Below are 60,948 nucleotides of genomic sequence, written 5' to 3'. Positions count from 1 at the left end.
GTCACGATTGTAAGATCACTCACTGGTTAGAAAAGCCCAGTTCCGATGAGCCAATTTTAGCGATATAGATGTTAGCATGTATGTTTTGAGAGCTAAATGGATCTGAGTAATAAGGTAGACTGGTCTTGTTTTTTAGGAGGGTGCAAATGCTAGAATTTTACCCACAAAGCTCGGTCTCTGAGGCTGTTAACAAATTTAGCTACACAGGAAATCATTATGTGTCCAATATTTGTATTAAAGATACTTTAAAAGTACAAATGAATAAACATGGTCAAGAGGTAAAAAAGGAGTTATAGAAAAATCTGTTTTACCATGAAAGATGAGCTTATGTGTCGAGAACATTTTAGACTTCACTGTTTCTTTATTTCTATTTGCTGCAAAGGGAAAAAACACAAAAAACCAGCAAAACCAGCATACCAGATAGTGCTTAGGACTTAAACTGTCTTTTGATTTGTCGGAAGAGAACTGAGAGTCCATTAGTTACTTGTTTGAGATTGGTCTATGCACAGGGTGACTGAGGACCCTGACGGGCTAGCAGTTATGAGAAAAAGCCAAAAAGAGGCTGGATGAACAGGCCCATAGTTCCCAGGACGCACACGGTCACAAATACCCAAAGGAAGATTCTATCAATCACCATGGCGACGTACTTCCAGTCATCCTCCACCTGTAAGTAAGGGAGGGGACAAAATAAGAGGTGTAAAAAGACAGTGTCAGTGGTTAGAAATGAGAGATAAACATGAACAGAGATCATTTAAAAGCAGGTGAAAAGGCATGCATGGTGAGAGAGACGCACGTGATTCAATATCTCAGTGTGTTTGAGGTTACAGGAGTCAATGAGGTGAAGTGTAACACAGAGAAAGTGTGGGGGGAAAAGGAAGACGGAAATAATAGAAGAGAGAACAGCTGAAAATTTCTCGTAAGTCAACAGAAAACTGATACATAATTTACACAGGGAGAAATTACTATGATAATCACATTCAAACCACAACGTCAAAAATAAATAAATAAGCAACAGGCGTTTTGACAAAGCTGATTGAGGCATGAGTTTTGCATATCAAAGGCTCCTTTTTGCCTTGTGGGAGATTTCACCCACTTTATTTATAACTGACAGAGAGAGGAGGGAGATTGTTCAGTGCAAATCTAAAATTATTTGCTTCTAACTTACATTGTTGTAAACTTATAGAGCAGGTTACACTCTGCAACAATACAACAGCTCTCCCTGCCAGCATATTTTTTTGTTAGTATGGAGTGGTTTTGCATAAATACATTATGGATGCTTACTATGTATTTGCTTTCCATGAACGTCTGTACATTTATATAAAGTACAGAATTACTGGAACAATGTATCTTCTGTGTGACAAATGTATGCCTAGTATTTGCTTACTAAAATAGAAAAGCCAAAGTCAAACTGTGTTTTAGTCAAATGGAAACACAATGTGCATATAAACTGGAGTTAAATTCAACATCATACTGTGAGAATAACCAACAAAAAACAGCTGCAAGTTAAAATCTTTTTTGATGGAGCAATGTTTCCGTTTTAGTTTACTGGAGCTAGAGCCAAGGCACAGACCTTCTTTCACAAACAAAAGAATCAGAAATGCAATGAGAAATGGTAATGATGGATTTAGATTTCATCACACTGGGACTTCTTTTATAATCTCAGTGCACAGAAAGAGGATAGATAAGCTAAACTAAATTTGATGTATATGAATTTTGCAACCTTGCTGACCTTTATTTTAGTAAAATTCTACTTGGATGTTTTAGATGACAGCAGTTACCCCTTTCCCCACTGTCCTATCAACTACTTTGAAACCCAAAGAGGGCAAAGGAAATGCACATGCTATGTTTTTCTTTTTAAATACATTTTTTTATTTTGTTAATATAAGTCTTAAATGGAAACCTGAGTGAGTTGTTGTGAGTGTGTTTTGCTATAGGAACATCTATTTGATTTGTTTAACTCTTACTGTCCACGGACAAATGATGAGAATGCCTCACCTCTTTGGCCTTGTTGCGGCTCCTCATGTTTTCAGCAATGTACTTGACGCTCTCGATGGCCTGTTTAATCTCAGGTGACACCACAGAAAAGGCCACGACTGTGTTGATGCTTTGGTGACTCAGCTGACGTGTCATCTTCCCAGGGTCTGGGGTTTCTGGGGTTTCCTTCCCATGCTGGCAAGGGCAGGGGCATTTCTTTCCAGTGCAGCCCTCCATAGTTGAGAGCTTGCTTTCACCAAACTCCAGTGATCCTCCTCCAAACTGTTGGGAATCATAATCAATTAAGATTAACTTATACGCCCTCCTTTATTTCCAAATAGACATTGGCTTGTTTCATATGTAGATATTTAAGTGAGCTAAGCAGTCAAGCATCAACTGATATTAAGGAAGGACTTGTTCCTTTTCACTGAAGCTTAGTGTTCAAGTAGTACAAAAAAACTAACCAAAAAAACAAGAAAACACCCACAAATATTTCCAAAAATGTAGTGTTTTGTTTCTTTTTTTATTTCAAATATTGTATAACAAGACAAAACTGCACATTCTCAATCTTAACTAACTGAAGCTATTTAGTTCATTTAACTACCAAATAAACAAATTGGTACTCTCTTTCCGGGCAGACACGTCTGCTATACTTTTGTTCGTATTTAACAAAATAAAAATGCAGACATAAGTGTACACCTTACTCAATAAATGGGCCACAAGTAGGGGTGACGTGGGATGCAAGTGGCCCGCAGGGTTTGAGACCCCTGAACTAAGCTCTCTTTCCATGATCGGTGACAGAACTGTTTTGTAAGAGTGTAAGGCTTTGTTTGTCACGGAGACCGTGAACTTTGCAGCAGAGCTAACTAAGCATTATTGGACCTGCTACAGAGTCATAACCTGAGTGCAAATAACGGAACGACAGCTGTCACTGACACTGACCTACATCACTTGTGATAAACCGAAACAAAAAAGTTTATCATTAAACTATTTTTGTCGGCTAGGATTAGGGATGGGAATCAAGACACTGTTCTTGTGAAGAACCACTTCCCAGTAGTTTAGTTTATTGGAATTGTTGGTCTGTTTGCCTATTGATCCAGCTTATCGATTCCACTTGCACTGGCCCTGAAATCAGCTGATTTCAGTTCATGTGCCGGAGAACAAAAATATGGACATTACATTTAAATTTTTATTATTTTCATTGCACAAAAGGACAAGAGTTCAACAATAAAGTGGAAACTTCATCCAGAACAGAAACAACCGCATTATGCTGCTAACACAACTTTGGGTCTTTGCAAGCATCTGCACAAACAGCATGCTAACATGAGCAGTCAGGCTGCAGCCTCTGGTTTCTACCTGTTCGTGTTTCTACAGTAGAATCACTGTGACGATCACTTTAAAGTCTCTTTATGCTGGTTTTCATCTTTGCTTTGTGTTGTCAGCTTTGTGTTCATACCTAAAAGATCACGTGTGTCCTCATTAGGACAGGGATTTGTGTTGGTGTGCGGGGCTGTAGCCTGTAGGTTTATATTGTTAATTTGTAATTATGAGATGGTGTATTTCAGATCATTCATCAGTAACATGAAAGTAACGTAACGAGTACCATAACAAATATCTTTCTCCTGAGAGTAATTAAGTAACATACTGCACAACTTTTAAGAAACGTGTTCTGTGTAATACATGACTGTATTGAGTAATGACCCCAACACCAAGGGAAAATACTTCCAATACATTCAACAACCAGATGTTTTGTGAGCAAAACCACTTACCTGCATTAAGCTATTCTTCCGTTTTCTCCCTCCTTTTCCTCCTCCGCCTCCTCCTCCCCCTCCACCTCCTCCTGCCTCCCCACTGCTGTCCAGCCCCCCAACTTTGCTGTTCTCATCAATCGGTCTCCTCATTAGCATAATCCTCGGTAGCACTTTGAGAAACACCGAGCGCACCCAGCCCGGCATAGTGTGGGTCATTGGTGTGCGATAATGTACATTCAGCACAAAAACAGTGATGACAATGCTGAGTGTGACGAAGATCATTGTGAAGAGCAGGTACTCTCCAATGAGCGGGATGACCAGCGATGTGGAGGGGATGGTCTCTGTGATAACAAGTAGGAACACAGTGAGGGAGAGCAGGACGGAGATACAGAGCGTGACCTTCTCTCCACAGTCAGATGGGAGATAGAAAACCAGCACTGTGAGGAAAGAGATGAGGAGGCAGGGGATGATGAGGTTGATGGTATAGAAGAGTGGCAGACGCCGGATGTAGAAGGAGTAGGTGATGTCTGGATAGATCTCCTCACAGCAGTTGTACTTGATGTCATGTTTGTAGCCTGGAGCATCAATGATTTCCCACTCGCCACTTTCCCAGAAGTCTTTCAGGTTCACCTAATACATGGATAAAGATCTTAAAAATCACAAAATCTGAAGAAAAAAAACATATTTAGAATCAACAAGCTATATTAAAAAGGCTCCCTTTTCTGTTAGTATAACCCGCATTATTTTCTTCAGGTAAATATGATGAATGGGGATTTGCAAGAAGTTGCAAACCAATTTTGAATTTAAAAAATGTCATGGAGCCACTGATTATCCACTGGACCTCCCCTAGGTCCAAGCAAAGTGGTTAATGCATGAAACAGTTACATTCTAAATGCTAATCTTAAAATTCACCTGTTTTCTGTATCTGTTTGAATAGCAGATGAATAAATTAAACAAACTTGCTATATCCAGTTACCAATGACTGTTGCATTTTCAGGAAGTTAATTAAAATAAGTGTTTAAGCAGCACCAACTTTTAGTTCCCTATGTGGTCTTCTGCATGCTTGATTTTATATTCCTAATAATGGAACTCACACTGTTTCCTAGATGCTCAGGTCTTTAAAACTCTGTCTTTTTACCAGTGAGCAGAATTTTTTTTTTTTGCAGAACTCTTTTTCTAAGGAAATTGTTCCCACGTAGACATATTTTAATAGTTTACGCCACTAAAATTTAAAAACAAAAGTATCTATAACTCGAAATTTCAACTTAATTTTCTCAAACTTTTGAGTTAATAACTCAAAATTTCGAGTTAGCGCTGCCAATTAGTAATCTACATAAATGACGTCATTTCGTTGTTACCCGGAAGCTGAAGCCCTCAGCTACAAGTGCTACAGCTAAGCTACCAGTATTACAGCCAGTCATGAATGCACAAATTGCTGATTATTTTTAGTGTGGCTTCGCAAATTATGAAATCCTTGTGTTATTAGCTGAATTACATGGTGTTACTATCAGCGAACGTACTCTCGAAAGCGGCAATTTGTTGTGATCTGGTTTTGAGTGCACATTCCACATAGATTACTGATTGGCAGAGCTAACTCGAAATTTCAAGTTACTTTTGTCAAAATTTCGAGTTAATAAGTCGACATTTCAAGAAAAAATCTCGAAATTTTGAGTTAATAACTCGAGTTATGGTTACTTTTTTTTGTGGTGGAAACGGGCTTGCATATAACAGCAACCCATTCTTGACCACCATTAAAACTGTAGTTATTTTATCAGCTTCATCCACATTTTTTTTAAAAAGAACACATTATAGCAACCATCCCAGATATTTTCCTCAACTAAGGATTTCATTTAAATGATTATTATTTGAGACTCCAGGCTATACTTCTATATGGCCGTCATGCCTGAGAAATTACTACTTTGGCCTACAGCAATTTGCCACATATCACTTTTTTGTCGAACCCCATTGAAGTTATGGTTCTCTGACTGTGCCACTGGCTGCAGAAGACATTATACAGCTTGTTTTACAGACCCAATAGAGCTCTTCATTACTTGCAAAGTGACCTTTTGTGTAAAATTGATGGAGGTGCCCTTTAATAAAATAAACAGTGAATTAAAAAAAAAACCAATGGGTTTGAAATGCCTGTTGTATCTAACTGGAATGAAGTCTGTACTAGGCAGAAAGAGATAAAAATGAAATAGATAGTTTATTGTTATACGAGGCTTAAATGCAGTTACAAAGACTGACCTTGGACCCAATAAGTACCAGGTCAATCTTGGCTTTGTCATAAGTCCAGGACCCAAACTTCATAGAGCAGTTCTGATAGTCAAAGGGGAAGTAGGTGATGTCCATTGGGCAAGATGATTTAAAAATTGCTGGAGGAACCCATGTGATAGTTCCATCAAACTTCAGCAAGGCCTTGGTCTTATCCTCCACCAGAAAATCTCCTACAGCACTGTGTAAGACAAACGTGAATGTATAACAAGGCGTACAATGCATTTCCATGGCAAACAGTGCATGAGAACGTAGACGTGTGGTGTGAATAGGACACAGAGGTTAGGTGGAAGGTAGAGATGTCAAACAATGAGAGAATACGCAAGGAGAAAACAAAGGCACAGAAGAAAGGGGAGAAGATAAAACCAGCAGTTATGGAACAAAGGATTATTAGGATTAAATAGTAGAGAACAATAAAGCTGCATTATGTATTATTGTGAAACACAAAACGACCTTTGATTAACAATATGAACCTTTGTTGTAAGTAGAAAGAAGTAATGAGTCTACAATTAACTGAGCTAAAACTGAGAGAATACAATGCAGCACAAACTGACCCTGAACAATAGGGAGTCCCATTAGCATATTTCACGGAATTTTCTGTTGGAAACTCTGAAGGTATAAAAGACATTTGTGCTTCAGAGAATATGGCCATTAATGCAATATTGTAATAAGGCTATTCTCATGCTGAAATGACATAGAGGGTTCTTTGTCAGTGCTTTTTTTAAAATTACCTGCAAGATTCATGAGCAAGGGGAAAATGTTAGGTGTTGCGCAAAAGCGACATTAGCATTCATTTGGAACATCTCTTCTGCTGACTTGTGATAAATACATATCAACAGTTTATTTTTATTTCACTTCTTCACCTTTCACAGTTAGCTGCTCTTCTACCACCATTAGAGCAGCTAAATGATCTGTTTGTTGTTTGGCGTTGGTCAGTACACTGAGTTTAGGAGTTATTTTAACAAAAACATCTGCCTGCTGCTGGAAACAGGGCTGATAAACCTAGGACGAAACCTGCAAACCCACATTAAAATTGCAGGCCAAAACAATGAAGAAGAGGAATATAAAACACTTCTAATATTATACTGAAAAGTCTGAGTGGTTTTACCTCTATGTAAGATCTATTGGTAATAAAACATTTACTAGTACAAGTTTAAAATTTCCAACATATTCTGGTCTGGGTGTAAAGAAACGGACACTTACAAGCAGGAAAATATAAATCACAATAATAATAAATCAATATAATCATTCACCTTTGCATTTTATAAAGAATTCTTTTAAATAGTTATTTTTATTTTGGCCATTATTATGGCTTTAATTGTTATGTTATAATCACTGATTGCATCGCATACTGTTGCCATAACAGAGATCCCAGCTAAGCTATATAATTTATGAGTGTTATGATGTTGACAGCCTCACTTGTTGTAGAGCACAATGTCGGGTCTCCAAATCTTGTTCGATGGGACTCTAATGAACTCAATCCCGTCAAACTCTGCAGGCTTCCATCGGAGCTTGTAGTCATTCCAAATCTGACGGAAGGGAAGGGAAAAACAGTTTTACCAGACTCGGGATTCAACCATCTGCTTTATATTTTGCATTGTGTGCTGCAGACAGTATTAGTCACTGGAGACATCCCCCTTCTTGGGAATATTTTGAAAAACATATTTATACTACAGGCAGAACTTTCTTTGATCTTTTACAGTAGTGCTAAATAAGGGTATTATAGAGAAAACAAATCTGAAGGCTTTCATTTGCTTCTACATTAGCTCGTGAGTGACAAAATAACACTATGTGATATCAACAATAGCCTGCATAAAGACCAGCGCATAGAGACGGGGCGTATGAATAAATAGCTCCCTGACAGAAATAAAGGAAGAGTGCATTCAACATATCCGTAGGTAGCATTTCATGAGCTGTATATCCATTAGTCTTGGCTATCTGCATGTCATTCAAGATGAATTCATTCATTAGAAAGGCAGATTAATACCCAGTTATGACCTGGAAGCTGTTTAATTAACCACTTCATGCAACACTGCCTTTTTCATTTGAGAGTTTGCATTGTGATTGGCTAACGATGTAATTCATGATAGGCTCAGTTGTGCAGCTTGTTGTGACCGTAAAATTTCAGCATAAAAAATAGAAAGAAGAAGGAAAATATAAGTCTATTTAGCCTCAGTAAACAGGTACAGAGCAGTTTGTTTACAGCAATAGGCTTGCCAGTGTAATTATGGTTATATTGTGGCTATGCCACTGGACGTCCAGCGTTCTGGGAAAGCACAGTTTTTTCTCCTCGTCACAATTAAAGGAATAGTGAGAATATTAACCCAAACTATGGTTCAAAGAATGCAAAATGTCTGTGTACTCTATATACTTTTCATGTATTTTCCACACATTTAGCAAATGGGATTACATGTTTGTTTTAAAGAAATATATAATACATTGGCTTAGTTATAAATAGCAACATGTTGTGCCAAACCTATGTTTTTGGATATTTGGGAGATGCTCAGTTGTCTGAATCTTTATTGATTTTTGTTGAGGAAATGAGTAACCATCATAATTACTGATCACTCACTCAAGACTGATTAATATGCAGGTATCATCCTGAAAACTGAGGCTTTTTCAGGGCAGACCAAGTCAAAGATGTTATCACTGCTTAATTAGGAAATAGGTTTTATTATTTGCTCTACTTGTTTCATTGCCTACTTAATAAACTTAAAGGAGAAATGCTATTTGTTCATTTTGATGCATATTTAACTCAACATGTATTTCACTGTTTATTTATTTGTTTAGAGTTAGATTTTTTAATAGACTGATGGCATCTCTAGTCTTTGATAGAAGCTTACTTTGAACCATGAGGTTAAGCCCGTGTGCCCACCTGAATGTGTCTACATATCTACAGTACTCAAAGAACCTGTATGTATATGTATTACATTAAAGTTTTCCTCCCACTTACATAAAGTAGTCAGTGGAGCTAGATTTCAAAGAGTACACAGCTAGGATGTTTAAAAATATTGTGTTAAGGCTATTGAATAAAGAATCCCCTGCAGTCAAACTGCAGAACAGTTGCAATAAATACATCAAGGGGCAGATTTCTAAAGTGGCTTCCACTGTAAACCCACTGCTGTGATCCAGTGTCTTTGTCAGTGATTGTGGTGTTGGCACTGCTTGTCATTAGCAAGGACTTGTTGTAAACAAAACAGCCACGCCATTACAAACAATATATGAGATTGTACTATACAGGCATTTCAATATATTTTAATTGGAAAGCTCGGGGATAGCAGCACCACTGAATCACATCAGATTCTACAAAATGTTTGGCTTTGTAGAGCAATTAGCCACCAATTTAAGAAAGATAAAAATAAATCAATAATGCTTACAAGAAGTATTTGTAATCTTTTAAGCACAGATTAATAGTGGAGGGAAAAGGGAAGAGGAAACAAAATGTTATCAACGAGGTGAAAGAGAGAAAATGTTATTGGTTGGCAATGTGAGGTCAAGAGTTCAGGGTCTGTAGCTATAGATCTGCTGAGCTGCAGAGCGTGACTAGCAATAATGCTAACATTGATCACTGGGCTGATTCCATTTCCGTGTTTATGTGAGCTGTCTTTGTTTTCTTATCCACTCGTGTTCTCCTGTTTATTCCAACTAAATGTAACATTAAGTCACAGCTAAAAGACAGACTGCAGCATCCCATACTGCTTAGTACGTGTAAACAATGTGTTAGAACATATGAACCTCGTCGGGCTTCACTTACCCGGCTCTTTGCAGACCTCAACTGTAAGGTAGGTCAGTGAAATTGTTAATGCATGCTGTGTGTGATGTGTTTATCTGTGTTTGTGTGTGTACATGGTTACTCACATGCCTGAGCCATAAATTTGTTTCCATGATTTGATTCACCTCATCCTGCAGAGACAGAGTAGGAAAAGAGCTCATTAGCCAGCAGATGTGGGTGTGTTTGTGTCTGTCTGCTTGTGCATGTGTGAGACAGACTGTGTTGCTGCTTCAGCCTACTGGAGGGACTACAAGAAATGTGCACATCTTAGTCCTCTGTTATATATGATTAACCGAGAGGATCAATAGTGAGCAAGTTCCTAATAAATGAAAAGGTTACATAGTTTACATCCTCTACGCCTTGTCCTTATTCAGTTCTGATTTGCAGTCTTAATGTTTTTACATTATACAGAATCGACTTAAAGAACTTTGTAAAAGCCATGTCTTGAAGACAAACAGACAGGTGAAAATGTGTGCATAAACACACACATAATGACACATTCATGCAGTGCCACCACACCCTGACATTCACATCCAGGCGCTCACCTTTAAATTAATCTCACCTCGCTGAGCAAGCAGATAGAGGTACCTCACAATCCAGTCTGGAAAAAGGCCCCTGCTGGCAATTTCCTCTTAATCTCAGGATTTCCACTCTGAGGTGAAAACCTCTTTTCACTGGGGATTGCACAGCACCCCCACCTCCATCACCAGTTTTGAACTTAACATTGCCAAAGCACAGCAGCATTGTATAAAAACACTGTGAGGCATTTTTGGAATCTGTGAAATTGAACAGACTAAATAAAGTCTGCATTCACTTTACGCTTTCACTTCTCTCGTTCCACGGCTTATCTTCTTGCTCTTCAGTTTCAAAGGTAGGAAATGTGATCAAGATGTTCTTGGAATGACAACTCACTGTTCACACAGACTATCATAAAATGTTGAGAAGTTGCTATGAGTGACAAATGCATAGATACATTTGGACAAATACATAAAACAAGACAGTTGCAGAATGTAGAAAAATGCTTAAAACACTTTCAGCATTACATTACAGTCTTTAAAAACCCGTGTGTGTGTGTGTGTGTGTGTGTGTGTGTGTGTGTGTGTGTGTGTGTGTGTGTGTGTGTGTGTGTGTGTGTGTGTGTGTGTGTGTGCATAAAGCTTACAACTTTAACCAGCTGGGAGATGGAGACCTCAAACTCCACAGTGACTGGGTCAGAGACATTCTCCACTGGTCTGATGAACTGATTATATCGTCTAAACAGCTTCCTGAAAAGTCGGTCCTCAGCCTTTGATGAGAGGCAGTCTGAGGGTGAAACAAAGATGTAACAGGAGAAATTCATCTAAGATAGGGATTTTAAAAAAAACACTGAGAACGCAACAAAGAAGGAACTAAAATAAAATAGAAAAGAAAAATGATATATATATATCAGACTCTTCTGAAATTCAACGCACCAAACATCAATAAGTCTTTTCAGTTTATAAAATTTATGAAGAACTCTCTTTAGATTACAACTTTTCTGCTTAGATCATCATAGTAAAGAAAGTGCTTTGAACAAGTCTGTGCCGTGAGATAACCTTTAGGGTGCTTTTCAGTATGTTTGAAATGATGAAAATTGAAGAATGATAAGTAAGGAAGCCAAGAGCAGTAATGTCAAGTTTCAATTCTGGCATGCTGCAAAAAAAACATAATAATAATGATGATGATAATTACAACAAAACATGTTGTTTTTCTAGTTTATTTGGATTTTTTTTTTTTTTATTTCCTTTACATTTCTTTCTGATCATTTCTTTAACTGAAAATCTGCAAAAGAGGAAAATAAGGTCATCATTTCATTGAGGACACAGTTGCCTCACACCCACCTTCCACCTTAACCTCTTGAGCAACATTTGCAGTCTCACTGCTTCTGTTCATTTCTCAACACCTTCTTTCTGGACTGCCTAAAATCTTACTAGACCTGTTATTGTTTAGCTCAGTCACTGTTCATCTGTCTGACCCAAGACTCCGCAGTTCCAGTTCAGAATCCACTGTAATCCAGGTGTGTGGCACCAGTTGGCAGACAGAGTGAACAGCTACCTGCTACAATGTAGCTACCTAGTAGCATTGTTTCCTGTGGTTTCTTGAAAGACAACGTACTTATGTACATATCAGTATTTCCTGTAGGTTAGCTACAGCTGAGCCCTGAAGTCATGGATAATGCATAGTGGAGTTTCAAGCTTTGCAGTGCAACACGGTGACAGTGGATTTAGCATGCTTCAGTACAGTCTAAACAGGTATTGTTGAAAATCCATTGACTTGACATGAATCTAGTAATGAACTAAGCACCGCAGTAATTCATCATGAGGGAAGAATATTTTACTTCTGCCTGTTTGCATAGAACTGTGGACGGGTGTTACCATACTGAAGACAGCATGGAATATAAACTAAGTTAAACTCAAATAAACATGTGATATCTAAATGTAAATAAATCACTGTGACATGCATGTCCTCTTCTCTTCTCCTGAATAATGGTAACTATAGTTTGGTAGGTGTTGGAAGCTGTCAGTGTTCACCCATATGAGAGCATGAGTTATTATAATTTATCTATATATAGGTGTTTGTCAGGACTGCAGCTTAAGGGGTGTGTACGTAACCAAAATATGAAGAGCTTATTTACTTCCAGGAAGGAACCTTGAAGGCTTCAGGCCAAGTATCTGTCTATTTAGTGGGAAATGCACAGCAAGCTATTTTAACATAGTGCAGAGGAGCTGCAGACTGCAGCCTGAGGACAGGAGATGAGGTGCTGAAAGTTTTTTAACATTTACTGTTACCACCAGCAACTACATCCATCGCCTAATCCAGCAGAGCTAGAATCTTCAATATTACATTTGATCTAGAATTTATTCTAAAGAAGACTGAAACTACATTCAGGACCAAGATAAATCAGTTACTGGGGTTGTGTAAGCTGTGCAAGTTTTCAAAGTGAGCTGTATCAAAGCAATACGTTTAAAGTTCCCCACACAGCTTGCTGCCTTGAAGCCAACTGAGTCACATCATTTACACTCCTGCAGTTTGTGAGGATGATCACCCACTTTTCATCCTTCAAGACCCCCCAGTGCTCTTGGAGTTGTCACGCAGAAATCCCGCTCACGCTCCCCATCACGCTCTATAAATATATCTAGATCAATACCACATTCGTCTCTGCAGGGCAGCTTGAATGGAGGAGAGAAGATGCAGGACAGAGTATTTTGCAAGGAGAATGAGGACACAAAATAAGGGACAAAAGAAACAGCTAAAACAGCAGGTACACAAAAACACAACAATTAAGAGACAGAAGACAAAGAGACATCTAATGTTCAGGAGAACTTCTTCACCTCAAAGACACAAGCAGATTTTACCTTCGGGTGTTTCATTATTTATTTCCCAAACTTTTTTGTTTTTTGTTTTAATAAACGCTATTCTTACTTGACTAACAGCAGTCAAATTGAGTTTGGGATACATGAGAGCAAAATGTTTTAATTAAAACGGACTTCTTTGGAGAAGTCCTTGAAATCCTGATGATGAAATATTGCTGACCCTATTACATCAAGATGCTTCGCTCAAAGGCAGAAGTCTTTATGCACAGAACAATGACACCAGAAACATAGCTTGTGTTGAACTTCTGATGACAGCCCTCTAGAGAAAACAACAAGAGAGGAAAAAAGGAAAGAAACACCAAGACAAGAAGTGGAGGGAGAGAAGAAGGGAGTAAGGGAGAGGAGAGACAGACTGGAAGCAAAGCCTTCTTGAGATGTCACTCAGAAGATTATGACTCCAGACTTCATAGCCTGCTGTCTGGTAGCTACTTAGCATGTGCTAATGCTGTGCTAAATAGAGTTTAAAGGGAGTATGGTAACAGACACTTCACATCTGATCCAAAAAAGGAAACAGTCCGTTGCACAATGACTATATTTTTCAGGATACAAGCGATAGACTGAAAAAGACAAAACAGAAAAGAATGAAATTTGAATTAAAATATAAAAGAAATGAAGTAGAAAAAAATGTTTGACTAAAACGAGCTGTCACGGTGCTTCATCTACTTGTTAGTATAATTACAAAGACAGAGCTGCTCCCTGCTACACGTCCACTGACTAAACCAATTCTTTGATCAAAACCTGGCATTTATACACACACTCGCTCTCTCTCACAAACACACACATATGTATGCCTACATTTAGCTTGGTCAGATGCATTCCCCATTGAGACTTTAAAAAAAACATGTTAAAGTGAAATGATCTACTCACTTTGATCTGTATTTATCACATTTACCCTCACTTGCCAATTATTAGTCCACCAGTCAGAACTTCCCAATTTTTAATGGACACTTTCATCATAGTAGGATTAATGCATCAAATTGGGTAAAGAGTGGGAAAAAATAATTATGTAGATAGGAACATATTTCACACACTTGTGAAAATTAAAATGAGATTTGTGAAAAGGTGCATAAGAACAGAATCACGGTCACACATGCGACTTTCTCTGTACTCAAAACTCTAACTAGATTCTTAGGTTTTGCTGTTGATAGTTCATTAAGCTCTCTCTCATATCTTACCAAGCACATGAGTCTGTCAAGCTTAGCTTGATCCCCAAATATGGATGTGCTGTATATAGAGCTATACTAAAGAACAGCATTTAAAAAAAAGAAGAAGAAAGATTGAGTAAGGCGTTAATCCCTAGCAGTTACACTAGAATTGTAATTTTAGCATGATTGGAGCTGAAGGAACTGTTAGCATAACTAAAAATACGTTATGATGTGCAATTCGTCAAATCCGTCTTTTGTTTATCAGGACACCTTTTTTTTGGATTTGATTAATCTATATGTTTTTCAACTATCCTACAAACTGTACTTCTGGTTTGGACCCAGGAACTGTCAATCACTGCTGCTTATTTTGGACTCCATATAACATAAAATCCCTCAGGGGATATGCCAGGGATGGTATGAAGGATGGGATTTTGATGATTTAGGGACAATGTGTTGATTTTAAGCATTCTGTAGTTAGGATTATTCCCTTAATATCCATCCATCCATCCATTTTCTATAGAAGTCTGTGGTCCCCACATGCTTCAAAAGATCCACCATCATCCCTGTGCCCAAGAACAGCAAACCCTCATCCCTGAACGATTACCGGCCAGTTGCACTGACCTCGGTAGTAATGAAAGTGTTTGAGAGGCTGCTGAAGAACATCATCTCCTCCTCCATCCCAGACACCACAGATCCGCTGCAGTTCGCCTACAGATCCAACAGATCCACAGAGGATGCCATCGCCCACGTCCTACACACCACTCTCAGCCACGTGGACAAGAAACAGGGTAACTATGTGCGAATGCTGTTTGTTGATTACAGTTCAGCGTTTAACACAATAGTGCCCTGCAGACTGTTCACAAAGCTCAGGGATCTGGGACTTAACAGCCGTCTGTGTGCATGGGTGTTGGACTTCCTCACTGGCAGAACTCAGGTGGTGAGGGTGGGCAGGTGCTTCTCCAACAGCATCACCATCAACACAGGAGCACCTCAGGGATGTGTCCTCTCGCCACTGCTCTACTCCCTCTACACTTCAGACTGTGTGGCCACCCATGGCTCCAACACCATTGTGAAGTTTGCTGACGACACAGTGGTGTTGGGTGCCATCTCCAACAACGATGAGGCGGCCTACATGGATGAAGTGAAGAATCTGGCATCGTGGTGCCAGGACAACCACCTCCAGCTGAACGTCGGCAAGACCAAGGAGCTGGTGGTGGACTTCAGAAGGAGTCAGCACAGAGACTACAAGCCCATTATCATCAATGGAGCTCCAGTGGAGAGGGTGCAGTCCTTCAAGTATCTTGGTGTCCACATCTCCTCAGACCTGACATGGGCTGCCCACATTCAGGTCCAGACCAAAAAGGCTAGGCAGCGCCTGTATCACCTACGACAACTGAGGAAGTTCAGGGTCTCTCCAAAGATCCTCAGGATTTTCTATACAGGCGCTGTGGAGAGCATCCTCACACAGAACATGACATCGTGGTTTGGGAACAGCTGTGTGAAGGACCAAAAAGCTCTCCAGAGAGTGATCCGTACAGCAGAACGCTGCTGCAGGATTGCTCTCCCCCCGCTTCAGGACACCTACACCAGGAGATGCCGGCCTAGAGCAGCGCAGATACTGAAGGACCCGTCCCATCCTGGCAACAAACTGTTCCAACTTCTGCAATCTGGTAGAAGGTTCCGCATCTTCCGGGCAAGGACAGAGAGACTCAAGAGGAGCTTCTATCCCCAAGCCATCCGTGCCCTAAACACACACACCCGCCCTCCCACATCCTCTATAATTGACAGACAGGACTCTTCCAGACACTAAACCAAGGCACAATGTACATTTCAATTCCTTTAATTTAAAATATGTTTATATTGTCTATCCTGTAAAATAGTCAGATGTCTATTCATATTACAGTTTTTCTCGATTGCTTAAACACTGTAACCAGGCCTCTAAACTAAAATTTCAAAACCGTAACGCTATTGTTCAAAAAGCTCACCCATTTCCCTGAACTATAAACACTATTCCCTGCTTTGACACATGACTCAAATTTGGTGAACTGTTACTGCAAAACTCTACACACAAATCCCTACATTTTACAGTGCTTACACCATGTAGTCATTTAGAAAGCACTAGCATGCAATAATGTTAACTTAAGTCAGCACAGCTTGAGCTCAATTAGCACACAATTAACCAGGTGGAAACACTAGGAGTCAAAATTTAGCACACACCAATCAGAACCTGCGATGGATAGATAAAAGGGCCAAAGTCAGCTCATTCAGGTTTGAAACAATGGATCCAAAGAGATGCAAAGGAAGAGGACGTGGTGGAGAAAGAGGACATGGTGAAGGAGGAGGACGTGGTGGAGGAAGAGGACATGGTGAAAGAGGAGGACGTGGTGGAAGAGGAGGAGGAGGTGGTCTAGGACAACAGGAAGGTGGTGGAGGAGGAGGGAGAGGTGGAGGTGGAGAACGACGGCGACAAGGAAGGGGAAGAGCAAGGGCAAGAAGACAGTCAGTCTCGGATGAAATTCGAGCCACTTTAGTTGACCATGTCCTTGTCCATGGGATGACTATGAGGGAGGCTGGGCAACGAGTACAACCAAATTTGAGTCGCTTCACTGTTGCCTCCATCATCAGAACCTTCAGGGAGGAAAACAGGTAGGTGTACTTGCAGTAAGACTGCTTTGTACAGTAACGTTTAAGTTACTGAACTTATGTGTCTTGAGTTTCAGTATGTTTCCATTATTTGCCTGTAAAATGAATGTGTGACAGTTACAGTAATGAGTGCTTCTATTTTTGTAGGACACAGAGACGACCACCTGGTGGAGGCAGGTTAAGGCTTTTGTCGGAGGAGCAAGAGAGGGAACTTGTAAACATGGTAATTGCAAATAATGTAATCCGCCTGCAAGAGATTCAAAGGAGAGTGATTGAGGATGATCATCTTTTTCGAGGCATAAATGCCATCAGCCTCTCCACAATTGACCGCATCCTCCGAAAGAATCAATTCCGGATGAAACAGGCATACCGAGTCCCTTTCGAACGAAACTCTGACAGAGTGAAAAACCAACGTGTGGAATATGTTCAGGTATGAGTTTTGATACTGTATAAAGTATTGTGTACCATCACAGCATGGCAGTTTATGCTGCCATTTCAGCACTCTTGAACTGTGGTTCAGGGTACCGACTGACTCTACTGTGTTATGTGTCTTGCAGAGAATCTTTGAGATTGAAGGACGGCCTGTTCCCCATGAAATAATCTTTGTGGATGAGGCAGGTTTTAACCTGACCAAAAGAAGGAAAAGGGGGAGGAACATAATTGGCCATCGGGCTATTGTAAATGTCCCTGGTCAGCGTGGGGGGAATGTCACTATGTGCGCAGCCATCAGCCAACGAGGGGTACTCCACCACCATGCCGTACTAGGACCCTATAACACTATGCTTCTCCTTGCTTTTCTTGATGGTTTACAGTTTTTTACAGTCGCTAACAAGCGTTTGTCCAAACAGTTGTCACATTTGCAAAACTCTAAACACAATTAGCACAGCATCGGTCTGTTGTGGCCATACCAGTCACACATTTCATGTCGTGTTCACCCAATATGCAGTCAGTGAACACATTTCCACAATGCTTACATTTTCTTAACAGACAAGCTATACCTCCCAGCAAAATCATGAACTGTTTTTGTAGTATCTACGAATGTTAACACACAACATCCCACAATAGCAAAAACAATATCCCAAACCTTAGATACAGTATAAAAACCTCTGCTTCTGCAATGATATGTCGGTGGATCCGACATACCAGGCGGTTTTATCCCAGGTGCATCGACTTGGATAACATCAGATGTGATGTTGATGAAAACATGTGGCCTAACCCTGAAGATCGCAGAGATTAGATGCAAATCTTTTGCCTTTTTATAGCCCCCCTCCCCCCCCCCCCTTTTTTTTTTATCTTGGCTTTTTGCTGTTGTTTTTTTGTTCAGAATGCTCTTGTGTGTTTCATGGATATTTTGTTCACTGTAAGCAATACTGTAAAACTTTCTCTGTCCTATCATACCGTGTTTCTACTGTACCTCCTGTGGTAAACAGTAAAGAAACAAAAACTTGTTTGCTTTTTACTGGAATGCTTTTGAATGTGAACATTACTGTACATGTGGACATACAGTTACCAACCAAGACATTTCTGGTGTCAATATGGTGGATTGCATGTTTCGCATGCAAATACCTGTGAAACTGAAACATAAAAGTCTATGCAGTTTTTGTAATGTCAATGATAGCCAGTATTTTGAAACCTGGTGTACTTTGATTGACTGCATGTACCTTGTGAAGTGAAAACAAGTGTTATTCTTTGACAGACTAATTTCATTTTGAGTCAGATTTATAGTGTTTTTGTACAGTTAGTGTGTGCAGAGAAAGATGTGTTCTAATTTTGAAATGAGGAGTTAGTATATATTTAACAAAGTGTATTTTTGGGAAGGATATTATCCATTTGGCCAATTGTGTTTTGTAGGTGTGGGTCTGTGTTAAGAGTTTAGAAAAGGTATCTGAAGTATGGGTAGGCGCTTGTTAGCGACTGTAAAAAACTGTAAGACAACATATGTTCCAGCTGGACTACAGGGAACCAGCACAGCCAGAGCAGCCTCACTACGTTGTTGTGTGGGATAACGTCAGCTTCCATCGCGCTGCTCTGGTTCGTGACTGGTTTACCAATAACCCAAGGTTTTCTAATATCTTTCTGCCTGCATACTCTCCCTTTCTAAACCCGATAGAGGAGTTATTTTCGGCATGGCGGTGGAAAGTGTATGACCGAGAACCTTATGTCCGTGTTCACCTCCTTCAGGCCATGGAAGAGGCCTGCCTAGACATATCAGTAGATGCATGCCAGGGGTGGATCAGGCATGCAAGAGGATTTTACCCCCGCTGCCTGGCCAGGGCCAATATAGCCTGTGATGTGGATGAGATTCTCTGGCCTGACCCAGACCAAAGACAAGATGCTGAGGTGGGATAATGTTTCTGGTGTGTGTTGTACTGTATAGTACATGAATGACAATGTGCCACTGTACATACATTGGTTGCGTCTTTTGTGTTTATCATGTGACAAGGGTTTTGAAGGGGAGAACCATAAGCAACCTATTTGTTTTGGAACTATTGTTTTGAATTAATTGTACCAGTGTGCAAAACTCTATTGTAGTGTGTGTGTTTTTGAGGGCTTGTGTTTGATGTCTGAGGGCAAAGTTTGGTTTTTCAGCAGGAGTGAATAGTTTTGGGTGTAGAGCTTCATTTTGACCTGGAAATAGGATGTTTGGGAAATTGAGTGAGATGTTATGAATTTGTGTTTACTGTTGTGAGGATATGAGGCGTAGTTTCAAGAAATGTGTTTTAGCAATCGAGAAAAACTGTAATGTACAGAATTCACCTGCTTGCTGCTACTACTGCACATTCACCCAATGTGTGTGTGTATATATATATATATATATATATATATATATATATATATATATATATATATATATATATATATATGTTCTTCCTCTACACCCCCCCCCCCTCCCCAATTTTTTTGCACATGTCGAGGAGCGTGTCAGTCTACATCTCACTGTGTGTTATACTTGTATAACTATGCATGTGACAAATAAAGAACCTTGAACCTTGAACCTTGAATATATTGGGCCATGCTGAGAACAATGGCCTCGGACTTGGAGGTTCTAATTGTCATTACTGCCACTTCATACTTGGGTGGGAACTGCTCCAATGCGAGCTACAGGTCACCACCTGATGAGACAAACAGAACCACATCATCTGCACAAAATCACCAAGGTGAAGGTCCACTTAGAAATTCTGCCCATTAAAATCTCCGAACAGAATCGGTGACAAAGTCCAACACCTCTTGGCAACAACTCCAACTTATTGCCAGCAATACACACCAAGATGTCGTTCTACTTGTACAGGGGCCAATGACTTGTAACAGCAAGGCAGACACCCTATACTGAACAGCTCCCATGGGATATCCCGAGGGTAACCTTTTTCCAACATTAATTTAAAACAGTTGCATTTTCCAACAAGTGCACTTTTTACAGTTGCCTAATTATTTCCTTGAGTGGGAGGAGTTACATATTGTCTCGAGATAAGCTTTGAATTATCATATTTATATTGCAGATTCCTAGTTAATTTCTCTTTTTTCCCTCTAATTGGATTATTTTCCTTAGCTTGGGCATGTCTTTAGTTTGGCCACCTTAACCTGCACTGCAAATATGGTGCACTAATCCACTGCTGTGATGAAAAATGGGGGAAAGAGAAGATTCTAAGGCCCTTTTATTTCTGCCTGCACTGCTTAGCTATCTTTCCTACAGAGATGTTCTAGTGACTTAAAGGAAGCATCTCAGTTTGTCTTTTGACACCACTGCACAGCTCTGTTCTTTACCGTTTAAGCGGATCATCTTTTTGATGGGACTCAAAAAATAAGACAGCTACAGTGTATGATACAGGGGGAGGGGGGATATCCTGGTTTGAGTTAACAACATATACACTTAATGGACTCAAAAGTAGAGAAGCAGGAAACAGGAGACAAGCTGGTGTAGAGGAATACTGGACAGATAATGCTTATTGTTAAAGAAGAGACAGTTTTATTGGCCGTGTGAGAGGCTGGTGTAAGAGTAAGCCATTTAGCCTTTAGCCTCCCCTGAGCATGCAAATGCTTTTAAAGGAGAGTGAGAAAGAATGAAACAGAAAGGAATGGAGATAGACGAGGGTTCTTTTTTATGTACAATGCTTATATGGTAAACACTGTATAAAGCTGAAGTGTTTATTTTTCCTGTGTGCCTGTAAACTGAGCTGAAATGCATTGAATTTAAGTGACAGAGATTAAGTGGGAGTGGAAAAGGAGAGAGAGGAAAACAAGAGAAAAGACCGATGAGAGGAAAAGAACCTGAGAGATTTGTGAGTGAGAAAGAGGCGAAGTCACAGAAAAGTGAGAGACAGGTGCAAAAAGCCCAGGAAGATAGGATCGTGGAGCAGTGAATGTGTGTGTATGTGTGTCCAGTTAATGGAATACCATGAGATGTGACTGATGCCTTTAACAGCAAAGGCTCCACACTTGTATTCAGGCAAAATCTACAAACAGCTTTGTTTGATTTGTCTTTTTTATTGTATTCTTTTTGTCCCGACGTTCTCAGCAGATGCTAATATTGGTCAAGCATAGCTCTTTTTGAAGGACTTATGACATTCATGCTCGACTGCACGCATTTCGCAGTTCTCATCCATTTTTAACTTTTTTCACCTTTGAAATGAGCAGATCTAATAGAAATTTCCCTGAAGGCATGCTCACAAAAAAACTGGGTTACATGAATTTGAATATGTTTCATGGAAGAAAAGCGCTCAGCCTTTGTAGTTCAATATCTCAGTGGTCCTTTGCTCATTTTAGCATGTGCATTTTGTCATTATTAGGTGCGAATGTGACCCTGACCAGGAATGTAAGTGCCCATATATTCCTTTCTCTGGATGTAGGAGAAATATCATTTTGACTTTGGGCCATGCCAGAGTGAGAAATATTTTACATGCAAACTGAGAAGCCCTTGTTTGATGTTGACAGGAAGTATCTTTAGCTCAATATTCCATTAGAAAAACTGTAAAACTGTAACATAAAGGATCGCATTTATCCACAAAATAAGTTTTAACAACTGACAATGGACACATTTTCACAAACATCACCCGAAGCCTTCTACTCTAAAAACTGAACTCCAACAAACAGGTTCAGCCTTTATGAAAACCGGCGGATGTGAAGCGAGGGATGCAACATGAGGTCCTCTCAACACATTTATCTGTGACTCAGTTCATATTTAGCCACGCCCCCTCTGCTCTGTGTTCTGCGCTATAAATGTTACCGTGATATAAGCCTCGTTACCACACAGCTGCTGTCATGCAGGCACACACAGACACAAACACACACCTTATCACCACAGTTCACTGACCGGATCATCAGTCATGCATTCAATTACATTATGAGAATAGCCTTTATTTGAATACAAGGGGCAGTGCTGTGACTATATGCAAGTTAAAGTAACACACAATAGTAGCACTTCTGAAATCACCAGAGGCAAACTAAACATTGCTTGCTTAATTGGTGTTTACAGTTTGTGTGTTATCCAAATATATGGACACAACTGCAGCTAACGGTATGGTTACATAAGTTTTTCCACGTTTTGCACATTCACAGCTTTCAAAAAGGATGAATCCATGCAAGTAATATTAATCAGTGTCACAAATCACTAAAGACCATTACCACTGCTAATTTGAGATTAGGTGCAGCTGTGGCTCAGCTGGTAGAGCAGGCCATTTACTATTTGGAAAGTTTGTGGTTCATTCCAAGGTTCCTCCAGTTCACGTTGGACAATATACTGAACCTTCTCAAGTGAGATGTATCCATCAGAGTGTGAGTGAGTGTGTATGAGACAGATAAAAAGTGCTTAAAGTGCATAGAATAAAGCACTGCATGAATGTGTGTAAATGGGTGAATTTGGCTTGTAGTGCAGAAATGCTTTGAGTGCTCAGAAAAAGCAGAAAAGTGCTATATATATATATATATATATATACCCGTCCATTTACCAGTACAGAAGTTTGTATTCTGATAGTGTCTCCAAACTTAGTGCAAACTTTGTGCAGGCTGACTGAACACAGGGTCAGAAGTGAATGTTGAACTGCCCATGAGCCAGTTTTGGCTGTAGATTGTGCTGAAACAGAAAAAGAAGACGAGTGCTTTAAAATGTCCCTTTCTGAAGTGATGGAGTAAATGTTTGCATGCCCAGCTCATCCAACTCATCACTTGGTCAGAGGGGAGTAGTACAAAGCAAGTTTTATGGGTCAGGAAGCTATGTCAAGCTTAAAGTCAGAGTTTTGTGTGTCATGAAAGAGGCTCTATTTTTTTTTTTAACCTGGTTAAATCACCATGGTAACTTGTGCTGAATGCATAACCTGCTCAAGAGCAGAGTTTCAGTGTAAAATTGGAAGTGCCATGTTTTTTGTTTTTTTTTATGTGCAGTATGTATTTTGTCCTGTTGAATGTATTTGTGCAACTTGTTAAGCAGGAACTACAGTATCATCACAAATGAAACCCAGCTGTAAAGTTACAGCCTACAGCTTTACTGTGCAGTGCACATTCACTGAAATGTGCACATATTCAGCTGGTGATGCAGAAAATATAAATATAAATATTTTTTATATATATTTATATTTTTAGACTGGATTCTAAGCTTAGAATTGTGCTGCCAAGTCTTTCTTGTTTACTCAGCTGGAATTTCAACTACTGGAACACGTACCAAGAATGCCTTTTCCAGCAATAAAATGAATTTCGCTTTGATCTGCAGACAAACTAAAGGAATTTCCACGTCTCTGTTTTCAGGCTATGGCACAGTAACCTTTAATGTTTATCCTCTAATCTGCAGCAGCTCCTCTTAGAAACAAACAGTGCATTCTGCATTCAAATAATTAACTGGAATAAAAATTGGGGGGTTTTTTTACCGCCCTGTGCACTAAATCCCAAGATTAACAATTTTCGACAGCATTAATCTTGTCTTATTTGCAACAGGATTTTATGATACTGTTATGTTTATGTTCCTTATAGAGTTTCTCTCAATTATATCATCATCTCTGATTGGAGGAACCAGCACTCAGTGGTCTCAGTTTTGGGACTTTGTAAAAACATGGGATTTGGTCATTAAATTATCACCAGGGAACGTGACATTTAATCTGATTATTAGAATTAATTTGTGTTCCTAAATTTATTTAAATGCCCCACATTGAAATTTTCCTACACTGTAAAGGATGAAAATCAGCATAATCTTAGCAATCTTGTGAGATACCTGGTCAAAATGCTTCAGCTTCTTTCTTAGAAGCTCACTGTCTTTAGAAGTGTTTATTAAATTTAGTTACAACAACAGATGAAGGGTCAAGTTTAGTTTTTTTCCAAAATTCATGTGACGTGATTCAGGTACAGGCGTGATATGGACTTGGAATAAAGAATGTGTATAAAGGCTGATACACCATAAGAAAGTCTGCCTGCCACCATACATAAATCAGATAGCTGCTATTTATACCCTTGGAGCAAATGTTTACATTGAAGCTTGGAAATGCTGCAGCATAATTACTGTCGCTGAATTTATTTCACATAGTGGCTCCAGGTCAGATCCAGGCTCTCTGCTCAGCTGCGGTCAATGATTAAGATACTGGCTGCATATCAATAATCACAAATTCTTCCTTCCCTTTCATCATTCCAAGTTGGATGGCATCCTTATCTCCTTTCCTTGAGCCTCATCTCAATGCCTTTCCTTCTTTCTGCCCTGCCTACCCCTTTCTCTTCTTTCCTTCTCTCTTTCATCCTTTATCCTGGCTTCCTACTATTTCTTCCTTCCATTCTCATTTCCTCCATTCCTCCTCCTCGCCTTCATTTCCTTCTTATCTTTGACATTTCATTCCAATTCCCTTCTACCCCAGCTATCTTTCCTTCTTTCTTCTATGAATCTTTTTGCACCAGATCTTCCCTCTTTTCCAATCTTTCTTCTATCTCCCCTCCCTTCTTTGTTTTCATCTTTATCTTCTTCCCCCCTCTCTCTCTCTCATGGCCCTTCATCCATTCCTATCTTCAACCCTTCATTACCCGATTTCCTCGCTTCCTCACTGTCTAGCTTTCTTTCCTCCTTCTATCAGTCATTTCTTGCGTCCTCCCTCTTTTCCTACCTTTCTATATATATTTTATGAATCTTCTCTGGACAAAGCTGCTCTTGTCTGAAAAAAAATACACTTTTGTATGTTTTAGTTTAGTCGATTAATTTTACTGCTAGTTGAAAATAGCTTAATGATTATAAGTTTAACTTTATTACAACAATCAAACGAGCCTTCAACAAGATAACTTTAAAAGTATCTCATGCTAAATATGTAATGTTTTGTACCTATCCTTTGCTACAAACTATAAGAACAAACAAGAAATTAATACAACTTTTAATTAGTGTCGTAATTGGGGTGAAACGAAATAAGGTCATCAGATTCATCCGAAGACACGCATTGCTAGGAGGGTTTTTATCAAACGCCTGCAGCAGACCAAGCCCCCTCCTCCCGACTAAAACCCTTATATCTGCTTTCTGTGTGAATAAACAAAATTGGCACAGGCCTCGTATAACCTCTAAAAGTCTCGCTACCTGTAAACGGGGAAACGGAACTGTAATCTGTTTTGCTTAGTGAAATCACATCGACCCTTCAAAACAAAATTAGCATTCATCAAAATTCATTTGCCTTTCTCCAGATTTTTCCGCATTTCGTTTTTGTTGACCTAGTGTTAGAGTCGTAAGAAAAGAAGTTTTAGTGCAAAAACCTAAAATTAATGTTTTGGCAGGAAATCTTTTGCGTATTTTGACGATATTTTTGCTAATTATTCAAATGATAAAAACGAGAAAAAGTTTGGAGTCGACATAGCGATGACCACAAAGCACTGGAGGATGGCAGAAAAAGACAAAGTTACTAAAAGACGCCTCGGAGAATGCACAGTAATTCAGCCTAATCACCCCAGAATCACCAAGTTAACTATCAAGACACTGACGCGCAGAGAGGCTCCAGTGTCCTGGAGCCTTGAAAACCATGCAGCCAAAAATCCTCATGCGTCTGTAATCTGCAGAATATACTATATAACTCTACCTTGAATAAACGCCACTCACCTTGCGCCTTCAAACCCACGAGTAAAAGCAGCAAAGTCCATCTCTCCACAGACTGCATCTCTCCCTCGTGTCGTTTGGGGATCCTGTTCACTTTTTTCCTGAAGGAAGCCTGTCTCTTTAATCGATGAGACGAGAAATAATGTGAGAGGGCGTGAAAATGTGCCTCTCTCCCCTGGTGTCGTCTATCTCGCTTTGTCGGTGCGCTCCTTCCTGATATGATCCCAACTTGACTTCATACGTCCCTCCCCTACGAGCGCAAAAATCTCCTCTGGCGCATCCATACGGATCAGCACAGGGAGGGAAAACCGTCCCAACATGCGCAAAGTGATCCCAACACTGAAATGTCAAAGATCGAAGAGGATATGAACCTAAACTTAAAAGTATGACACATTCAAACTTAAGTGCCACACGCATAATATGCTGTAATGGTTTTTGGGGGGCGCTCAGTGTGACATTGTCTGATCTGATCCAGGTCCAACAGTAAAATCTGCGGATACTTTATCTCATTCCAGCTGTTACATATTGGTTAGAAAGTTGCACGGCACACGCAGGACAGAATGATTTGTTTGTGAGACGGTCAGTGAGTTTTAGTGTGCGCTCTCCGTGGTGCTGAAGTGTCCACACAACAGCCAGTTTACTTTATTTGACTCATTTTTAGCCTTCACGGCGTTTTCTTGTTTGAAATAACGTTTTGGAGCACGTCCGCATAAACCAGCGAGTTCGAGAACAAGTACTGCATTAATCCAGCGAGTTTGCTGAATTCCAAAAACTGGAGCTAGACCCCTTTGCATGCTGTGTCTTCACCCGACCACTGAAGTGCAGCACTGCGCTGTTCTGAGGAGGAAAGTTTATCTGCTCGGAAGCATGCTTCCTGCCGCTTTGAAACACGCTGTTCGCATTATAAGCTCCCCAGGTTTCTGTTTACCAGCGCTGATTAAGTTTAATTTTAGCCCATGATTTTACACGCTTGGTTTGACGTCATCAAAGAAAGTCATTAAGGAGAGGAGGCTTAGCGGAGCAGTGCTGAAGTGAACTGAGCCGACACAAAAGCCTAAGGTGAGTGGCGAGAAAGGGAGTGACACATGACTCTGAGACGTGTCCGGGTGCTGCACACGCGAGCTGTCCACACCTGCTTGGGGACACAGACACAAACACACAATGGCGAACAGATGCTTCCTTCAGTCAATATATAGACAGAATGAAATATAGTTTGACTTAAAGTAGAGCATCATTTCCACATCAGCCCCAAATATACTGAAAGTATATCCTACTAAGATGTGTCGTTTGCTCAGAGGACACCGTCACTGGCTGTCAGGACAGTCTTTTCTACCTTACTTTTAAAGAAATAACTAAAAACTTACCTTTTTGTTTGTTTGGTTGTTTGTGATAAGAAATAAGTTACCCTTTAAAGGATGATGAGTAATATTAAAAAGATCTGGAGTCTTTTGTAGCTTTAAGGGCCCTTAAAGCAGCAGTTCTGTTTTAGTATCAGAGCATGCTTAATGCTCGTAGTTTAATATGATTTCAAAACAGACTGCACGTGTGTTATAATGTGTAAACTTTTAATGCCCTTTGACCTTCTGACATTTTAAAAGCAAGATCTTTTGGTCAAGGTTTTTGTATTGATATGTGGCTGTAGGCTATTGAGTACCAAACCAAAAGTCTTTATTAACAAAAAACTATTGAGCCAATGTATAGATCAAAAAGTTTATTAATATTACTTTATTTAACCCAAAATTACAGAGAGGTGAGTTTGCAAGACACAGTTACCTTCTAAAGCAAAACTAGAGATGACCCATGTGTAACATGTTTAAAATTGTGTCCTCCCTTTTAGTCAAACTCATCCATGTGATCTAAATAATCTGCAAGTCCATAAATCACAGGTGCATGCCTAAGTTATTGCTTATGCAAACACATAAACACACTTTGTCAGGACCAGCCTCTCACCCCGAGGCCATATCATATCATTAATAGTGTTAAAATTCTAAACAATGACTTTCCTATTTGGGAGCTGTCACAGCAGTCAGTATCCCTTCATTTCAACACAAGCAGTTGTCAAAACACTGTGCAATTCTCCTTCTTTTGCTTTCTTCTGCAGTTGGAAGGAGTTTACTGAGTCTAATCCCTCCAGACAAGCTCCACATAAAAAAGGACAGATGAAGAAAAAGAGAATAAGCACAACGGGGATAATGTGCTTTTGCTGTTGCTGGTGTCACCATCTGACAACTGCTGAGCTCACAGTGTGGCGTCATGACACGCTTGTCTTCGCCAGTCTTATTAGTGAAGCAGTTTGGAGGAGGAACTAGGTGCGAGTCAGTGTTTCTGCCAGGATTGTTTAGCGTGACGCACCACAGCTTGTTCCAGTGTTCTGCCCAAGGCAATGTTTAATTCATGTGTTTCCTAAAAGCTGGATGCAGACGTCTACAAGCCATTAGTGTCATCCTCTTGTGTCCATCCATTTTCACTTCCTCTCTTTCAGTCACCATCTCAATTCATCAACTTTCAATCAGTCATTTTCTGGCCTTCCCTTCATGCTTTTCTTCTCCCTCAGTCCTCTTACCATACTTGATTTTCTTTACTTCTCTCATTCACCCATCTCCTTTCACCTCGTGCTTTTTTCCTCTGCACTTGCTCTCATTCATATAACGTACACTGGTGCCATCTCTCTTCCTCCAGTGAAACATAACACAAAAATATCTATCTCCCTCGCTACAACTTTTAGACCATGTTGAATTATTCACATTCACATATCTGCGCCAAATCCCTTCAACCTGAGAAAAGTGCTTTTATTTTCAACCCTAAGTAATGAAATCTGGATTGCCCTTTTCTACTCTCTCTGGCGTGGTCGTCTTGCAGAGGTGGGTTTAATGGAGCAGAGATGATCAGAGTTTCTGGAAGCTGCCCAGACGCAGGGAGGTGGATATCATGTCTTCCCTATATTGTGAGAAAGAAAGAGCAGTATAGTATGGTACAGTAAAGAGGTCAGGGCTGCAGAGAGTACAGTTTCTAAGAAGTTCAGTTCTGCTAAAGAAACAGCAATAGCCTTTCCTGCAATGGCCTGCATGCTAAAATAATGCATAACACATGTACATTGTGATGTTGTAATGCAATAGATGCAGTGAGTCAGTTAAAAAATGACTAAAAGTGGAAAATTGTTTACATTTTGGACTATCCAAAATCTTTTATATGCACTACGTGAAGTTACTCTTCTTTTCATGTGTCTGAACTATTATAGCAATATGGCTTCTTTTTTTTATTTCCACATCAACAGTTCTGCAATTGTGCTGTTTTATATCGGTTTGCCAGTTTGTTAGGTACACTTGTATCACAAAAGTACAAGAAGTTCTGATCAAATATTTGCATCTAACAATATATAAGAAGATAAGAACTGTGGCCTATCCATAGATTTACTGACTCATTGGACACTTAGTTAGGTATACTTGTCCGAATACTTGTTAAGGGAAATAACTAGTCAGCCAGTCACAGCAACTCAAAGCATTTAAGTATGTAGGTATAGTCATGACAACCTACTGCAGTTCAAAGCAAGCATCAGAATGAGAAATGAGATGTAAGTGACTCTAAATGAGGTTTGTGTGTTGTTGTCTGATGGGCTGGGGGTAGTATGTCAGAAACTCCTGATCGACTGGGCTTTTCTTGCCATCTTTAGGGTTTATACAGGATGGTCCAACAAAAACAAATATCCAGTGAGTGGAGTTTATTGAGCAAAAATTACTTATTGATGTCAGAGATCAGAGGAGAATTGCAAGACTGCTTCAACCTTATAGAAAGGCAACACTCACTCAAATAACCACTTGGTATAGCCATGTGCCACTCATGTTAGCTAAGAGAAGGAAATTGAGGGTTTTTACATGGCCTCACCAAAATTGGATGGTAGAAGATTGGAAAAACATTGCTTGGTCTGATGAGTCTCAGTTTCTGCTGAGACGTTCAGACGGTGTGGTAAGAATTTGCCCTAAATAACATGAAATTTTGACTCTATCCTAGTTTGTACCAATGGTTCAAGCGGCCAGTGATGTTAATGGTGTGGGGGATATTTTCTTGACACACTTTGTCTCCCTTAATGTCATATTAATGTCATTTAAATACCACAGCCTGCTTCAATACTCAGAAGATGGGTACATTTTGTGACATGGCACATTATCCTTCTGGAAATAACCATCAGAAGATGGGCACACTGTGGTCATAAAGTTCAAATGATCTCAAACTGGTTTCTTGAACATGACAGTGCATTTAAATAGCCTCCAGATTCACCAGACCTCCATCGAATTGAGCACTTTAGGAATATGGTGGAGCTATATGTGGAGAAAACAAATCAGCAGCAACTGTGTGATAGTATCATGTCAACATCGAACAAAATCTCTGAGGAACCATTTCAGTACCTTTTCAAATTAAAGGCAGTTCAGAAGGCAAAGGCAGGGGCTCCAACCTGGTACTAGTAAGGTGTACCAAATAAAGTGTCAGTAAATGTATGTACAAATATTAAATAAGAATTAAAAAAGAATTTCTTGAAAGTGAACCCTTTTTTTATATTATGTTCAGCAATTTTTTCTGCATTCCTTAATTATCTCTTTATATAATCAGAATCAGAATATAGAAAGATACAGAATGTAGACTAAAGTAGATTTTGTTGAGACTGAAATCACAGTGCTGAAATATTCTGTGCAATTTTTAAAAAGCCCCATTATTTAGCGGTTTCCCATGAAATTGTGTTAAAGCTGAATTAAGTTACTTCTTGTGTGCAAACAGAACATTTCCTACTGCTGAAACAGACTTCCACACTGCTGCTGTGTAAATGAAATAAAACCAAAAAATGCCGCGTGAACAAACTTGTTCATGGTTGTTATCCTTAATTATTTCTAACCGATTTTTAAAAAAAAAATTATTCATGCAATCTTTTGCATCCTGTTTTATCTGAAACGTATAAAATAAATATACAAATGTTCAACTACATCAAGCGGTTTTAAGAAGATGTTTACCTGTAATCTATCAAAACAACTGGCTGCATCTTAATCAAATTTCACTACCAGTGCCAATGAAAGCAATCTCATATTCGAATAAAAGATTAAAGGCTTAATGCATACACCTACACATACCTACAAACGAACATCTGTTCATTTGTCTTCAGTCATTTGATTGACTTACACAGATGTAGAGCTTTACATGGTGAGTGTGCTGTTATGTAGCTGTGTGGTGTGTAATAGACCTGCATAGGGAGACTTCATGCCATCTGCAGAAGTCATACTGTATGCTGGAGCCAAACGTTTGCTGGACAGAAACATGTTCATACTCCTGTGGTTTTGTGCTGTTTTTGCAAAACTAATTTCCCCAAGGACAGTAAAATGTCATGTGGTCTGGTACATTATGTCAAAAAAAAGGGGGTTGCATATACTGAGCGTAATTGCAGTGAATCAAATTAAGGGCAGTCATTTTTGCCCCAGTTTATCCATGTAAAAACTGAGCTTTCCAATTTAAAAGTGATATTCTTTCCACAGTGTGATACTCTTCAAGTGGGCACGCGTAAACACACACACACGTCTTTGTGTGATGGGATAACAGTTCAGAGAATGTAAACTGATTGGAACAAGTTTGAAATAAGTGTGGCAGCTCACCAGTTGGCCAACAATTTGAATGTTACAGCTTGTGATTGCGAAGAAAAAAGTATCTGACACTCACTTGTACTCAAGCCACAGGCAAGAGGAATGCTTAAACAAGCTCAAACCTCTGTTAGTACATCATAAGTGCTGTCTAACAGCACGGCACTCATTACCAACTGCAGAGCTGGGTATCTTTTATTCATCGCTGTGGCTGCAAAAGGGGATAGGAGTATAATTAGAGCTCAAATGTACTGTCAACACTGGGGATGTTTTCATATGTGCTGGTTATCCAAAATGAACCGGAAAGCTAAAATTAAAACTTGGCTGCCAAGTACAGAGATGCAGACTGTGAAGTATCACGATGGATATGTCTTTTAAATATTCCGATTATGCTCTGGCATTTGTTCTAACACAGAACAACTGGGCGTCCAGTTTTCACCATGAATTTACTGCTCAGTGGGGTGTTTTCTGTGTTTGTGTCCTTTTGGTCATCTCCAGCCAGCACAACCATACTCACATGCACAACCACAAGCATGCAAGCTGACACATAGGCCGATCAAATATTGTGCGCTGCTGGAAGCGGGTTATCCGGTGTGACAAGCTGACTTAAGCCATCAAGCTTAGGATGTTGTTGCACTGGCACAAGTTGATTGTGCTGGCTGTTCTCCAGCTAACATTTGCACTAAATTGTAGAATATGCTGCACTTGTGTACTGCAAAATTAATAATTCTAGCAGTACTGACTGTTTCATTTTCTTAAGTGTGACCAGTTGATTTGCAGCTCCACAGCAGTAAAGCCAAATTGTTAAATTAGTTTGCTGAACAGCACAACATACAGGTGCAAGCGTGCAAACACAGGAATTCACGCTGAAGGCTGGTTTCTGGCACACAGCTTGTCCCATGTTCTTAGCGATTTGGGCGTGTAGCGTGAAAAAGGACAGATAATTGGGTTTATCACCGGTGTATTTTTAGTTCCTATTTCTCCACACGCAATTTACAAAAGAATGAAAAAGGGTGGAGGAGGGCTCAGAGCAGAAATAGAGAGAGGGGAGGATAAGGAGGAGGGGGAGAAGAGGAATGGAGGTTAATAAATGGAAGTAGAAGAGACAGGGAGAAAACAGAGAGAAGGAATTGGCCACAAAGATGGAGTCTGGCATGTGTCCAAGTTTGGTGGAGTGTGTGTAAAGGAGCAGCGGCGTTTCCGCCTACAGGCACTAGTGCAGGTAGACAGAGCAGAACAAGCCCTCTGCATGACTACAAGGGGGCCTGACAAACCGTGCTTATTTAGGAGAGCAACCGGAGGAAACTTTGGCAACAGAGGGAGACAGATTTTCCACCGTGATGTAGACCTCAGCTAATACTGCCAAACATCACACGGCATAGAAGTGGAAATATGCTGGTCACTGCATGCTTTGAGACACCTCATCATAGATGAGATGATGAAGCAGGTAAAAGTAAATGCTGGAGATTTTTTTTCAAGAGATGTCCTGGATAAGAAAGGCGGAAAGAGAAAATATACAAAAAATATTAATTTAAATTTTAACTATAGAATAACAGCATTGCTTAAAGTTTGTGTTAAGTAATAGGTACTAAGTAAGTAGTAATAGTAAGCTGCCAGTAACAGTCAACAGATCCTTCAGGTAGCCACAGGTGTGATTTGTATAAGATACCATAAAGTAAATTCCTTGCATGTTTAAATACTGAAAATATTGTTGCAATTTTATGTTGCTGTTGTGAGAAATGCATCTTACCAAATAAAAAAATGGACAAAAGGCTTGGCGTGTATGGGTGTGTGTGCTGGACAAAAAAAAACTGCTGATCTGAAAAGCTGGCTTCACTTAAATCTGCTGTGGGCTAGCTCAGGACAGCTCAGGCCAGCTCTGCCAGCGAAGATGGGATAGGGTGAGCAGTGGCTGATGGAGAATGGCATGAAACGAAAGACATGGAATCAGTTCGGATAAAAGGCACTGTCCTGGGAAAGTGCTGGTCTGTTAAAAATAGTGATTCTGTTAAGAAGTCAGAGCAATAGCAGGAAGTGAAGTTCAAGGAAGAATTCAGCTCATATCATCCATGTCATGTATGTATAATAATTCATAATTACAGTTAAAAATGTCTCATTCTGTATAATTTCTTTTCTAATACATAAAATACATAAAATATGTATGTCAACATTGCGTGTTGGCCTTATTAAGCTCCAGAGTAGTTACATCAAATGAAATTCATTCATCTGAACTGTTTTCATATTTAAATTTCTACAAATAGATGTTTTTGTATAAATGACATCTACGGTTCCTCCCCCAGGGAAATTTTGAGCATCAGACCCTTCATTTCCTGCATTCTGGTGACTCGTTGTGCATCAGTTTGTTTCTCTTCTGCATCATTTCATGAAAGAAATGTTTAGTTATATTAAGGGAAACACAAAAATCAGGCGCCATAACAGCTGAAGATATGCTGGTGTATAACGCAATGGAAATCTCTGCAATTCTTTATTGTTTTCAAAGACGTATTCTTAACTATCTTAGCCCTATCCTATTTTTGCCTGATCCAGATGTTAGATCACATGCTCAGAGTCCTGTCTTTATTTCAGATTAGTTTTGGTCTGTTGCCAAACCAACATGATAATAGTTATCCTGACTGAAGCGGTGTTCTTGGTGTGTGTTCTGCGCTTTAGAAGCTGCAGTTCCAGCAGTCTAAAAGAGATTCACAGTTAGCAGTGCTGTAACTTTACGGCTGGGCATCATTTGTGATGTTAGCGAGGTACAGTCTAACAAATTGCACATATAAAACTCATTCCCCTGACAGAGAATTTATATTGCTTAAAACATGCTGGAAATAAAAGAATCAGTAAAAATGTGACCCTTCCAGCATCAGCATAGGCTACCACGGTTATTTAGCCAGAAATGAGAGATGCTTTCATGATACTGAAGGCTCTGGCTTTAAGTTTGACATAGCTCACTAAACCACGAATCTTGCATCATAGTTTAGCCCTCAAGAAATGTGAAAAAAAGTCATAAAAAGGAACCAAAAACAAAGACAAAGAAGGAAGCACAGCCGACCAAACACTAAAACTCCAGAAAAACTATAAAAATGAAACAGCACCAGTCTCCCAGGCACAGTTTACACAGTTACTGCATTTCATGCCAATCATCTGGATAAGCCACAGATGTTCTGGAAAAAAAAATAGGTGTGGACAAATTTATGTAAGCATTAAGGCATATTTAGGAAAAAGGTAATAAAATCTTTAAAAAAAAAAAAAAAAAAGAAGTGTGTTGAAAAGATGTTTGCATGTGGTGTTGTGTTATTACCAGTGGTACAGGAACATCTACGGGGATAGAGAGTAGACAGGATTCCACTAAATCTGGATGCAAATGTCATGCAGTCAGTTAATGTGGAGCTAAAAAGAGCATCTCTGCAACCTCAAAATCCACAATGAACTTTTAAATGGCACTTACAGCCCTCAGATTTGTGTAGGCAAGACTTGTCTGCTTTCTTATGAAATATGTAGCCTAACGTGCTTTTTACTCTTGCTGTAATGGTTTTGCAGACTGTGTAAATGATAAAATCTTTTGAAAGGCAAGCCATTTCATTTAGGCTGAAGGATCAAAAACACAAAATCCAAAACAAAGTCAAAACGCTAAGCACAAAATCCACAGGGCTACACAAAGGAACTGTACCAGAGAGGATAAGAGATGCTGCAATAAACAAGAGGAGAAGACAGGTTTCAGGAATGGCAATCACAATCACATAAACTCACAATACACTGGAATAAAAAAAAAAACAGGGATTCAAAGGCTCCACAAAGAAAAACATCTAAAGTTTAAAACACCAGTGAAACAGAAACCCAAAGTTAAATATTAAGTAAGAATACAAAATTACACTGAATTCATCTATTTGTTTGGTTGTTGCTTTTTAACCACAATACAATACCCTCTTCTTTTCTATTGATTTGTTTCCATTTTCTGCCACTTATCCAGATCCAGGTTGCAGGGGCAACAGTCTAATCCAGAGGTAGGCAACTCCAGGCCTCGAGGGCCAGTGTCCTGCAGGTTTTAGATGTGTCCTTGATCCAGATGACAGATGATTTAAATGGCTAAATGACCTCCTCAACATGTCTTGGAGTTCTCCAGAGGCCTGGTAATGAACTAATCATTTGATTCAGGTGTATTGACCCAGAGTGAGATCTAAAACCTGCAAGACACCGACATTCGAGGCCTGAAGTTGCCTACCCCTGGTCTAAGCAGTGATACCGTGACCTCCTTGTCCCCAGCCACTCCTCCGAGGGACAGTAAGGCATTCCCAAGCCAGCCAAGAGACATAATCTCTCAAGTGTGTCCTGAGCCTACCCCAGAGTATATTCCCAGTTGGACATGCCCAGAAGACCTAACCGAGGAGGCATCCAAGAGGCATCCTAGTTATGTTCCAAAACTGCCTCTAGTGCAGGGGTGTTGAACTCCAGGTCTCGAGGGCCAGTGTCCTGCAGGTTTTAGATCTCACCTTGGGTCAGCACACCTGAATTAAATGATTAGTTCATAACCAGGCCTTTGGAGAACTTCAAGACATGTTGAGGAGGTCATTTAACCATTTAAATCAGCTGTGCTGGATCAAGGACACATCTAAAACCTGCAGGACACCGTCCCTCGAGGTCTGGAGTTCGACACTCCTGCTCTAGTGTGTGGGTATGCAACTCCAGGCCTCAAGGGCCTTTTGTTATTGAGGAGTAGAAGCTCTACTCTGACTGAGTTCCACGCTGGGCAACAACACACAATACTTAAACATACTGAAGAGTAAAAGTTTTCATATTCACTAATAAAATCCTAAAACATGACCACTTCATTACATTTCCATTTACAGCACATTTATTAAATTGCACTGAGCATCATTACATTACACAGTCGAAATCTATAGAATGACTGCTGGCCTGCTCCATCCTTGTTTTTGTTTATCACACGTCTGTCACCGTCATGCTCCAGTCAACCACATATAGGTATTGCTTAAACACACATAGGCGCACGCACAAAAACACACAAACCAGAGAGGCAGAGTAAATATGTGTTTTGTCGATAACTGTCCACCAGAGCAGACTCACAGCATTGCTGATGTGCTGACTTCAGGACTTCAGTGCTTCACTTTTGCTGAGATAAAGAATTTGGGCCAGTTAAATCTTATCGTTGTCTATTATGTGTGTGTGTGTCAGTGTGTGTGTTCATTCATGTTGTAGCGCACTAAGAGTGACTGCGCACGCTGTCTTCAGAGGCTCCTGGTTGTTAGCTGGTTATGTTATTTTTACCTGATATTACCTTTTTGTTGCCAGATGTTGTTCACAAATTTAGGCATATGCTGTCAGCAACACACACATACACGCACACCCTCAGCAGAACAAAAGCACATTAGTGTATTAGCAAAGCAGCTTTTCTCTTTTTTCAGGCTGAGGAAGGAGGTGCACTCTAATACACAACAATCAGAATGTCCATTAACAGGATGTGATCCTGCATGTGGATTCACTTACGGTTTGAGCTAAGTTTTAAAAAGGGTTTTAACTCAAGTAATTGTGTATTTGTGTGTGGATATGCACAAAAAATGTCACAGTGGTTTGCTTTATATCAGCAGTGATACAGAATAAAAATAATCAAGTCTTAAAGAGAAAATTGGTCTGAATATGTATTTTTCACAGAGACACAGAAGACTGCTGTCCTCTGGCACTGTTTGATCAAAACATGAAGAAAACAAGTTTGAGAAAATGTTCACCACATTAGTGTCACTGTAGCAACTTTTGAAATGTATAAAAATACTTGGGCCACTTTCTGTCAACCTTGCCTGCCCCCTTTCTGAGTACAGAAAACCTCCTTTTATGTTATACTGTCAGGGCTCTGCTTGAGAATGTCAGCCATCCCATCTACAAAAGCAAAGAAAACCCACTGTTTTTCACCTCCGCTCTCTTACGTTGAGTGCTTCTATTACTTTTACCCTGAAGTGCAAAGCTCCTGCTGTCAGTTTTCAAGAAGTCTGGACAGGCAGCTGAATCCTGTTCTGTAAAGTAAAGCCTTGGTTATGATATGAAGGTTATGAAAGACTCAGTGTAAAATGATGTTTGGACATATTTTCACAGCTTGTGGTTATATTATACCTTTACCTGCAAGGTAACATATGACATACTAATGTACATGGGTGTAAATAATATTTGTGTAAATGAGTTACTGTCAGGCATGAAGGCATTTTACATTATATTTAAACTGCAGGTGGGGTCATAATAGAAAAAAGGTACTTTGTGTTTTGTGTTGCCCAACTAATTCAGCAGGCAAACATGGTGTTACACGTGATTTGATAGGCCAATGTGCAAGTAGGGGTGAAATGTCAGCAGGCACAGAGAGAATGTCTCCTGTAAGGGTTTGTATATTGTTGTACTCTGTTGTGAACATGGAAGTACAGCTCAAATCCAGCTCAAAATTCCCAGAGCTCGTCAATCACAGCGTGAAGGCGGTGTGATTTTAGTTTAAGTTCTGATGACATTTCTAACAGCATACATTAGACTACTGGCTTTAACAACAAACCAAGTCCATACAGATTTTTATTTGTTTGTATTTTTTATTCTCTGACATTTCCTTCCCTGACACCATGACAAGGAAAGAATGAAATCTGAAATCTCCTAAACCAAATTACAGTTTTTATCAGTAAATTTAACCAAACTACAGTAAATATCTGATGAAGTGAGAGTGGAAAACTTATCCCAATTAAGTGTAAATATCATTGTTCTCGTGTGAGATCTGACCAATGTGAGTGACTTACAGAAAATAAACCAAATATGAATAATAACCGAAAATGAAAGTCATACTTACTATATTTGCATCCAATGTATTTTGACTTCTAACCATCACATTTTGAAATGTCTTCTACTAGAAAAGCCAATCTAAGAAGTGACCTTCTAGCAAATGGATGAGGAAACAGCACAGGTCAAAAGTTGACAGCATTTTTTATTCAACATATTGAATTTGAATACAGTCAGTGTCAGATCATTAACATATAACATGGTGCAGCTACAGGTTTTTAATCTTCTGGTGTCCAACAAAGGTTTAAGGCAGTTAAAAAGTGAAGGGTGGAAATGAGCTGTTGGACAGGGAAACAGACACACAACTAGAATTAATGTTGTCTTTTCATATGAAATAAAATGCGTGATGTGTACAGCACTCGCTCCATCTGTCACATCTATTTGAAATTTCATCCATATTTTCAAGACTTCTATCAATATTTCTCAAACTCTGTCAGGCCTTGTGATTGTGGAATAAAAAGACAGACAAGAAGAGAATACACAAGCATGTGAGAAAAAACACAATGAGAGAAACCAAGAGCAGAACACACATTTCTCAAAATAAGACACTGCATTAGAGTTACAACGTTACTTGGGAGGTGGATTGTGGAAATGAAACACAGTGCTCTGAAGTGGAACAGGAAAAAGACAGAAAGAGAAATGGTGCGTTAATACTTCCACAAAGACAAAAGGTGGGCAGAACAAAATCCTCTTCCTATTACAGTAAAGGCTGATGTAGAGAAAAAAGAAATTATGTTCCGCTTTTGTACCACTGTTATAAATGTTCATACAATTTTCATATCAGCGATGCTGGAGAGGAGAGGCCTCATTGGAGCAGCAACATGGGAGAAAAACAGTCACAGTTAAAACCTTAAACACTTTCATCAGCAGTGCAGTCAGTCCAAAATGAAACAGGGACTGCAAATCATCTATCATTTTCATCACCTTTGTGTTTTTTACATTGTACAATTTTCTGGAACAACTGTCCACAGGCACTGTCTTCATCATCTTGGCAGAAACTGCTCGACTTTGAGGGGTAGAGTTTCTTCGATGAAGGTGGGGAAACGCACAGGCAAACGTTAAGCAACTGGTTTGATTCCATGTTCATTTGAAGTTCATCACCGGATGGTTATGTGTCAGATTTAATCATTAGGAGTAGATCACAGCCAGACATTGTAATGCTTCTCAAAGTTGCAGTCACAGAAAACCTAGAAATCTCCATATCTACAGGGAGAAAAACACACAAAGTAAAGCAAGTGTAGATGAAGATATACCTGAATCCTACAAATCACCCGGTGCATGAATGCTGTGCTGTGCGTGAACTATCCTTTATGTTTGTGTGTGTGTGTGTGTATGGGTTCTTACTATCTTGGTGGAGACCAAATGTGAAATTTACTATACTGATGGGGACCAAAATCCAGGTGCCCACGGGGTTGAAGGCATTTTTCACACTCAAAATGTGGTTTTAGTGTCACGAAATTGTTATGTCAATGGGATGTCCCCATGAGAATAGGAAACCAGACATGTGTGTGTGTCAATGAGTGTGTGTGTGATAGAAAAAAGCATGTCACACAAATAAAAAAAGGGGGGGGGATGGGACATTTCTGGTATGTAAAGAAAACTGACAGTTTCTTTTATTTTTAGAATTTTAAATACGAGCCCATGCCAGGCTCAAACATGTGTTGCTCTGTATGTTAATGTGTATTTCACAGTGTGTATGACTCACTCTGTCTCATCAGCAGTGGGCGTGTTATAGCTCTGGAACAGTGGCTGCATGAAGAGTCCCAGAGTTCCCACCACACACACCAAGATGAAGATCCACAGAAACAGACGGTCTATCACCATTGCTACGTACTTCCAGTCTTCTATGATCTAGAACCACATTAACAGATTCAGACCTTTGCGGTTAAGGTTTGTATGTTTGGGTCAAAAGAAAATCAGCTTGTTAAATCTACCTTTTGGCAGTTCAGTGTTTGTCACACCTAAACACTGTAAAGCAGGAATGTCAAACTCATTTTACATTTAAGCCACATACAGACCACTTAAGGCCAGTGAAACTCCCATTTCCGTCAGTGTAAACTTTTAATCCCTGAAATATTTCAATGCAGGAAAAAGAAGTGCAACTTCAACTACACAATAAAGAAATGCTGTTCTCTTTCATGAAATAAATCTTTCACCACAACTCTTTGTGCTTAAATTGTAAAAAATAAATGTAAAATGACAGAAGACGTTCTGGTAGCTCATGACACAGACTGTCCTGTAATTATAAAGCAGAATGTTTTTGTTAATTTCCTATTTTATTTCATTATTTTACCATTGACATGGTGTGTAAAAAAACAAAGTTTCTATGGTAGCTAGTTGAAAAAACAAGAACTTTTCTGTCATTTATTTGTCTTTTACTTCATTACTTTGGTGTAGTATGAATGGCTGTGGGGTGGTTTTTATCACTAGGACTGTAAAATGTGTGGAAATAAAACCTATGCTCTCCTTCACATCACTAGACATCTAGTGGGCTGGATTGGAGTCTTTGACTGGCCGATTCTGGCCCCCGGGCCTTATGTTTGACACCCCCTGGAGCTATGGGTTAGCATGTCATTCAGAAAGAGTACAATTACAGATGCTAAGCATGTTTGTAATATTTATTAAATCTGTGAGGTTTATGATTTGTGCTTCAGTCAGTGTGTGTTTTACACAAAAGTATGTGGAGAGCTTTCTGATGACATTAGAAATGTCTATAGTAAAATATATAGCTGACAGATTCCAATTGTATGACAAGAGAACAAAAGCAAACACTGAGATATGGCTCGTCTCACATCTGATTTTGCCCTGGTAATCTTTCCTTTCCACCTTGTCGCTTGTCTGACATCATGCATCTCCATAATCTGTTTTTGTATGGCTTTCCTTTCCTCTTTATGTCTCTGCAAGAATATATTTTATCTTCTATTCCTTTCAATTTTTTGGTGTCGCCCTATCTCCCCTATTCATCATTACCTATCAATTTTTTTCTTACCCCTTCATCATCGTCTTCTGTCTTCATGTGCTCAGCTATGTATCTCACTCCATCCACTGCCTCCTCCAGATCTGCATCTAACTGATTGGCCAAAGGCCTCTGGAAGTCTGAAAAGCCACCGCCACCATCCGGGATGTCACCAGCCATCCAGCAACACCGCTGCGCCAAATCCTCATTCACGTAGAAAGCGTCGGCGTCGGTTCTGATCCCACCGAGTCTGATGTTTGAGTACTGCTTTTTGTTTGTGCTGCTTTGGGTGTTATTTTTACAGACAATACTCCGACTGGTGTATTTCCGGCGCAGTTTATCACGAACATTGGAAGAGCCTGGACGCCTCATGAGGAGGAAGGTAGGTAGACGGACTAAGAAGAGCCGTTTGACCCAGTCAGGCATGTAGTGAGTGGACGGTGAGCGATGGTGCACGTTGAGGACGCAGACGGTGCTTACAATCGAGAACGTGACCAGCACCATGGTGAACATTAAGTATTTACCTTTAACAGAATGAGACACAGAAAAATGATCAGATGTTGTCATTTACCAACACTACTTCATGTCAGTCATGTGTTATTCAATAATCAAATAATAGCTGGGTCTCAAATAACAACCAGCAGCATCTCTAACACGTTTTTAATAAAGACTGTTTTAAAAGGCTAACTGGAAGGTGTTAATATGCAATACTAAGCAATTTTAAATTCAAAATGATGAAAGAATATATTAGAAATTAAAATGGTTTATAGCTAGAATAAAAGTACATCAAATATAATTTAAGAAAAAGAGAAAATAGAATAATAAAACCAATTTAAAAATAGTAAGGTTTGATCAGTCCAGTCATTGAAAACAAATAAATTAAATAATGTAATGCTAAGTAAAAAACTACAATTTTAAAATGGTTATAAAAGTAGATATTATTTAAAACAAAGAGTGGTGATAGCTTTCACTTTCATTTGCACCAAAGCAGGTGAAATACATTTGCATGACACTGGGGTGTGCTTCCCAGATCGTGTTATACTATTACAATTAACCATTTCCTTCATTTTTTTGAATGGCGCAGTACTCTGCTAGAATGAAGTATATTTCATCACTTTCAGCTGTTTGGTTTCCCTTATACTGTTCCATTAGTGTTCCTACTGAAATCTCCAAAAGCAGTATATTAATGTTAAGCGCAGGTACACGTATAACACTAGTAATTTAATGGGTTGAACTTAAACATTTATTATCTGGTGAGTCTTCGTGTTCACCGGAGTGAAACTGTCCATAATCTGAGCAGCTGCCTCTTCAGGCAGCTATAATATTTTTCACTTTTTTTTAATTTCCTTGTGTTGACTTTGTGCTGAGGTTGTAAACAGCATAATAAAAAATTAGGTGAAGGGCAAGCAGAAAAAGGACTGACCTGTCATAAAGCACATTTACAAATCATATATGAAAAATGAAATGTGAAGACCCATCATTTATATAAGACTATTTCAAATGCGGTGTAGCGCTTTCAGTTGTAAATAAATGGCATTAATCCATAATTGAAAAACTACTTTTTTCTTGTTTTATGTTTTCTTACACACATCACCAAACTATTATATTTATATAAAGTGTCTGTACATATAGTAAAAACCCAAATATTCGTTGCCCTAGGCTACAAACTGTTGCAAATAGACAAATATGGATATGACTAACCTATGAGTGGCACTGCTAGAGAGGTAGGTGGCACTATCTTTGATATGAGCAGCAGGAACACAGTGAGTGCCAGCAGCACTGAGATGCAAAGCGTCATTTTCTCCCCACAGTCTGACGGCAGGTAGAACACCAGGATAGCTAATGATGTGATCAGCACACAGGGGATAATCAGATTGATGGTATAGAAAAGAGGCTTCCTCTTGATGACAAAATCATAGGTGATGTCCAGATAGGTTATGTCGTTGGGGTCCTCGTTTTTGCGTGCTGGGAGCGAGACGATGTCCCACTCTCCACTTGGAGTAAAGTCGTCACGGCTGGCGAAATCACTGGTGAGGATAAGATCTACTTCTGTGTGGTCGTAGGTCCAAGAGCGGAACTTGAGAGTGCAGTTCTGCTGGTCAAAGGGGAAGTTCTGCACCTCGATGGCACAGGCTGACTTGTAGATTGCTGGAGGGAGCCAGAAGATGTCCCCGGTGCTTGAGACCACAGCATTGCAATAGAAGGAAACCTCGTACACACCGTCAGCACTATAGGAGGTTTAGAAATAAAGGATTAAAGAGCGTTAAGCACATCAAATGAAGAGGAAAGAAAAATTAGAGTCTGACCAATACAGGATTTTTTTTAAACCAATACTAATACTAATATTTAAAAATCTAATAAATGGGACAACATTTATTTGTACTTTCTAGCATTTGTTATGTGTAGTTATTTAGGAGTGCCAAATAACTGTAAAATGTCAATTCTTGTAAGATGGTTCCTGGGGTGCTTCTTCCATTTATTCTTTACTTGTTTCATTTTCATTAATTTCCTAATAAATTAATATTGTTTGCGATACTTGTATATCAAAAAATAGCAAATATTTGCCCAGACAGTAAATTAGTTGGGCTCAAATTATTAAATGTTGCTTGGCATGTGGTAGAAGAGTTCTATGATAGCACAGGTCATGCTATTTTTTTATAGTAAAAAAAATGTACAAATCACATAAATTAAACTCAGAAAAGCAGCCAAGTCTCTCTCGGTTGGGATCAAATTTGCATACTTACTTGTTATAGAGCACTATATCAGGAAGCCAGATAAGTTTGGAGGGTATTCGCAATTTCTTGATGCCTTCATATTTCTCAGGATCCCATCTCAACCTGTAGTCATTCCATTCCTGCAGAGGAGCCTTTGTTATTGTAACTGTAGCTATGACCAAAAAGACCAAATACTGACCATACAAGGTACTGTATAAGAACTGGGCAGCAGAGAAAAGACTGTAGGTACCTGAAACAGCCACAGGTTGGTCGTCATTATCTGTTCTCTCTCATTCTAAAAGCAAAGATCAGTCAGCTGTTAAAACTACATAATACTTTCCATAATGCTATTTTTATTTTGAGTAAAGGTCAAAGCAATAAATCAATACACACCTTTAATGAGTGCATGAAATAACACTAACATTTTGGAGCAAAAAACATTTATTTTTAAAGCCTGTTTTACAAATGCCTCAAAGGAAGGACTTACTGTGATACTAAGGTTAGCCTGTTTACTGTCTTGTCTTGAGATGAATGGAAAGGTTAGAATCAAAGTTGTCTGAGACAAATGGTGTTTTAAACCCTCTGGTGAGGCGCACGCAGCCATGGAGCCTAACATGATCATTAGTGAATATGATGAAAATAATGGCTTTAAAACCATATTCTGCAACACTTCAGTGGCTTAGGTGTTGTTCAAGCCGAGGAGCAGAAAGTAGTGCATTAAGTAATGTGAATAAGAAGCTTTTAGAAGCCCATGTCACGAGGTGAAGACCTTAAGTAAAGCTTAGTTGCAGTGACTTATAATAATAGTTCTGTGAAACAGAACAGGTGATCAAAAATTCTAAAAACTGAAATAATCCAGAAATGAATTATTCAGGTCACTTATTAACATTTTACAATCCAACCATAAAGAAATATATCCAAATGGTAAAACAAATAGTTTGGAGAAGAGAAGCATAAAACATCACTTGTCGAGCACAGGGCTAACTCAAAGAGACAGATAAATTGATTCAGACCTTCACAATTACAGGCAATTTAAAGTTGCCACTTCTATTCTACAACCTAGAAGCCTCTGAACTGTGACAGTGTCATGAATTATTATTAAGTTATTATTATTACATTATAATGTCAAATTAATTCTGCTCTTTTCTTTAATATTTATGTCGCTATTTTCCTTCTTAAAGGAGACTAACGGAGCATTAAAGCACTACTTAATGGTTACATAGTCACCACATAATAATTATAAAAACTTCTGTAATGCAATTACAGGTAGAGTTTGGTGTTTAAACAAAAAGATGAATACTCCTAAAAGAGAAAAGAGGAGAGAAACAAAAGACTGCACATCCATACAGGTGCTCTAGCTGATTTCAAGACATAAATAGTTTAGAATAATCCTTTTTTGTGACACATGTATATAAAGGGATGCATGACGGCTGATTTTGGATTCAGAGTCCTGGTACTGTGTACATACAGACTCATATTCATAGCTTCTTGAGACATATAAATAGAACAGATGCTTTATTAGCCTTTATGTCTTTAGCAAGCACCTGTGTAAATGATCCCCTGTGAAAAGCCCTACTGAATCAATACGTGGGAACATATGATGTCACAAAGCTCTACAAACTAATAAAGATCATGCCGTAATCAAGCTGCCACCTCCGTAGCAGGGATATGGTGAAATGCAAACTCCTCAATTCAAATAATCCAGAAGTGAGTCAATCCCCATGTTAACACTTCACTTGAATCACATCAAATACGAACTGCCAGTAATGGGTTTTGATTGCGTCAAATTAAATCGTCACAAGCCCAATTTTTCATTTATTTCAGGTAACGGTGTTTGAGCCCAGTACACTCTGATGCATGATAATCTGGATGCAGTTTGTGTGTACTCACCACACTGATGAGCTGAGACAAAGACACCTGTATGGAGACGGTGACCTGCTGGCTCTTATTGACAGCAGGTCTGATTAGTTTATTGTAGTGCTCTGGACCTAAAAGGTAGTTTACCAGGCGCTCCTCTGCATTCTCTGCCCAGCTGCCTGCAGAGAAAATACAGAATATTGAAAGAAATCCAATTAATCAAAGTGCTTTAAACATAAAATGAATCTGTTTAAAATATGTAATATTATAGACATGATTACATGGAACTCCACTGCCTGAAAAGGCAGAGGCAATAACTAATGTCATTCATAAAGGCCATGTGTTTGCCCTGTGGCGATTCACAGCCACTGGTAGGTGTGTAGTGTATCTTTGTATCCTGCGTGTGCAAGTGTCTGTTTCTGAAAACAATGTCTGTTAACAAAGTAAATTTACCAGAGGGCATTACAGCTGAATCACGTGTTATCGGTTAAGTGTGAGCATGTGTACATCTTGCAGTCTGACACTTTACTGCAGGGTTTTAGAGCACAGAAACACACAAGGCTCCAGTCAAGCATCCCGGTGAGACAGCCCTGAAGCTTTATGTTTCCTGAGCCCTAAATTATTGGTTATATAAAAGTAATTGTATGAATAAATCAGAAGCAAAATGCTCCAGCTGCCATTATATCCACATTGTCAAACAAACTGACAACAGCGCAGTGAGGATTGGTTATCTGGACCGCTTCCCTCCCTGTAGCACATGAGTTGTCTGTTTTTGCAAGATTGCATGCAGTGCAGGCTGTGTGAGCATGGATGTTCTTTTTTTTAGCAGCACCCTGCTGCTTCAAGTTTTCATGTCAGAGTGAACATCAGTGGTTTCAGCTGAAGAGAGGCAAGTGAGTCTCTTAGAACTAAATGAGAAATCTTTAGCTCTCAGTTTATTTTAACTTCAGAGGATAAATGGTCTGCCATCAAGTAAGAACCTCAAGTATCTCTTTATGTAAGAGGAAAGCTATTTGTTAAAATGAAAGCTAAACCGCTTAATCACATTTATATTTCTTCTGAAGTGGCCCCAGCAGAGTTCAATACGATGTGTTAAATGTATGAACGTGCATAGAAATGTTTAGATTATACGCCCAGCAAATTAGGCTGTCATTAAAGTAGCTATACGAGAACAAATACTGTATGTAAATATAAATCAAGTCGATACCAAGTTTTTCATTTTAACAGAAGATTTGAATAGAAGTTTAATAGGAAAAAAGCAGTAAATGTATTAATATTGCAGTGCTGCTCTGGTATTATTTAACAACTTATTGTCAAAAGTTACCACATGTAAATCTCAACAATAAATATGGAGCTTTAACAAAAGGTCACCTTGCTCAGGTTTGCATGAAGAAAAGGGAAAACAAAGGAAAACGTCTATCAAAAGACACCAAAATGCAGCAGCACCCTGAAGCTCATTTTGTTTAATCTGTTTTACAAGGTATTCCCTGACTGTTTTATGGATATTTCAAAAATGGAAAACTCCTACTCTTTGAACCTCTGGCAAGCGATATAGCTCAATTTTCAGATTTTTTTTTTTTTGCACGATTGCAATGGAATACCTCTCTGTAAGTACTGGAGATGTTATGCATCATGATCCACTTTATGGTGCTGGCATTTTGATTTCATGCATCTAACAAGTAGCAGAGAATTTCTTGCCGTGGCAAACTGATAGCATTCATAATCGACCACCGAAACCAGCTGGAATTTGTTACAGATGCTTCTGTCTTGATTTAACCATATTCCCAACATCTGTTGTAGTTACTATCATTTGGAACGGGAACCATTGAGGTAGGATGACTTATTGTAAATCCTAAATTGACACACATTAGCGGAATGCTAGTGTTGTATGGGCAAAATGGGTTTCCCTAAAAGAAAACGTATGTCTGCTAAAACTGTAACAGGATATGAGCATTTGTTTTGAAACAGGTGCTAATCATTTTTAGTAATTTAGATTCACTGAATCTAATTAGTTGAGGAACTCACAAGCACTCTCTGGCCAAATTGCAGCCAATTTCAGCATAATGACATAAGTAGGAAGTGAAAAGGCTCTCCACGGATGGGGTCTCACCAGGATCATTAACTTCCTGGAGTCTCTGACAGGATTTAGTGGGCAACATGCATTTTTTTATGCATGCACGATCAATTGTTGGGGTAATAAGAGTGAGATAATAGCTGCTGCATTCACTAGTATTTACTGTGGTACTGTACTTGTGCAACATTGCTATTCAAACTGAAGCAACAGAGATATTCTTTGTTTCAAGACGTTTCACTTTCCTGTCAAAGGATGGCAGATCAAGAGGATGATACTAGATGTAAGTGACTAAAGCCTCAAACCTATTATGGAGCAATAAACTCTTCTCAGTTTCCTTTTATAAAAAATATTTCAAACATCTAGTATGTTAAAAGTGGGACTGACTCGTGAAATTAGACTTGCGATTATGGCAGCATTAGAGTTTTCACATTCACAAGTATGGAAGGCTTTACTTCAAGGGGGTAGCAGTGACTTATCACTCAAGAGTAACCCCCCCCTCCCCTTTGTTGATACCTTTTATATTAAGAACAGCTTAGCTACCAGTAATCTGCAGTGATGAGACTCATTAAGATTAAAACACTGACGCTGTGATGGAAGACTGGTGCCACATATCATTGCATAGTACAAGTCCAAGTCAAATCTTTAGGCCTTCAGAGAAATGCAACCACTCACAACAACATGGTGGAAGACACAGAGAAGTGCTATGCCGCTTCTCGATGTTTTACAGCCTTTAAATCATTTAAAGCTCAATTCCAGGGTCTCCTGCCTTCTCTTGATGGATGCTGCAGACTAATCCTTGACTATGTTACATGCCACACCTGATCTTTGTCAGAGTTTGTAAGAGAAAATCTACAGATTGATGGCTCAGCTTTTTGGTTGTCTTCATTCTTTTTGGAAAACATTATTGTATTTTAGGTCTAGCTTAAACGGTAAAGCGTAACCTACAAGCTTAACCAGTTTTACATGTATCCAATGCACCACTCTCTGAAATAAAAGCTAAAATCAAGGTCAGGTAAGTAAGAGGAAGTTTTTCTTTTAAGGCAGTGAGAGATCCACATTTTGCCTAAAAAACAGTAGATGGTGCTTTCTTGGTGGTAGACAAAACATGGCTCTTATTTAATTATTCAAGGGCACATCTGCTTTTACTTATGGGTATTTTAAGAGTATGAACACCACCCACACTTTCTCAGGACGTTCTTGCAGAGTGCTGTTGTGGTTGCTTTAAATTCCTGTACTCAGAAACACAAATACACATCAAATACACCTCTTCTTCTTCTTCTTCAGTTTTATAGAATCCAAATACAGAAAAGACAGATAATGTAAGATAATTGTAACTGTACCTTTCCAGGGAGGATGATCTGTTGATTATAGATACAGTATATGGACAATATAAGTAGAAAACCCTATACTTTGGGTTGCAGCTACTACTCTACTACTACTACTATTAATATTCTACCTTTAAGAGTGGGGAGGTGGGAGTAGAAGTTTGAGGAAGAGTTTAAATCATACAAATACATACAAATTAGAAAAATGACGTTAGTCAAGTCTGATCTGGATTATTTGGGATTTTTTTTATTAAATGAAGAAGAAAAAAATTCTGTCATGTGAAGAATGGTTTGAAATATTATTTTAATATTTGCAAAGACTATGGACTTCCAAATACTGACTTTGGTAATATATAAAAGTCTAAAAGCTTTGAATACATTACTATAAAGTGAAATAATAGCATTTATTTGATTAAGCTGAAGTGAAATACAGAAATATGAAGTTTAGTTCTTCAGGATTTTATTTTATGAATCCCTTTGAATAAAAAAAAACATGTAGATAACTCTCACAACTACCAAAATGTTACATTTAATATAGGTGAGTAGTGGTATTGCACTAATTACATGATAATAAATAGAGAAGTATCAACTAGAAAAGCATCTCTTCTTTTAATTTGTCTTTTAAAAGATTTTCCACACTTTGAAGCACAATCATTTGGATTGTACCCCTGAGATTTGATTTACAGTTAATATAAGATTCTCTTGTGGCACCATTAATGTTATCCTTTGCTACAGGACACCTGAGTCTTCAATCAGGTCAGTTATCTCCTCTGCAGTTCAATGAAACGTGATTAAATCGACTTCTCTGGAAGAGTATCGCGCCTATTTTCAGGCCATAATCACTACCTAAGAGGGTGTGTGTGTGTGTGTGTGTGTGTGTGTGTGTGTGTGTGTGTGTGTGTGTGTGTGTGTGTGTGTGTGTGTGTGTGAGAGAGAGAGAGAGAGAGAGAGAGAGAGATCAACACCATAGACTTGGACATCTGTTCTTAGCAGTAAACTTCTCACAGGAAATGTTTCCATATTCGTACCAGTTTGGGATATTTAAAAGATAATAACTTACTTGTTAGAGAGAGAATGAGGAGCACAAGAGCAGTGCTGGTAGTCATCTCCTTTCCGCTTCACTACGCTAAGTTGCTTCTTTGTAATGCCTGTCCTCTAAAAAATGTTTTAAATCAAATAAAAAAAGACCAGAAATATCTTGAATGTCAAAAGTGACAATTTAGCCCAACCCTATTACTTTTGTCCACACAGGTGCTTCAGGTGTTTTCTCCTTTGCTGGAAAACACGCAGAAACTTTGGCTGTTATGGTTTAAAATATATATATATCACGTGTAAAAAGTGTCTATTTGCCAAAGGCAACATGATGGTCCTTTACTTCACAGCATCCTGCGGGAGTTGGGCAGCCCATTTTGCGCAGCCGCCTCAGCAAGCAACTCTCGATCCAAATCCAGTAGACTAGTCCACGATGGTGTCCAAAAAAAATCCACATTAAACTTGTTTTCTTTTTTAACTTAATCACCAATATTTGCCTTAAGTTTCTTTTGATGAAGCGCCGATAACTTGAAATTGGCGCAGTTGATGAGACTAGCGCGCATGCAGGCGGGACGCTTGCGCTACATTGACTCCTCGGGGTTAAACCTTGCAGTCAAAGTCCACAAAAAAATCAAGAGCGTTTTTTCCATCAAACTTCGAGGAGAAGCTACGATGAAAAAGCAGGAGGTCGGGGCTCGGAGGGGGAGGTGCGTGTCTCTCTGCTTGTGTGCTCCTCGCGCCTCGGACCGGAGCAGATACACACGTCACGGCGTGGACTGTTGTGCATCTGTCAGTCTCATCTAGATGGGCTCTTTTTCAGCCAGTGGCGCTTCCACAGCCTACTTTTCACAACACTGTGACTAACTAAACTTAAAGCGTTTAAAACCGTAAATCACCGCAAAGTGGCGACTGTAGACCCCATGTTAAAGAATCAAAGATGCAAATTTAAATGAGAAAATGCCATTCAAGTCAGATGAGCTCTGTCATTGTTTTGTACTGGCACACAGTCAGAGTGTAGACTAAACTCACAACCTGATATAGGTCAGACTGATGGAAGAAGACAGTCTACATGTAACGAACCTAGTGTTGCAGATAATCCAGCATTTAAGCTTCCTCTTTAGGTGGTCTGTAATGTATATAATAGTGTAGACATGGAGATCCTGGTCCTTTTAATCTAAGACAATATACATGTTAGGGTTTTATAACCATGATAATGTGTTACTAAAACGTGTCAGTATAGTCTGCAGCAGAAACACATTAGCACTGCAAATTATTTCTCACTGCAGCTTTGACATATGGCTGTGTGAAGACTTTCTTATCGACTCATAAATTCAAGTTAACATTATTTTACTTTAATTTTGCCTGTCCAAAAGGGGTTACCATGAGTTACAATGTTCTGGTGTTAAACAGACCATAATCATTTGTTTGATGGATGAATGTGACATTTTTAAAAAATAATATGGGATATAATGAGGAGAGTAATATAACCTGATGATTCAAGCTGATTTTGTAACTCAAAGAGGAGATAAGCCATTCCAGCTGACAGCACACCAGTGTGACTACACCACATCTTGATTTCTGCTGTGACATTCAGATGATAGATCGAAAGAAACACGTGGAGTAAACAAGCATGTTCCCTCTGACAGTTTTGACAGGTAGGATGATGGAAACTCTAGGTCCCCTTGCCACATTTTCTAAATCTTATGTCAGGAACCTTGGGATAACTTTTGACTCAGCTCTCACATTGCATGATCACGTTAGACTTGTGATTCTTGCTTTTATAAGAAACATTATTAGTCATGCTTTTGCTTCATCATTTACTTTTCTTAACAAAACCTCTTTGGAGCATCTGCAAGATATTCATAACGATCCTGCAAGGTTTTTAAAAGTCTTCTACTCACATGTCACACTGTTGCTAATTTAGTTGCACTGGCTCCCCATTAACTTAAGGCTCTACTTTTAAGATTCTGGATTTGACTTTTCGAGCTCTGAATGGACAAGCACCAGCATACATCAGCAAGCTTTTACACTGATACATCCCCAGCAGGTCCTGAGGTCATGTGGTCAGGATCTGCTGGGCATCATACAAGGTTGAGAACTAAAGGAGACGGACCTTTTGCAACAGTGGTCGCCAGACTCTGGAATCCTCCCCGTCTTTTTAAAAAATTTGATATTCTAGCATTTTTGTTATGAAGCACTTTGTGATATTTCGATTGAAAGCTGCTAGATAAATACAATTGTGTTTAATTCTATCAATAATTCAGGCTGATGGTGAATGGTTATTTTTTTCCTTTGTTTGCTTGCTTGTTTTACTGTTGATAGTTTTGTTGCTTTGTACCTGTGTGCCACATTTAATTTAAGTTGACTTTTGGACTGACATTTTGAATTTAGACTTCTGCATTAGTAAAATAAAGACTGGTATTTCTGGTACTCTCACACTCAGGTTTTGCCAGAGGTTTCTTCCTGTTAAAAAGGATGTTTTTTTTCTTCCCACTATTTAAACAAGTGCTTGCTCAAATGGGAGCCCATGTCTGTGGTTAACCTTAATGTCTGACCTCAGATAATACTCACATGTTAGTTTAGTACACGTGAATGTATTTTTATTGTTCATGTATTGTTCATGTGGCTATCACAGTAAAAGAATAATCACGTTGCAGCAATATTTAAAACAATGAAAGCCCGGGGTGGGAAAACAATCATATGAAGAAGTCATTAACATTCTGCTCCTCCTTTAGAAATGTATGCTTGTGTCTCATAAATAAACCACTGCAGATTCAGTGATTAACAACGTTATGATTGTTAATCACTGACTTGTCGTGGCGATTCTGGTAGTTTTTTTCCTTTTTGTATCTTTTTATAATCTCGAATTTTCAGCTAAGTTTGATACAAAGCATATGATTTTCTGAGTCCATAGTCCTTCCCACAATCCAGAAATATTCACGTTAAAAATAAAATGGAGAGATTTATCCAAGGTCTATCATTGATGCAGTTAGCATGTGCATAAATCCATCACAGCACAGGCCATATAACTAACACATTACTCCCTTACACGGCCCAGTGGAGATTTCAATCTGCTATAATGGAGGTGACTGTCTGCTTCAGTCAAGTTAACTGGCACAAGAGTGCCACGTTTTACAGCAATTCATAACATCCTTCCTCCCATGCTCTGCTGCTCCATCACTGCTTCTGTCTTACACAGGCAGATTTTAGGGTCATAAAAGTGCTAATAAGATATCTGAAAAAAATGATGTATTTACAGTAAAAGCACAATATTTATTAGAGGCAAAAATAAATCAAAATATTACACAAAGAATGAGTTACACTGTTAGTTTTACATTTTTATTCTTGGTTACTGTATGAGTGCACTGGGAAAGGATCTTCATATTCGTAAACAGACATCTGAGTAACGGCGAAGTTAGCCAGTGAAGAAACTAGTCAGACCATCAGTTTTAACCACTGATTAATAGGTTTATAATTATTTATTAACCAATAAGCTTTTTTCCTGTAATGACACCTTCTGGCCCATGTTAAATATCCCTTGGCGCCTCAGAACATATGAGACTCTAAACTGGACCAGTGATCAAAGGGAGCCTATATTGTGGTTATGATAACAAGAGAACAAGCAGAAAGGGGACTGTAAATACCTCCAGAGGTGTTTCCAAGTATATAACACTGACAAGATCCTAAAATAAAGTGGCTGTGGGAATGTGTTGTAGTACTATGAATGTTGTGTTCAGGAAAGAATCCATTTTCATAAAAGTGCGTCTGAGAGCCTTGGATGGAAGAGAAAAGTAGATTTGCTGAAATAACAATAATCAAACAAAGGTGAAAAGCCAATGAGTCTGGGACTGAGGTCTGAGGAAAGTAGGGTGTGGTTGTCTGGTTCACGGTCAAAACATTAGACCATTGTTTCTTGATGATTTTGTAATTTTTATGTCTACTAACACAAATGTTGTGTCTGAATATTACTGGACTGGTAGTTTTAGAGTTCAGTTCTCAATTGTGAGGAAGATGTTATTGGTGTCTTGCTGTTTTGTCACTAAATTTCTACATGGTGTCCAGATTCTTGATGTTTAAATCAATATTTTTAAAAAAGCAATAAAATAGAGAAATACTAATGTTATGTGAACATTTAAAAATCCAAAGAGACATGCATTATACATGCATTAATATGCTAATAATGCACAGCATGCTTAGACGTGATGGTATAAATTATGGGCAAGCACAACTATGAACACAATAAGAGTGAAAGCCCTGATATGTAACAAATATCACACAGCTTTGGTGTAAAGAAGGACATCAGATGCTTTTGTTTTTGTCCTTTTTAAATATGTGCTTACGTTAAACCTGATCCCACAAAATGTAATCAGCCCATTTGTATTTGATGAGATTTAAAGGCACATTCTTAAAATGTATCTATTTTCTTTACTGGCATGAAAGAGAAGGCGAAGAAGAAGATCCCAACAGTTCAAATATGAGAAAATAAACAAGAGGTTTGTTAAGCTATTTCATAAAACATCTATTAAAGATAAAAGAAAACATTCATCAAAAAAGAGAGTGTTGAAAATAGGAATACAAATTTGCATGCTTGTTTTGAGTGGGATATTTGTATTATTGATGTAATGAGCTACACCTGGGACTTAGGGGTAAATACCTATACATTTTAAATTATCTCACTTTAGTTGAAAGTAACTGTAAAAATAGAGAACCCAAATGATGTGTGCTCAAAGAAAACATCAAGCATTCTTTATTTGCCACATCAGCAAAACGTCATTATGCACCTTTGATAGAAACTTCCATAACCAGCCATTGTAAAACAGTAAGTTTAATGGAGTAAATGGACATCAAACTATAAAACTTTAATTGTAAGCTTTAGTTAGGCCCAATTTTTTTGTTTGTTTTGGAATATCTGTCATCATATGTGGAACTTTTTCTTAAAAAACAATACTTCTGTTTTCCTTAAAATAATTTGCATTGCCACACAATCTAAACCAGCGAACATCACACAGTATTTTCTAGGTGTGGCTCCAGTGTCCTGTTCGGAAGCTTGCAATTTTTACCACCACTAGATGGCAATAGAGACTCAATAGATACTACAAAAACATTTAACGTGGAAATCCTGTAGTGTAAAGGGAAATCGTGTCATGTGACAAATGAGTCAATAATAAACATTTATTTCTGAGTTTCCCATAACAACAGTGTTACCCATAACAAGTCTACTAATTTATATGGAGGCTCATGTTAAGATTAACCTGCTTTACTGTGCAGTCCATGCTGTGGTACAAGAAAGGTAGTAACTTCTACAGGTATACCACCAGAGATCACAGAGTGGACTTTCAGAGGCCATTAGATTAGAGATTTAAAATTATTGCAAGTTTGTTCCAAAAACACATAACCTGTTTGTTTTATTATCCGATTCATCATTATTATATCATTATTTGTTGACATATTATGACATTTCACACATTTGTTGTTCCAGATGGTTTGCAAGGGAAAAAACGTTTTTAAAAGTTATTTTAAAATTCATAAATGTCCTAATATATCAATGTAATCAGAGAACAATACTTTTGTTTTTTAAATTTTTATATAGATATTTATTGAGATCAGCTGAAAACTATAGTAAATCAAGACAACACCTTCTATAAGAAATAAATGCCAATATGCGCATATATCTATCTCTATCTATCTATCTATCTATCTATCTATCTATCTATCTATCTATCTATCTATCTATCTATCTATATATATATATATTTTTTTTTTTTTTTTTTAAGGGATGTTCTTAAAATGTATAGATTATTATTATTTTTTATTTATATATATATATATATAAATAAGAATAATTAACATAATTAATAAATAACCATGAATATCTGATTGTCTGCTTGGTGTAAGTAATAAAACATACATGTTTAAAGCTTGACAGAACCAGGTTTTTTGGCACCATATTTCTGAAAAAGAGTCAAGAAAACAACCATCATAGAAGATAAAAGCTATTAGTTGGTGTTTAGTGTTGAAGCACTTAAAAGAGAAAAGTGGTGCTTTAAAGTTATAATCTAAACCTTTGTTAAACATTAACACATATGTTACTTAAAAGAAAGCCTCACATATAGCTGCTTATGCAACTTAGAGTCACTGCAGGTTGGAGCCAAACAAATTTATTATTGCCAATAATAAACTGCCATTTATTATTGGATTATTGCCATGAGGTTTTTTTTGTTGTTGTTTTTTTTAACAATACTGCATATAATGTTTATATAAAACTATGCGAAGGGAGAAAGGGCAAAAGTCCGCGAGAGTAGTTTTCTCCAACAGAAAACAGAAACTGCTTCAAATTTTAACTCTGAAATGTCTCAGGCACAAGCAAAGCATGACAAACTTTAGGACTGAGACATTTCAGAGTCAGGAGTTAACTTTCAGGAGTCTCAAACCCTTACAGCATCTGAGAAAAATATGGGCTTTTATTCTTAGTGGCAATGCTACCAAAACAATATGAAAACTATTACTAATGTTAACATATTAGAGAAGAAATGTGACTAACATTTCTAATCAGCAGATTTGATAGTATTTCCATAGATTCTGCTAAAACTCAATGCTGAGGTACAATGTCAATGTAATTTTATTTATAAATCACCAACTCAGAGCAAGAGTAATCTTAAATTGCTTTATAAAGACCTTATAATATTAGCAACATTAGAGAAAATCCCCTATAAGCAAAGACTTGGCAATGGTGGGAAAAAAAGAACTCCCTTTTAATAGGCCTGCAGCAAAACCAGGCTCAAGGAGGGTGAGTTGTCTGCCTAAACTGTTTGGGGGGTCAGAAGAAAGAAAAGAGAAGAGAGATGTGTTGTTGTGTGATGCTGTGTTTTCATTCCATCTCCTGTGCGACAGTGCAGCTCAACTTTCTTAGGATTGTCTGACGCTACACACACAACGCAAATAATGTTAGAAATGGTAACAACATTCCATTACACCAATATAATGTGGAATTATATAATGTAGCAGTTTCTTCCGTTTCTGTTCCTGGATCTATTGTGCGCCACGAAACACAGATTAAATTTGATTTTTTATTTCCATTATAGCTAGGCCAGCTGACCAATCACAACAGACTCCCCATTTCATCAAAGATGAGCAAAAACCAGTTGTTTCAGACAGAAGGTGAAAATGAGAGCTGCAGCAATGCACATTAAGAGAAAATTTATATTTGTTTGTTTTTATAAAGTTAAAGAAGTTTTTCTCAGATTAAAGGATTTGACTGACTGATCTAAATCATGCTAAACTGGAAAATGACACCTAAATAAATGCAAGAAAAGTAAGAGTTAGGAAGGATTCTGAGAAAACAAATTTTCTTCTTACCTTATTAGATCCAACAAGACATCCACTGTTGAGAAGGCTTCATCATCGTCATCATCAAAAACAGTGTCATCCCAGGCTTGATCACCACTACCAACAATATTCCTACAATATATAATAAGAGTTTTAACAGAGAAATAAATATTCTGCAGCAACAAAAACAACGCACTCTGCTTAAGCAGGTCTAAATTTATTAGTTTTGCCTCTGTAGACTATCATAGTGGATTGTAAATGAAACAATCAATATGGTGATCAATTACCTTATCTCAACCCAAAAGACCATGCTCTTCCATGACCATGTACAAAAACAGATATAACTTTTTACCTTTTGTAAAATTGATTGTTTGATTTATAATCCCCTGTGGTGGTGAACAGAGGCAAAAAAAATGTGTCATTGTCCCAAACATTATGGAGTGCACAGATATACAGATAATATTTTTGGGAAGTCTAATGCTTTAACATAGAAAAACAAAGGTCTTAAAAGATAAGCAAAGATTCCTGAAGCTAAAACAAAATTTCTCTTACCTACACCTACAGACAAAACAGTGGTTGAGACAAAGTATATTATCGCTCGTGCAGTGATTCTTCTGGATATGCCAACACTTACACCACAAACTCCTGTTAAAGACATGGTATAAAAATAATACAAAGAAAAAAAACAGTCAAATTACTTTACAATACGGCTAAAGAAAATACAAACCATATAATACCTAAAAGAAGAAAAATAATACATTTTCCTGATCATAAATCTTTCTGTGTTGCGTCCACATTGAAACCACTGCAGTTTGTTTGATCAGTGAGCTGTGGAGTGATGTGTCTCAGACAACTGTCAAAATGTAGCTTTGTTAAAAATTTCATATAGGATTGTCATTATGTCAGTTTTCATTGTTAAATTTAAAACCGCAAGGAGAATTATTCTTAGATATATTTATTATTGATTTTTATCAGACATTTGACGAACAACCACTTTGGTCATTTAAAATCCAGGTGTAGAAAATGTGGGAGTTAATGTAATAGTTGGTAGGAAAAGTACTCATGGCTTATCCATAATCACACTTGACACAATGAGAGGAACAGTGACCAACTGAAGCATCCGCATCAGTATTTCTCCTGAGAAACCGATATACACTCAACAAAAATATAAACGCAACACCTTTGTTACTGCTCCCATTCCCCATGGGATGGACGTAGAGACCTAAAATTCATTCCAGATACACAATATAACCATCCCTCCCAAACAGTGGTCACAAATCAGTCCAAATGTGTGGTAGTGGGCACATCTGCTATATTGAGATAATCCATCCCACCTCACAGGTGTGCCACATCAGGATGCTGATCTGACATCATGAGTAGTGCACAGGTGTACCTCAGACTGCCCACAACAAAAGGCCACCCTGGAATGTGCAGTTTTGTCTCCCAGCAAAATGCCACAGATGCCACAAGCAATGAGGGAGCGTGCAATTGGCATGCTGACAGCAGGAATGTCAACCAGATCTGTCGCCCGTGCATTGAATGTTCATTTCTCAACCATAAGCCGTCTCCACAGGCGTTTCAGAGAATATGGCAGCACATCCAACTGGCCTCACAACCGCAGACCTCGTGTAACCACACCAGCCCAGGACCTCCACATCCAGCAGGTTCACCTCCAAGATCGTCTGAGACCAGCCACCCAGACAGCTGCTGGAACAATTGGTTTGCACAACCAAACAATTTCTGCACAAACTGTCAGAAACCGTCTCAGGGACGCTCAACTGCATGCCCGTCGTCCTCATCGGGGTCTTGACCTGACTCCAGCTCGTCGCCGTAACAGACTTGTGTGGGCAAATGCTCACATTCGATGGCGTCCGGCACGTTGGAGAGGTGTGCGCTTCACGGATGAATCATGGTTCACATTGTTCAGGGCAGATGGCAGCTGAGAATGTCCCAGTTCTTGCATGGCCAGCATACTCACCGGACATGTCACCCATTGAGCATGTTCGGGATGTGCTTGACCGGCGTATACGACAGCGTGTACCAGTTCCCACGAATATCCAACAACCTCGCACAGCCATTGAAGTGGAGTGGACCAACATTCCACAGGGCACAATTGACAATCTGATAGACTCCATGCGACGATGTGTTGCACTGCATAAGGCAAATGGTGGCCACACCAGATACTGACCGGTTCTGGGTCCCCAAACCCCCAATAGCGCAAAAAACTGCACATTCCAGGGTGGCCTTTTGTTGTGGGCAGTCTGAGGTACACCTGTGCACTACTCATGATGTCAGATCAGCATCCTGATGTGGCACACCTGTGAGGTGGGATGGATTATCTCAATATAGCAGATGTGCCCACTACCACACATTTGGACTGATTTGTGACCACTGTTTGGGAGGGATGGTTATATTGTGTATCTGGAATGAATTTTAGGTCTCTACGTCCATCCCATGGGGAATGGGAGCAGTAACAAAGGTGTTGCGTTTATATTTTTGTTGAGTGTAGATTCTTTGAAACTTTGTCAGCTTGGCGTAGGTCCTCAAAATTGCACCCATACACCTTTGAGATACAGCAATACAGTTGGATCCATAAGCAATTGGACAATGTCACAATTTTTGTAATTGTCTCTTTATATAACACAACACTGAATTTTAAATCAAACAACCAAAATTCAGAGTTTCAGATTTAAATCAATAGGTTTCAGAAAGTTTTTTTTTTAATTCATTAACTAGGAATTACAGTAAGTTTTATACGTAGCCCCCATTTTCAGAGGCTCAAACATAATTGAATATTTGACTGAAAAGCTGTTTTCATGGTCAGGTGAGGCCTGTTCCCATATTATCCCATGAAAAATTAATCATATAAAAGATCTGGAGTTGATTCCAAGTGGTTACTTTGTATTTGGTATTTTTTCACTTGAACTCTCAATACAAGGTCCAAAGAGATGCCGATGCAAGTGAAGGAGGTCATCACTAGGTTTATAACCCAAATGAAATTAAAGAGGTAGCAAAAACTTTATAAAGTGAGATAAAGAAACTGTTTATTCTTTAATGGCCAAGTCAGTCAGCCAATCTCCACCCACCCAGTTAATGAAGGCAAAACTAAAGGGAGAGAGATCCACAAACAAGCAGCAACTGAAAGGCCTGCAGTAAAGGCCTGGCAGACCTCAGGGATACATTAGCTACATCATCCAAGTAAAAAAAAAAGTCTTTATATTTGTAGTTATGTTCAT

The 60,948-nt window shown here is 38.8% G+C and overlaps 3 protein-coding genes across 5 annotated transcripts; 1 reads left to right on the top strand and 2 right to left on the bottom strand.

The window, feature by feature from the left end:
• Positions 1 to 387: 387 nt before the first annotated feature.
• LOC146668705 (neuronal acetylcholine receptor subunit alpha-3-like) lies at positions 388 to 26,049 on the bottom strand. Of its 3 annotated transcripts, XM_085408732.1 has the most exons (8): positions 25,992 to 26,049; positions 10,934 to 11,073; positions 9,858 to 9,902; positions 7,419 to 7,528; positions 5,973 to 6,180; positions 3,744 to 4,355; positions 1,996 to 2,256; positions 388 to 664 (listed from the first exon to the last, which is right to left on the bottom strand). In XM_085408732.1, the coding sequence occupies exons 1-8, from the start codon at positions 26,047 to 26,049 to the stop codon at positions 539 to 541; spliced, it is 1,560 nt and encodes a 519-aa protein (XP_085264858.1). In that variant the 3' UTR covers positions 388 to 538. The 3 variants fall into 3 exon arrangements, with proteins under 3 accessions (XP_085264858.1, XP_085264859.1, XP_085264860.1); XM_085408733.1 differs by lacking the exons at positions 10,934 to 11,073; positions 25,992 to 26,049 and adding an exon at positions 2,857 to 2,859 and having other exon boundaries at positions 9,858 to 9,899; XM_085408734.1 differs by lacking the exons at positions 10,934 to 11,073; positions 25,992 to 26,049 and having other exon boundaries at positions 1,996 to 2,249; positions 3,737 to 4,355; positions 9,858 to 9,899.
• LOC146668706 (uncharacterized) lies at positions 16,760 to 17,832 on the top strand. The gene is made up of 3 exons (XM_085408351.1): positions 16,760 to 16,954; positions 17,099 to 17,381; positions 17,509 to 17,832. The coding sequence occupies exons 1-3, from the start codon at positions 16,863 to 16,865 to the stop codon at positions 17,830 to 17,832; spliced, it is 699 nt and encodes a 232-aa protein (XP_085264477.1). The 5' UTR covers positions 16,760 to 16,862.
• Positions 26,050 to 40,129: 14,080 nt separating the features above from the next.
• On the bottom strand, positions 40,130 to 50,527 carry LOC146668704 (neuronal acetylcholine receptor subunit beta-2-like). Its single transcript, XM_085408731.1, has 7 exons — positions 50,415 to 50,527; positions 45,989 to 46,134; positions 44,349 to 44,393; positions 44,129 to 44,238; positions 43,086 to 43,612; positions 41,418 to 41,908; positions 40,130 to 40,279 (listed from the first exon to the last, which is right to left on the bottom strand). Exons 1-7 carry the CDS (start codon positions 50,458 to 50,460, stop codon positions 40,130 to 40,132), a joined length of 1,515 nt encoding a protein of 504 aa, XP_085264857.1. The 5' UTR covers positions 50,461 to 50,527.
• Positions 50,528 to 60,948: the final 10,421 nt, after the last annotated feature.

The sequence above is a fragment of the Rhamphochromis longiceps genome, linkage group LG6 (assembly GCF_057381845.1).
Source record: "Rhamphochromis longiceps isolate RC_006_pf linkage group LG6, R_longiceps_female_GT1.1, whole genome shotgun sequence".
Taxonomy (NCBI): domain Eukaryota; kingdom Metazoa; phylum Chordata; class Actinopteri; order Cichliformes; family Cichlidae; genus Rhamphochromis; species Rhamphochromis longiceps.
Note: the sequence above shows the minus strand (reverse complement) of the source record. Positions and strands in the feature narration are given on the sequence as shown.

What these genes read in the sequence shown, in the direction of transcription:
- LOC146668706 (XM_085408351.1), top strand. Translation starts at nt 16,863, where the DNA reads ATGACTATGAGGGAGGCTGGGCAACGAGTACAACCAAATTTGAGTCGC. An exon ending in ACCTTCAGGGAGGAAAACAG is followed by an intron (nt 16,955 to 17,098) that starts GTAGGTGTACTT and finishes CTATTTTTGTAG; the next exon opens with GACACAGAGACGACCACCTG. An exon ending in AACGTGTGGAATATGTTCAG is followed by an intron (nt 17,382 to 17,508) that starts GTATGAGTTTTG and finishes TGTGTCTTGCAG; the next exon opens with AGAATCTTTGAGATTGAAGG.
- LOC146668705 (XM_085408732.1), bottom strand. Translation starts at nt 26,049, where the DNA reads ATGCAGTCTGTGGAGAGATGGACTTTGCTGCTTTTACTCGTGGGTTTG. An exon ending in TCTCCCAGCTGGTTAAAGTT is followed by an intron (nt 9,903 to 10,933) that starts GTAAGCTTTATG and finishes CTGTCTCTGCAG; the next exon opens with GATGAGGTGAATCAAATCAT. An exon ending in TGGTACTTATTGGGTCCAAG is followed by an intron (nt 4,356 to 5,972) that starts GTCAGTCTTTGT and finishes TCCATGTATTAG; the next exon opens with GTGAACCTGAAAGACTTCTG.
- LOC146668704 (XM_085408731.1), bottom strand. Translation starts at nt 50,460, where the DNA reads ATGACTACCAGCACTGCTCTTGTGCTCCTCATTCTCTCTCTAACAA. An exon ending in GATATAGTGCTCTATAACAA is followed by an intron (nt 43,613 to 44,128) that starts GTAAGTATGCAA and finishes AACCTCCTATAG; the next exon opens with TGCTGACGGTGTGTACGAGG. An exon ending in TCTAGCAGTGCCACTCATAG is followed by an intron (nt 41,909 to 43,085) that starts GTTAGTCATATC and finishes ATTCTGTTAAAG; the next exon opens with GTAAATACTTAATGTTCACC.